Here is a 72,089-nt window from a genome sequence, read left to right as displayed (position 1 = left end):
TGCGACCACCAACTCGCATTACGTTCTGCTCGTCTATAAAAGGGTTGTATCGAATCAACTTAGACTGCTTTGACAATGGCTGTTCGGTGCTTAACTGCTTGTATTCCATTTTAAAAAACTCCTTCTGGACGTGGGTGAATATTCTAGATCGTGCGTATTGTAGTTCCCACGCCGACAGAAACACCGAAAGTTAATTCCTTCTACGAAGACGATGGACGAAACGAATGCAGTAGCTCAGCATCCTCAATAAACGAGACCATGAGGAGGCTTTGTTGATCATACAGGTTAGCTCATTTCCTTCATCGGAAATGTGTAGATTAACCTTTGGCTCGGCCTTTACCTCTAAGCATGCCTGTTCTTCTGTCGACAAAACAAACTTAGCCTTAACGGGTGGTTGAACTTGACTGAAATAACCAAGCTGGTCCACTCCACCAGATTTTATGATTAACGAGGTCCGTTGGAAGTATTCCTCGGGATGCGCAGTCAGCTGGATTATTGCCACTTCTAATATGCTGCCAGCAGCTTCGTGGATATGCCTCCAAAATCTCAGCAGTGCGATTGCAAACATATGTGTTCCAAGTCCGTTGAGATCATGATAGCCAATGTAAGACTATTTCAGAGTCTGACCAACAATTGATTTTGGAAATAGGAATAGTTAGTGATTGCTTAATTGGGTTGATTGGGATGCGTTTAACTCAAGTCGAGGAATGGAAATAGGCTTAATAGGAGCCACGCGAGTTTTTGCCATTATCAGCTTCACTGCGTATCCATTATTAACCTCGACGCTACTATAGATGACAGCTGCATATGCATGAGATGAGGCATTCGCAAATCCATGCAGTTCAATTGATTGGTGTGGCGCTGCTATGTAACGAGGCACTCGACAAGTTTCCAATACGTGCATTTGAAATACGAACTATTGCCACCGTGTGCATAATTGCGAAGGCAATACCTCATTGCATTCGACAGAACTCAGCCAGCTATCTTGAAAGAGAATCTTTAACAACACAGTGGGCGCAATCAAACCCAGCGGATCGTAGATCTTGGCTAGTTTCGACAGCAAAGTGCGTTTGGTTAAAGTTGTTGTGATTCTAGGGGTTTCTAACTTGAAGAAGATATAGTCATTTCTTGGTTTCCAGCATAGTCCCAAAACTTAAATAACTCCATCAGAAGTTTTCTGCTCTAAAGCGTCAGGATGATACTCACAATTCTCCTGTGGTAATGACTTTAAGAGGGTGTAACAGTTTGAGCTCCACTTTCGAAGTTTGAATTGAGCTTCGCTCAGAAGTAGAATTAGTTCATCTTTGAGTGCAATGAGATCCTTAATTTTATCGCATCTAGTAGGAATATCATCAACGTAAGCGTCTCTGTTAAGAATGACAGCAGCATTCGGATACAAATATGCATAGTCGATCGGAAGCTGCTTAAGAACCCTGACGGCTGAGAACGGCGATGAAGCTAATCCGTATGTAACGGTCAGCAATCGATTGTGATCCAGTGGAGCGTTCTCCTCCTTTCTCCAAACTATACGTTGGTATTGCATATGCTCGTCTGAGACCAAAATTCCTCTAAACATCTTTTCGATGTCAGCACAAAATACATAAAGATGCTGACGGAAACGAAGACATACTCCAATTAAACCCCTTAGAATAGGTGGGCCTATGTGAAGCCGCGAATTGAGCGACTGACCCGTGGAATCCTTTCCTGAGCCGTCAAATACCACTCGGCAACGGGTGGTAGTACTATCTGGTTTAAACACTGCGTGGTGCGCCAAATAGTTGCAATGTGCTGAATCCTCAGCCGCTGCAGCTGCAGGCATCAATTCCATGTGTCCTCTTTTCAAATAGTCATCCATAAAATCTACGTATTGTTGTTTGAGTCCAGGGAATTTTCGAAATTTCCGCTCTAAAGCGGCAAAGCGGTTTAAAGCCTGTGACAACGTTGAGCCAATTGGCGTAATGGGCTCCTTAAATGGGTACTGAACAATGTATACACCATCATCTCTGCGAGCATGCGCTGCCAGAAAGTGTTGTTCTGCAGGATCACTGGAGTCTATCATTGCTTTACTTGGATGAACTTGTTCCATATCCATGAATGATCGAACTAACGAATCTAAACCTTCGTACGCGTGGTGGACTTGTGCGTGCGTCCATGATTCGTTGCAATCGTTGAAGCTGCTGTAATAACCCAACCAAAATTAGTGTGTAGTGCGATGGGGTATTCAATACAAAACTCTCGACGATTTCCAGTATATATGCTCCACAGTTGATCAGCGCCCAGAATAACGTCGATTTTTTCCGGAGCTCCGAACGTTGGATCAGCCAATGGAAGGCTGCAAATCGTTTTCCAGATAGGAGAGCTGGACTTGACCTGTTGACCTGGAATCAAAGAAGGCAGAGAACTCATAATTAGACCAGAGACCTCCAGGGTTGCAGTAGAGGTTCTTGAGAGCAGGGAAAAGCTGGCACGTCCTCGGCTAACACCAGCCGGGTTAGCACCTAATCCAACCACTGAGATGCGTGCATGCGTGCGTGAAATTCCTATCCTTTGGATGAACGACTCGGCTACCATAGTTATTGTCGATCCAGTATCGAGAAATAACCGACAAGTGGTCCTGTTGCCCCATGTGTCGATTACATTGGCCAGAATAGTTGGCAGTATGGTATGATTGTTAGCCCTCTCCAGAGTGTGATGACTAACAGCGGAAGTATTAGCAACTTGATCAATCGTATTAAATTTAGCAATAGACAGATGAGCAGGAGCCAAAGGAACCGATCTTGACTCAACCGGATGAACTAAAGTGTGGTGCTTAGCATTGCACTGACGACAAGTGTTCAATGAGTTACAATTCCTGACTTGATGAGATTGACTCAGGCAATTGAAGCATAGCTTAGTATCCCTGGCGAAGGTGCGGCGGTCTAGTACATCTAGAGCTTTGAATTCAGCACATGCATATATATTGTGCTGCCCTTGACAATACATAAATTCGCGGGACACTTGCATGATAGGCGACTTGGCGGCGTTTACTCTGGGCTGATCTTGATGGTTGTATTACGTGTAAATCATTTATGGTATTAATTTTGAGAGCAAAAATATGAATTGGCCATACATCGCGGCTGTCGCAGTTCAGCGCGTGTAGGCCACGAATATATTCGTAGGCAAAGTCAATTACCTTTAGTAACTCAGCGATATTCGAATTGTTAGCGGTAGGCAACGACAAAAACTTCTGAACAAAAGTTCGTGCGATGAGCGATTTCTTGTTATAACGACTTTCCAATTTCTCCCATGCGTCTTGGTAATTATCATTACAAACGGCAATATGTTTAATTAGGGACAGGGCTTCACCGTCCAAATATGATTTCAGATAATGAAACTTTTGGCACTTGGAAAGCTTGTTGTTATTGTCTACTGAGCTTAGAAACAGATCTCTAAACTGGCTCCAATCCTCGTATTTTCCAGAAAATGTGGGAATCCGAATTTTCTCAAACCTTAAATCAGTTGCTCCCGATGAGGAATGAATTTGTTCCAATAGTTGGTTTTGTCCCTCGAATAGACGTTCCACTGTACTTGAGAGCAAAATGTTTGACTGGTCTTGGCCATAATCTTGCCCTCCCATCTCCTTTATGGCTTTACTAAAAATAGCGTGCGCGCTGTAGAACTTGTCTTCGTATTCGGGTATATCCAAGCCAGGGTCTTCATATCCCTCCTCCATGTTGAATGCTACTAAGTCCTCGGAGAGCTCCATAAAATGGTTGAAAGTTGCTACTAAACGATTTAGCTTCACCTGCAATGTTTCCACATTATCACATCTCTGTGAAAACTCTGTAACGCTGTTAAGGGTGCGAGCTATTTGCCCCTTGCAGGCACCACGTTGTTGAATCGTTCGATGCATTATTGGGTTCATTACGAAGAAAAGTGTTTATCTGTGGTTTATTATTCACGAAAATAAACACAAAAGCAATCGCGGTTATCCGGCTACCCGAACGGACCAAAATTTGTTATGTTTATAAATGCAGTGGACTGTATTGTTTTTGTCTTAGGTGTTTTATGTTTATTAATTCATGTAGCGTCTTAGAATAAGTTTTATAAGCGGGTGCGATAAGCGAGCGGTTGCAGGTAAATTCCAACTAGATCTAACTGGCGAAAATATAGAAACGTGCAGAAGAAAAATAAAGATCGCGCGATGTGCCAATACTCATGCACGTATACTGCATTTTGGCTATGAGTGTGAGCTTAAAGCTTTATGTTGTAAACAAGACAATTATGTTCATTAAACTAGGTACGATAATATGCAAAATAATAACAAGTAAAGAAGTAATACTTAACGACCGATTAATTCCTCAGCAAGTACTATGTATGATGCGAAATAATGCCGACCAGTTGAATTGCCCACGACGCCCCCGCCTTTACTTTTCGACTTCGCTTGCGACGTGGGATTTTTCACTGGGGTACATTTTCTAGGATCTTTAGCGCCAGTATCGCCCCCCTACACTCATTGTGGTCCTTCGTGCCGGATACGGATATCCTTTCGTCCTTTCACCAGCAGTTCCCGGTGATTTTTCCTCTAGAGATAAGTATATGCTTGCTTCCGTCTTGTTCTCGCAGCCGGTCTTCAACAGTGGGCCGAACATTTAACTTCGGTCGCACCGCTGCAAAAATGTATTGTTTTGTTCGTGTCAACTCCCCGTCCGAGTTTTCCTGACACCACGGCAGTGAGAAATTCCACTTTCTATTCGCCTCCGAACTTCGCCTCCGAGCTAAAAGTGGTTTGATAATTTGAGAATATTTTAATGCTCTCGTTTCTTTCACTTGTCCGTTTGGTAGCAAATTTCTTCGGTAGGCATTCGTTTTTTGTAAAATTTCTCTATATAGCTCCAGATCATCTGTATTATAATTTTTTGGAAGATGATGGAATATTAAAGAATATAATCCACTAGTGAGTTTCCAGTTTTGCCCATCCTCAAACTAAATTGTATTATTTGATAAATAATATTATATATATATATATATATATATATATATATATATCAATATATATATTAGGAGGCGTGGTATTATCTGATCTGATAAACAGACCTGGTATTAACAGGTCTGATAAACAGACCTGGTTGTAAGACCTGATCTGATAAACAGACCTGGTTGTACGACCTGATCTGATCTGATAAACAGACCTGGTATTAACAGGTCAGATAAACAGGCCTTGTTGTAGGACCTGATCTGATAAACAGACCTGGTATTAAAAGGTCTGATAAACTGATCTGGTTGTAAGACCTGATCTGATCTGATAAACATATCTGACCTGATAAAGAGAGCTTAAACCAAAATTGTGAACAAAAAAAATTTACCCAATTCCCATTTCCCAATAAAAAAAATTTTGAATTTTTTTTAATTTAATTTATAATGATAATTTATTGTTTAAATTTTAAACAATCTGAAAAATAAATGGTAAAAATAAATCCCCAATTCCCATTTCCCAATAATAAAAATTTTGAATTTTTAGTTTACATTTTTTATTTTTATTTATATTTTAAATTTTTAAAATTCTGAAAAATAAAAATGCTGAAAAAAAGATCCCCAATTCCCATTTCCCAATAATAAAAATTTAATTTTTTTTTAAGTTTAAGAATTGATTATTTTTATTTATTTATTTATTTTTTAATTTTTAAATGCTATTACATGAAATTTTTTTAGTTAAAATCAATGTTGCCATCATCCCTTTTGATAAGGGTGTAGCACTCTGTGTTAAAAAAATAAATTAGGCTATCTTCAATAGCATTGTATCTATCTGGAAGATAGACCAATACATTGGCAAGCTCGAGCATTATATTTTGACCAAACTTGCCAGCTACCCTCCTCGCTGAAAAAATATCAAACTCCATGTTGACTGGGAGTTTGTTAAAGCTGGGCTTACCCTTAACCCTGCATTCGTTAAGGGCAAGCATCAGCGGATCCTGCTCGATGTCCCCCATTAGGGCATTGACGTCCTCCTCTATTACCCCTTCGGGTAAATTGGTGATGGTGGTGGAGGTGGTGGAGGTGGTGGAGGTGTTGGAGTTGGTGTTGGTGCCGGTGGAGCTGGTGGAGGCGGTGGAGCTGGTGGAGGCGGTGGAGCTGGCAAACATCTTCATCTTTATGGTGTTGAGCTGGTGGCTGGTGGCTGGTGGCTGGCCTTGGCGGTTGTTCTTCGCTGAATGATATTTTTCCTAGACGAGGTCCCTGATTTTATACCCGACGAGGAGAACATTTCTCCTCCTCCGACTACACAGCATGTGTGGAATGGGAGGGGATTCTAAGAAACGTCTATCGAGTCATATTGTCCACTTCATGTAAAGTGAAGGTTAGGCAGGATATGGCTTGAATTGGACTCTAGTAATAATTTGATATATAAATGCCCACAGATAAAAGTACCAAATTTTTGGAAACGATTGTAATTATATTTTATATTTTTACCCAAATATCTTATTACTTCTAATGGAGGTTGTAAATTCCCAAAACTATCAAAGTAAAACGATTGTGTTCCCTTCTTAAAATAGGCTACCCAATGCGTTCCTTCTGATGTCGAGTCTGCTAAATTTATTATTCCACATTCAGAATGATGAGGAAATTTCGGTATTTCATCTTTCATATAAACTCCTCGAAAATGAGGAATATTTTTAAAGGCAAACTTCAATATATCAAAATTCGATAACGCTCTGTTAGGTAGCTCATTTAGTAGTTTTTTTGATTGCGTTTTTGTTTGTTGGTTTTATTATTTTTTGTAAATGATATACCGTAACCTTTCTTGTATGGATGTAAATACAATCCCTTGCCTAACGCTACCGATTCCATTTTTCTATTATGCCTCTGGTTTTCCTCAAGTTGTGCCATTGCCATCTTTGCATTGTTAATAGACTTTACAATTGCAGCGCTACCTGATGCTAAACTACCCACAGCGCTAAGGGCTGTTAAAATAGGTACCAATGGTAAAAAACCACCAATTTTAGGGACTACTATAACCCGTGGAATTACAACATTTTTTCTACACCCCATAGAGTTAGATACTGCAGAGCGAGCCACTTTTACTGCATTCAATACGTCTTCCAATCCCGACCCAAAAAACTAACCTACTCCTTAGGTATTTCCTATCAGAATGCAAGAGGCTTACGTAGTAAGCATCCTAACTTGTATTCTGATAGCCTTTCGTTTGCATCTCAGGTTATTGTGCTAACAGAAACCTGGTTAAAGCCGGAGATTCAGAGCTCCGAAGTTTTTCCATCTGTGTTCACAGTATATCGGCTAGATCGCTCTGTCAGACGCGGGGGTGGAGTTCTTATAGCGGTGGACAGAATTATTAACCTTCGAGGAATGCAACGATGTTGAATTCCTCTGTGTGAAGCTATCTATCAAAGGTAGCTCCATTTTTATTACCTGTTCCTACATACCTCTACTGTCGGAACTTCCTATTTATTGGAATCACCTTTCCGCTATTCAGATGGTTTCCAGTAGACTTTTGGATAGAGACCAGTTGGTAGTTCTAGGAGATTTTAATATCCCTAGTGCTATTTGGTGCTCAAATAATTCCACCAATACTCTCCATACACCTACACAAGATGACTTTATCGCTGGCTTGTTTGACATTTCGCTGTCTCAAGTCAACCATGTTCGAAATTCCTTACAGCGGTTGCTCGATCTTTGCTTCGTCTCTGATCCTGCGAGAGTCAGTTTAGCAAGGGTGGCGCCTCTGACGCAGCCCGAAGATCCTTATCATCCAACTTTCGATGTGACTCTTGATATTGGGTGTGACGTACAGAATATTTCTGACCGTCCAGCCAATAAAGTCCTATGTTTTCGCAAAACGGACTTTGAACGGCTGAATAATTTTATAAACGAGTTCAATTGGTCTGATCTATACATGTGCACTGACATGGCTGTTGCCGTGGATATTTTTTACAGTGCCATGAATTCATTTTTTACTGAATGTTTTCCGTTATATTATCCGCCAAGCTCGAATAAACCGCCGTGGTTTACTAAAGAGTTGAGCCGACTTAAAAATAAAAAATCTAGACTGTATGCTAAATTTAAAATCACCGGTTCTCAATCTGCCCTTTCATCTTATTTATCAGCTCGGTCAAACTTTACCGTGCTGAACGCGCTGTGTTATAAAAACTATTTAACTCGTTGTAGGGCCCAGTCCTCACAGGACCCAAAACAGTTTTATAATTTCGTTAACACTAAACGTAAGCCTAAAACAAATCCTTCCTCGCTTTCATTTGAAAATACTACCGCAAATAATGATAGGCAATAGCCGATCTATTTTCGCAGTTTTTTCAAACAACCTATTCAATCTCTTCGTATCTACACCAGACCTATTCCTACGATATACCCAAATCAAACTTAATTTTCTGTCCTAGCCTAAACGAAAGCTCTCTCCTTTTAGATCTTCATCGTGTCAAGCCAGTTTATTCGCCAGGTCCCGACGGAATTCCTGGCTGTGTGCTCAGGCATTGTGCCGACGCCCTGTGCTATCCCCTTCTGAAATTGTTTACCTTGTCCTTGGAAACCTCCCACTTTCCCATTATTTGGAAGGAATCGTATCTTATTCCTCTCCACAAAAAAGGAATCAAATTGGATGCCAGCAATTATAGAGGAATCTCTAAGTTGTCGGCCAGCCCTAAATTATTTGAAAACATTATCACCCCCCACTTACAGAACCTTTGTAGATCGGTTATTTCTCCATGTCAACATGGCTTTATTAAGCGAAGATCAACAACAACAAATCTTTTGGAGCTCTCTTCCTATATTATAAAGGGCTTCGTCCTATCCTAGAATATGGATGCTGCGTTTGGAGCCCTCAGTACGGCGTCCATAGTAAACGCATTGAGTCGGTTCAAAAGAACTTTTTAACATAATAATTGTCAGACAGATGTAATCTATACTGATTTCAGTAAAGCATTTGACTCTGTTAACAATTCTCTCCTCGTTAGAAAACTCGATTCAATGGGTTTTCCAAGTGATCTTCTTAATTGGATCTCAAGTTATTTGAATGGCAGGACCCAAAAGGTCCTCTTTAAGAATAATTTATCCAATGTTCTAAGGGTTACATCTGGCGTCCCGCAAGGAAGCCATTTGGGACCCTTATTGTTTACATTATTTATAAATGACCTGCCCAAAGTCTTGACTAACTCCAGAGTGCTTATGTACGCGGATGACGTCAAGCTTTGCGTGCAATACAATGACGTTGCCTGCCAGTCGGATTTACAAACAGATCTTAATAATTTTCAAACTTGGTGCCGTGTAAACTTATTAAACTTAAATGACTCGAAATGCAAGCTAATGACATTCTCACGAGTCGTTCCTAAGCTTGATACTTACACGCTGAACTGCTGCTCTTTGGAAAGAATTAATTCTGTTGACGATTTGGGCATCCGCTTGGACCCAAAACTTGACTTTATTCATCATATTTCGTCTACGGTGAATAGAGCCAGGGGTGTGCTTGGATTTATTAAACGGTGGTCGAAAGAATTCAATGACCCCTATGTTACTAAATCTTTATATACTTCCTTAGTTCGTCCTATCCTAGAATATGGATGCTGCGTTTGGAGCCGTCAGTACGGCGTCCATAGTAAACGCATTGAGTCGGTTCAAAAGAACTTTTTACTTTTCGCTCTACGCGGTTTAAATTGGGATGCAAACCAAAGATTACCTTCCTACTCTATTAGACTCCTATTAATAAACTTGCCGTCCTTAGCCAATCGTCGAACGATGCTAGGGATAACCTTTATTTTTAACCTTATACATTATTTAGTGCTGACTTGTTGAGTCAGCTTAATTTCCATGTACCATGTAGAACTACTAGATCCTATATCCCATTAGTGTTGCGCCACTGTAGAACCTCCTTTGAACTGCATGAACCTTTTAGAGTGCTATGTGCAAATTATAATGATTTGTACACACTAATCTCTAACGTAGATACCCTTCCCAAATTAAAATCTTTAATACTAACACACTTAGTAAACATACAAGCTAACAATCTGGCAGCACGCCGGTAGTCAATTTTCCTCGTATTCTGTCCTATATTTTCCATCGCGCTTACTAACACCTAACCCAAACAGGCAAGTGCCTGGTGTCATACGGGCCACTTGAATGTACTGACCTTAGTGCATCAACGTCCAAGAAATAATTCAAGAGGTTTATTCTTTCGCAATTCGATTTTTGCCTTTCTGATAATTGAGGCAAGAGTTTTTTTACAACTTTCTTTTTCTGCTGCTTTGTTCCCATCCCAAATTTTTTCTTTAGCTTCATCACGTTGCTCACAAAATATGCTGCAGCTCTTTCACTAATACTGCTATTCAATGCTTTTACACGATCCCAAACCCTATCAATTAAGATGGAATCTGCTTTATGTCGTTCACTCAAGTCCTTGCTATTTGAATATGCTATGTCTTGTTCCCGACAAGCCTCATCTAAACCATTGATCCCTCGGTCACCACGAAGTAATCGCTTCTCAAGGTTTGCGACAAGTCCACAGTAATTGTACCAGGTATATGAGCCTCAAAGGGTAAAGTGTTTATTAAATTATTTATGATACCAGTTCCCTGTTTCACATATGATTATATTATCAAAATGTTTCCCCATTTTATATCAACCTCAATTAACGAATGATTGTCCTCGAATGAAGTACTTATCTTTAAATCATGCGTTTATTAAGACAAAATAAAAGTATCAGAGTAAGAAACATTGAAGGTGGTGTACATGGTGAAATTACTCATCCACGACACAGTTCATTGTTACCAAACACAATTAGCTTCCAATTGTGGAAAAACCAATGTGATGATAAGTCTTATCGAAAGTCCAAATGGCTTAAAATTTGAAAATATTTACGTATTTTCAAAGAGTTTATATCAACCAAAATATGAGTATTTGGAAAATCTTGTGAAACCAATACGAGGAATGGGATATTGCACATTTTCGTCAAATGATAGTATTTTGTCACCGGAAGAAGCAAAAAACAATTCCATTATGATATTTGATGATGTCGCATCCGAAAAACAAGATAATATTCGAGATTATTTTTGTATGGGACGACATAGGAAGATTGATTCATTCTATTTATCTCAAACGTATACACATATTCCGAAACATTTAATTCGAGGCAACGCGAATTTTATTATAATGTTTAAACAGGATGACTAAACATGCGTCGTATATATCGAGATCATGTTAACAGCGATATGGATAATAATTCATTCATGAATATATCAAGAAGGTGTTGGGAAGATAAATTTGGATTTCTTCTAATCTCTAAGGATGATGATGTGAAAACTGGACGATACAGAAAAGGATTCGATCAGTTTATTATTCTCGAATAAATAATAATATAAGTATAATGAAGTTAATAAAAAAAAAAGTTCACGATTAAGCTTCATAATGAGTACATCACTAACAATTGCTTTAAATGGAAACACATCTGTACTAAGCGAACATTTTTTTCCTCAAATTGAGTTAAATCGTAATTATGAATTTGCTCTAATCGACTTTTATACATTCAATTCTATACCGAATGTAGATAAGGGGAATAATCTATTTCATATTGGAAACAAAGTCATAGAAATACCTATAGGCTCATATGAGTTTGAGGATATAATAAAATATATTTTTAATAAGCTCAAGGAATATGAGCTTCATAATAGTGTAACAATTGAATGTAACACCAATACTTTACAAGTTCAAGTTGTTACTAAAAAAGAGACAGTATATTTTAATCATGAACGATCAATTGGACGATTATTTGGATTTAATAAGCGTAAATTAAGACCAAATGAAAATGAATTTTACGTCTCGGATAACCCTGTAAATATTTTAAAAATAAATTCTGTTAGATTGGAGTGTAACATTGTTAGTGGATCATATGTGGGGAATAAACCAAATCATGGGCTTCATGAATTTGGAATCAATGTTCCGCCTGGATATAAAATGAACATTACACCACGCAACTTGATTTACTTACCTGTCAACACCAGAGAAATAAGCACACTCGAAGTACGGATAACTGATCAAAACGAAGAATTAATTAATTTGCGTGGAGAAACTGTTTCAATTCGTCTTCACTTACGATCAACAGAATGATTATTTATAATAAAAAGACGTTACATAGCTCTTTTGATAACATTATTAAATTTTCAGTTGAAGTGAAAGCATCATCATCTTCAAAATCATCATCATCAACCCGAGGTCCTTCAAATAAACGGCCGACTCTCACTTTAAAAAATAAATTGATTTTAAAATCATTGGGATTTAATATTAAATAAGACTTACAAGTATTATTCAAATGAATGAGATTTTTTATGTTCAAGAAAAACCTATCGATGATAAAAGCATTGTTAAAAAAGAACTACATACTTATTATCCATATCAATGATGTGCCAATACTCATGCACACATACTGCATTTTGGCTATGAGTGTGAGCTTAAAGCTTTATGTTGTAAACAAGACAATTATGTTCATTAAACTAGGTACGATAATATGCAAAATAATAACAAGTAAAGAAGTAATAATTAACGACCGATTAATTCCTCAGCAAGTACTATGTATGATGCGAAATAATGCCGACCAGTTGAATTGCCCACGACGCCCCCGCCTTTACTTTTCGACTTCGCTTGCGACGTGGGATTTTTCACTGGGGTACATTTTCTAGGATCTTTAGCGGCAGTATCGCCCTCTTACACTCATTGTGGTCCTTCGTGCCGGATACGGATATCCTTTTGTCCTTTCACCAGCAGTTCCCGGTGATTTTTCCTCTAGAGATAAGTATATGCTTGCTTCCGTCCTGTTCTCGCAGCCGGTCTTCAACAGTGGGCCGAACATTTAACTTCGGTCGCACCGCTGCAAAAATGTATTGTTTTGTTCGTGTCAACTCCCCGTTTTCCTGACACCACGGCAGTGAGAAATTCCACTTTCTATTCGCCTCCGAACTTCGCCTCCGAGCTAAAAGTGATAATTTGATAATTTGAGAATATTTTAATGCTCTCGTTTCTTTCACTTGTCCGTTTGGTAGCAAATTTTTTCGGTAGGCATTCGTTTTTTGTAAAATTTCTCTATATAGCTCCAGATCATCTGTATTATAATTTTTTGGAAGATGATGGAATATTAAAGAATATAATCCACTAGTGAGTTTCCAGTTTTGCCCATCCTCAAACTAAATTGTATTATTTGATAAATAATATTATATATATATATATATATATATATATATTAGGAGGCGTGGTATTATCTGATCTGATAAACAGACCTGGTATTAAAAGGTCTGATAAACTGATCTGGTTGTAAGACCTGATCTGATCTGATAAACATATCTGACCTGATAAAGAGAGCTTAAACCAAAATTGTGAACAAAAAAAATTTACCCAATTCCCATTTCCCAATAAAAAAAATTTTGAATTTTTTTTAATTTAATTTATAATGATAATTTATTGTTTAAATTTTAAACAATCTGAAAAATAAATGGTAAAAATAAATCCCCAATTCCCATTTCCCAATAATAAAAATTTTGAATTTTTAGTTTACATTTTTTATTTTTATTTATATTTTAAATTTTTAAAATTCTGAAAAATAAAAATGCTGAAAAAAAGATCCCCAATTCCCATTTCCCAATAATAAAAATTTAATTTTTTTTAAGTTTAAAAATTGATTATTTTTATTTATTTATTTATTTTTTAATTTTTAAATGCTATTACATGAAATTTTTTTAGTTAAAATCAATGTTGCCATCATCCCTTTTGATAAGGGTGTAGCACTTTGTGTTAAAAAAATAAATTAGGCTATCTTCAATAGCATTGTATCTATCTGGAAGATAGACCAATACATTGGCAAGCTCGAGCATTATATTTTGCCCAAACTTGCCAGCTACCCTCCTCGCTGAAAATATGTCAAACTCCATGTTGACTGGGAGTTTGTTAAAGCTGGGCTTACCCTTAACCCTGCATTCGTTAAGGGCAAGCATCAGCGGATCCTGCTCGATGTCCCCCATCAGGGCATTGACGTCCTCCTCTATTACCCCTTCGGGTAAATTGGTGATGGTGGTGGAGGTGTTGGAGTTGGTGTTGGTGCCGGTGGAGCTGGTGGAGGCGGTGGAGCTGGTGGAGGCGGTGGAGCTGGCAAACATCTTCATCTTTATGGTGTTGAGCTGGTGGCTGGTGGCTGGTGGCTGGTCTTGGCGGTTGTTCTTCGCTGAATGATATTTTTCCTAGACGAGGTCCCTGATTTTATACCCGACGAGGAGAACATTTCTCCTCCTCCGACTACACAGCATGTGTGGAATGGGAGGGGATTCTAAGAAACGTCTATCGAGTCATATTGTCCACTTCATGTAAAGTGAAGGTTAGGCAGGACATGGCTTGAATTGGACTCTAGTAATAATTTGATACATAAATGCCCACAGATAAAAGTACCAAATTTTTGGAAACGATTGTAATTATATTTTATATTTTTACCCAAATATCTTATTACTTCTAATGGAGGTTGTAAATTCCCAAAACTATCAAAGTAAAACGATTGTGTTCCCTTCTTAAAATAGGCTACCCAATGCGTTCCTTCTGATGTCGAGTCTGCTAAATTTATTATTCCACATTCAGAATGATGGGGAAATTTTGGTATTTCATCTTTCATATAAACTCCTCGAAAATGAGGAATATTTTTAAAGGCAAACTTCAATATATCAAAATTCGATAACGCTCTGTTAGGTAGCTCATTTAGTAGTTTTTTTGATTGCGTTTTTGTTTGTTGGTTTTATTATTTTTTTGTAAATGATATACCGTAACCTTTATTGTATGGATGTAAATACAATCCCTTGCCTAACGCTACCGATTCCATTTTTCTATTATGCCTCTCGTTTTCCTCAAGTTGTGCCTTTGCCATCTTTGCATTGTTAATAGACTTTACAATTGCAGCGCTACCTGATGCTAAACTACCCACAGCGCTAAGGGCTGTTAAAATAGGTACCAATGGTAAAAAACCACCAATTTTAGGGACTGCTATAACCCGTGGAATTACAACATTTTTTCTACACCCCATAGAGTTAGATACTGCAGAGCGAGCCACTTTTACTGCATTCAATACGTCTTCCAATCCCGACCCAAAAAACTAACCTACTCCTTAGGTATTTCCTATCAGAATGCAAGAGGCTTACGTAGTAAGCTTCCTAACTTGTATTCTGATAGCCTTTCGTTTGCATCTCAGGTTATTGTGCTAACAGAAACCTGGTTAAAGCCGGAGATTCAGAGCTCCAAAGTTTTTCCAGCTGTGTTCACAGTATATCGGCTAGATCGCTCTATCAGACGCGGGGGTGGAGTTCTTATAGCGGTGGACTCCTCACTCACGTCAGAATTATTAACCTTCGAGGAATGCAACGATGTTGAATTCCTCTGTGTGAAGCTATCTATCAAAGGTAGCTCCATTTTATTACCTGTTCCTACATACCTCTACTGTCGGAACTTCCTATTTATTGGAATCACCTTTCCGCTATTCAGATGGTTTCCAGTAGACTTTTGGATAGAGACCAGTTGGTAGTTCTAGGAGATTTTAATATCCCTAGTGCTATTTGGTGCTCAAATAATTCCACCAATACTCTCCATACACCTACACAACATGACTTTATCGCTGGCTTGTTTGACATTTCGCTGTCTCAAGTCAACCATGTTCGAAATTCCTTACAGCGGTTGCTCGATCTTTGCTTCGTCTCTGATCCTGCGAGAGTCAGGTTAGCAAGGGTGGCGCCTCTGACGCAGCCCGAAGATCCTTATCATCCAACTTTCGATGTGACTCTTGATATTGGGTGTGACGTACAGAATATTTCTGACCGTCCAGCCAATAAAGTCCTATGTTTTCGCAAAACGGACGAGTTCAATTGGTCTGATCTATACATGTGCACTGACATGGCTGTTGCCGTGGATATTTTTTACAGTGCCATGAATTCATTTTTTACTGAATGTTTTCCGTTATATTATCCGCCAAGCTCGAATAAACCGCCGTGGTTTACTAAAGAGTTGAGCCGACTTAAAAATAAAAAATCTAGACTGTATGCTAAATTTAAAATCACCGGTTCTCAATCTGCCCTTTCATCTTATTTATCAGCTCGGTCAAACTTTACCGTGCTGAACGCGCAGTGTTATAAAAACTATTTAACTCGTTGTAGGGCCCAGTTCTCACAGGACCCAAAACAGTTTTATAATTTCGTTAACACTAAACGTAAGCCTAAAACAAATCCTTCCTCGCTTTCATTTGAAAATACTACCGCAAATAATGATAGGCAATAGCCGATCTATTTTCGCAGTTTTTTCAAACAACCTATTCAATCTCTTCGTATCTACACCAGACCTATTCCTACGATATACCCAAATCAAACTTAATTTTCTGTCCTAGCCTAAACGAAACTCTCTCCTTTTAGATCTTCATCGTGTCAAGCCAGTTTATTCGCCAGGTCCCGACGGAATTCCTGGCTGTGTGCTCAGGCATTGTGCCGACGCCCTGTGCTATCCCCTTCTGAAATTGTTTACCTTGTCCTTGGAAACCTCCCACTTTCCCATTATTTGGAAGGAATCGTATCTTATTCCTCTCCACAAAAAAGGAATCAAATTGGATGCCAGCAATTATAGAGGAATCTCTAAGTTGTCGGCCAGCCCTAAATTATTTGAAAACATTATCACCCCCCACTTACAGAACCTTTGTAGATCGGTTATTTCTCCATGTCAACATGGCTTTATTAAGCGAAGATCAACAACAACAAATCTTTTGGAGCTCTCTTCCTATATTATAAAGGGCTTCCATAATAATTGTCAGACAGATGTAATCTATACTGATTTCAGTAAAGCATTTGACTCTGTTAACAATTCTCTCCTCGTTAGAAAACTCGATTCAATGGGTTTTCCAAGTGATCTTCTTAATTGGATCTCAAGTTATTTGAATGGCAGGACGCAAAAGGTCCTCTTTAAGAATAATATATGGAATGTTCTAAGGGTTACATCTGGCGTCCCGCAAGGAAGCCATTTGGGACCCTTATTGTTTACATTATTTATAAATGACCTGCCCAAAGTCTTGACTAACTCCAGAGTGCTTATGTACGCGGATGACGTCAAGCTTTGCGTGCAATACAATGACGTTGCCTGCCAGTCGGATTTACAAACAGATCTTAATAATTTTCAAACTTGGTGCCGTGTAAGCTTATTAAACTTAAATGACTCGAAATGCAAGCTAATGACATTCTCACGAGTCGTTCCTAAGCTTGATACTTACACGCTGAACTGCTGCTCTTTGGAAAGAATTAATTCTGTTGACGATTTGGGCATCCGCTTGGACCCAAAACTTGACTTTATTGATCATATTTCGTCTATGGTGAATAGAGCCAGGGGTGTGCTTGGATTTATTAAACGGTGGTCGAAAGAATTCAATGACCCCTGTGTTACTAAATCTTTATATACTTCCTTAGTTCGTCCTATCCTAGAATATGGATGCTGCGTTTGGAGCCCTCAGTACGGCGTCCATAGTAAACGCATTGAGTCGGTTCAAAAGAACTTTTTACTTTTCGCTCTACGCGGTTTAAATTGGGATGCAAACCAAAGATTACCTTCCTACTCTATTAGACTCCTATTAATAAACTTGCCGTCCTTAGCCAATCGTAGAACGATGCTAGGGATAACCTTTATTTTTAACCTTATACATGGTGATGTGGAAAGTGCTGACTTGTTGAGTCAGCTTAATTTCCATGTACCATGTAGAACTACTAGATCCTATATCCCATTAGTGTTGCGCCACTGTAGAACCTCCTTTGAACTGCATGAACCTTTTAGAGTGCTATGTGCAAATTATAATGATTTGTACACACTAATCTCTAACGTAGATACCCTTCCCAAATTAAAATCTTTAATACTAACACACTTAGTAAGCATGCAAGCTAACAATCTGGCAGCACGCCGGTAGTCAATTTTCCTCGTATTCTGTCCTATATTTTCCATCGCGCTTACTAACACCTAACCCAAACAGGCAAGTGCCTGGTGTCATACGGGCCACTTGAATGTACTGACCTTAGTGCATCAACGTCCAAGAAATAATTCAAGAGGTTTATTCTTTCGCAATTCGATTTTTGCCTTTCTGATAATTGAGGCAAGAGTTTTTTTACAACTTTCTTTTTCTGCTGCTTTGTTCCCATCCCAAATTTTTTCTTTAGCTTCATCACGTTGCTCACAAAATATGCTGCAGCTCTTTCACTAATACTGCTATTCAATGCTTTTACACGATCCCAAACCCTATCAATTAAGATGGAATCTGCTTTATGTCGTTCACTCAAGTCCTTGCTATTTGAATATGCTATGTCGTGTTCCCGACAAGCCTCATTTAAACCATTGATCCCTCGGTCACCACGAAGTAATCGCTTCTCAAGGTTTGCGCCAAGTCCACAGTAATTGTACCAGGTATATGAGCCTCAAAGGGTAAAGTGTTTATTAAATTATTTATGATACCAGTTCCCTGTTTCACATTTGATTTATGACTGATTATATTATCAAAATGTTTCCCCATTTTATATCAACCTCAATTAACGAATGATTGTCCTCGAATGAAGTACTTATCTTTAAATCATGCGTTTATTAAGACAAAATAAAAGTATCAGAGTAAGAAACATTGAAGGTGGTGTACATGGTGAAATTACTCATCCACGACACAGTTCATTGTTACCAAACACAATTAGCTTCCAATTGTGGAAAAACCAATGTGATGATAAGTCTTATCGAAAGTCCAAATGGCTTAAAATTTGAAAATATTTACGTATTTTCAAAGAGTTTATATCAACCAAAATATGAGTATTTGGAAAATCTTGTGAAACCAATACGAGGAATGGGATATTGCACATTTTCGTCAAATGATAGTATTTTGTCACCGGAAGAAGCAAAAAACAATTCCATTATGATATTTGATGATGTCGCATCCGAAAAACAAGATAATATTCGAGATTATTTTTGTATGGGACGACATAGGAAGATTGATTCATTCTATTTATCTCAAACGTATACACATATTCCGAAACATTTAATTCGAGGCAACGCGAATTTTATTATAATGTTTAAACAGGATGACTAAACATACGTCGTATATATCGAGATCATGTTAACAGCGATATGGATAATAATTCATTCATGAATATATCAAGAAGGTGTTGGGAAGATAAATTTGGATTTCTTCTAATCTCTAAGGATGATGATGTGAAAACTGGACGACACAGAAAAGGATTCGATCAGTTTATTATTCTCGAATAAATAATAATATAAGTATAATGAAGTTAATAAAAAAAAAAGTTCACGATTAAGCTTCATAATGAGTACATCACTAACAATTGCTTTAAATGGAAACACATTTTTTTCCTCAAATTGAGTTAAATCGTAATTATGAATGTGCTCTAATCGACTTTTATACATTCAATTCTATACCGAATGTAGATAAGGGGAATAATCTATTTCATATTGGAAACAAAGTCATAGAAATACCTATAGGCTCATATGAGTTTGAGGATATAATAAAATATATTTTTAATAAGCTCAAGGAATATGAGCTTCATAATAGTGTAACAATTGAATGTAACACCAATACTTTACAAGTTCAAGTTGTTACTAAAAAAGAGACAGTATATTTTAATCATGAACGATCAATTGGACGATTATTTGGATTTAATAAGCGTAAATTAAGACCAAATGAAAATGAATTTTACGTCTCGGATAACCCTGTAAATATTTTAAAAATAAATTCTGTTAGATTGGAGTGTAACATTGTTAGTGGATCATATGTGGGGAATAAACCAAATCATGGCCTTCATGAATTTGGAATCAATGTTCCGCCTGGATATAAAATGAACATTACACCACGCAACTTGATTTACTTACCTGTCAACACCAGTGAAATAAGCACACTCGAAGTACGGATAACTGATCAAAACGGAGAATTAATTAATTTGCGTGGAGAAACTGTTTCAATTCGTCTTCACTTACGATCAACAGAATGATTATTTATAATAAAAAGACGTTACATAGCTCTTTTGATAACATTATTAAATTTTCAGTTGAAGTGAAAGCATCATCATCTTCAAAATCATCATCATCAACCCGAGGTCCTTCAAATCAACGGCCGACGCTCACTTTAAAAAATAAATTGATTTTAAAATCATTGGGATTTAATATTAAATAAGACTTACAAGTATTATTCAAATTAATGAGATTTTTTATGTTCAAGAAAAACCTATCGATGATGAAAGCATTGTTAAAAAAGAACTACATACTTATTATCCATATCAACAAAACTTCTACCCAAATGATGAAGTTCTCATGACAATACAGAACCATGATTTGTATGTCCTTCCATGTAAAAGTTTTCTCCACTTTGAGGGAACACTTAGCAAAATTAGCAAATGGAGTTACCGGGATGATTAAAAATAATTGCATGGCCTATTTTCTTGGTGAAATAAGATATGAGTTGAACGGGTGTGAATTGGATAGGACACGGTTTACTGGAATTACAACAACTATTAAGAACTTTCTCTCAGTCGGTCAACAGGAAGGAGTTCTTTGTCGTAATGCCGGGTGGAGTGGTGGAGACAATATTCCTTCGGGAGGACATTTCAGCTTTTCTGTACCTTTAAAAATGTTGGTGGGATTCGCTGAAACTACAAAAAAGTAGTGTTAAATTGTAAACATGAGCTCGTTCTCTTGCTTACAAAAAACACTGATGATATGTATATTAAAACAGTTGATGGAAAAGCACACAATATTGCTATACATAACATATGTTGGAAGATCCCCCACATCGTTCCAAGTGACAGTGCTAAAATTAAAATGTTTAATGAAAAGTGGAGCTACTCTCCCACTCGCATTCCGGAGTTGGGATTGTTATATTAATCCAACATTGGTACAGGGAACACATCATATCTGGAATGTAAAGTTGTCTGCAAATAGGGAACGCCCACGTTTTGCTGTCATCGCATTTACGTTAAATGGACAGCTAATTACAAACAATTTGAGAAATGCAAAAGTATATCTAAATTCTGAAGTCTATCCCTATGAGGATTTGAATATTAAATATAATGAGAATCGGTTTGCCGTCTTGTACGACATGTATACAAAATTCCAAGAGAGCTACTACAATCGACCACGGGCACTTCTATCCCCCATGGAGTTTATAGGGAAGGCTCCTGTCGTTGTTGTTGATCTCTCATACCAGAATGAGTCTGTAAAATCAGGACCGATTGATGTAAAAATTTCTACAGAGCTAAGTGTGGCGAGTGAGATGAATACAAAGGTATATTGCCTTCTCATCCATGATCGACTAGTTGATTATACACCATTGAGTGGATTAGTTCAACGTATCGTCTAAAAATTTTTATAGGATAAGATCATTCAATTTTTATAATCATTGGGAGTAGACGTCCTCGGAGCGATCCAAAATGATGTCATTAGAAAGCAAAACCAAATCCACAACCTCTTTTACAATACATCAACTTGTAATGAGAAAAAATAATTTCATGAAAATGTATAAGAATAAAATTTTCCCCGAACACGTGCAATATCTGGAGGACTCGTTAAAATATTTCTATCAGAGGATGCCTGATACACCGCTGGTTTCAAATATACATGGACAACATTTCACATCTTGCTCTTGGGCGAATGATAATGTCAACAATGGTCTCTGTTCGGAGCAGACCGCTAGCGCCTAATTGTGCGCGCATGGGTGTATGGCTGCACCTGCTGCGCTCTTAGCTTCTCTCTTTTCTTACCTATTTGGGTTAAAAGGTGTCGAGAAGGGATCAGCCAAGGGTCTTCGGGAGTTAACCGATTGCATGAATTCGCATCTGCGAGCAATCCGTACCCTGGCCACTACGCAACAAATCTTGGACGGATGGCTGATTCACATAGTCGCACGGAAGCTCGATCAGAGAACGCGGGAAAAATGGGAAGAGGATTTGTCCATCAACAACCTAGATACGTGGGATTCTGTGGAGTCGTTCTTGCAAAGGAGGTGTAGGATTATGGAAATTTCGGATCAAGCCTTGGTAACGCAAATACCAAGCCGGCAGGTGGGAAAAGCCCTGCATGGGTATAGCTTCATTGCTTCAGTTGGTAGCTCAAATCTTCCCCTATGTACGTTTTGTGATGCGAGCGATCATTATTTGCCAAAATGCTCTCGATTTCTAAATTTGAGCCCGAATCTTCGATTTAGAGAAGCAAAGAAGTTGCACCTATGCCTCAACTGTTTGCGCAAGGGGCATAGGTTGCAGCACTGCAAGTCAACGCACTGCAGATACTGTCGAATGAAGCACCACTCATTGTTGTATTTTAATCAGGACCCATATGTACCATCCACCGCCTTATCTCTATCATCCGATCCATTTCCCAACTCTCAGCTATCAACATCATTTTCATCAGGATTGGCATCATCACATTCATCATCGCATTCATCATCCCAACCTAATCACCGTTCATCGAACCCTCCACCAAGCCCCACAGATATTTTGCCTGTTGATTACGTGTTGCTTCCAACCGCGATCATATATTTGAGAAACAAGGCTGGAGAATATATGCCTTGCCGAGCAATCTTAGACTCGGCGTCTCAACTAAACTTTATAACTTCTCGCCTAGCGAATCAACTTAATTTGAATTGTCGAAAGTCGCATGCCCTATTCGCTGGGATTGGGGAATCCTCTTTGAGTTCTGATATGGCAGTCGACATTCTAGCGCAATCCCGGGATGCAAGCTATCGTGCCTCATTCTCCGCGGTTGTGACTGATAGTATCACTGAGTATCAGCCCCATTTCGATATAAACGCAGTATCATGGAAAATTCCGGAAAATATTTCGCTTGCTGATCCTCACTTCAATCAATCAGATCGAATAGATCTCATAATTGGTGCTCTTCTTTAAAATAATGGCTACGGGACAAATTCATTTGGGTAGCGCGTTGACAACCCTTCAGAACACCAAACTTGGTTGGATCGTGTCTGGAGGGCTGCCGAGTGCGTCAACTCCTCAGTCTGTCTCAGCTGCCGTCGTCAAGGATCCTACGAATTATTTTGATGGTGGCACACTTGCTGCCGTAGGAAGGCCAGCTGCCTTCTTGACCCCATTTCGGAAAAGTTGTTGGCCAATTGGAGGCCACAAAATCGCAAATGTGTATAAGCCGTTCTGCCCCACGATGCCGATATAGTGGAAACAGTACCTCTTTCAACGGGGGGAGTATGTTCGGAGCAGACCGCTAGCGCCTAATTGTGCGCGCATGGGTGTATGGCTGCACCTGCTGCGCTCTTAGCTTCTCTCTTTTCTTATCTATTTCTCTCTGTCTTCTTCTGTCACCTTATCTTGAGCTAAGCTACATTGTAAGCGTTTTGATATATATATTGAAACTAATAATTCGATCGGTAGTTGCAGCTCCGACCAGAGAGAAAACGAAAATAAAATACAGCATATAATCGACCTATTCGTGCGTTCGTAGTTATTGCTCAAAGGTGGCAAATTTGTTGTCTTCCCCATAAATAGTCTCAATACGTGCGCCTGTCATTTTTTTAGTGTTCGCTCTCAAAAATCATTAAAAATTATGAAAATGTATGTTAATTTAGAACATCGCTTCTGATATTTATATTTGATAAATAAAATTATAATATATAAATAAATATATATGCATTTTTCATAGGGAAAAATGGCTTGGGGATTTTTTTTTCAGCATTTTTACTTTTTCAGATTTACCACTCCATCACTTAAAAGACACAATTCCATACTAAAGAAGGACACATCTTTTGGTCAATGAAAGAAAGGGTGGTGAGGGTGATCCTTCCTGGAATATGTGAAAGGATGGGGTGGTGGCGTGTGTGTGTGTGTGTGTGTGTGCGTGTGTGCGTGTGTGCGTGTGTGCGTGTGTGCGTGTGTGCGTGTGTGTAAGCATGACCTATCTCACAAGGAAAATCACACGCTCGTAGTGAACGTCATTTATTTGGTTGTACTTTGGTTATTGTGTTACGTGACATGTACCCTTCTTCAATTCCACCCCCATCCCTTTTTTAAGTGAGGATCGTGGGTGGTCGTCCAAGTGCGCTCCAGGATCGAGTAGAGCGTCGATTTTTCCGTTAGCATCCTTCTACAATTCCACCCCCGTCCCTTTTTTAAGTGAGGATTGTGGGTCAACGCCCACGTGCGTGAACGGGATCGATGCGGCCCAGGATCGCTGCGGTGCGACCTTTTTAATTGCCTCCCCCGTCCCTTTCTTTAAGTGAGGGGTCGTGGGAACGTACACGTGCGCTCCGGGATCGCTCGGGATCGCTCCCCTCCCTTTCCCACTCGTATCCACATCCTTGTTGGGGCGCTTAAACGCTTGTTCACAAGCGTCCTTTTACATACACTGACCCTAATTAATTGCATCTTTATTACCCCATCCATTGACAGGTTGACAGCTAACCCTCATTAATTGCATTTTTATTACTCAAAGTAATTAAATTTTTTGACAGCTAAACCATTATTTGCATTTTTATTACCCCTTTTGCCGACATCAAAGGTCCCGAAAATCCCGTTTCCCTACTACTGTTTGAATATCCGACAGGCAGGCGACGTCTTGATGTTGCATGCAAAGCTTGATGCGTCAGCGTATATCAGTACTCTGGAGTTAGTCAGAACAGTGGGCAGATCGTTTAGGATTACGTTTAGTGTTGCCAATATGGTAAAACTCTTATGGGTCCTTTGAGAAATGGAAAACGCAACGAGTCAAGTAGTTGTTATAACACTGCGCATTAAGCTTGGAATTTTTTGACAGAGCTTATAAATAAATTGAATGGGCAATTTAAGAACAGGTCAGCTTAAATTAAGTTTACAGCCTAGATTTTTTTATTTTAAGGCGACTTAATTCTTAAGAAAAGAACGGATTAGCGGATAGTACAACGGATCACATTCAATAAAAATGAATTCATTACCTGTATAAATCAGACCAATTAAATACATATATATATATATATATATATATGAAAAAAAAAATATATTGCAAAAACAGATGACGTAGAAGTTGAAGTGTTCTAATCGGGCCTGAAAAGAGTTATTCCTATACGCTGCATTTTTAAATCAAATATTTTTTAGCGCTCGATCTCAGCACTCTTGGAATTAATGCTAAGGTCGACGACTTTGTCAATTGAAGCTGCTGCTGAGTGCTTGTTGCAGGTTGATGGGATCCTTCTGCCCTTCAATTGCGGGGTTTTTATGAGCCTAGGAGACTAATTTAATAGCGTAAGGCTATTAAATTGATTATCCAGCGCAAAGAACTTATCATGAACTTGTCAATTGAAGCTGCTGCTGAGTGCTTGTTGCAGGTTTTTGGGATCCGCCTACATGCTGCCTCCAATTGCGGTTTTTATGAGCCTAGGAGACTAATTTAATAGCGTAAGGATATTAAATTGATTGTCCAGCGCAAAGAACTTATGAACTTGTCAATTGAAGCTGCTGCTGAGTGCTTGTTGCAGGTTGTTGGGATCCGCCTACATGCTGCCCTCCAATTGCGGTTTTTATGAGCCTAGGAGACTAATTTAATAGCGTAAGGCTATTAAATTGATTATCCAGCGCAAAGAGCTTATCATGAACTTTACGAATACTCTATAATATGTCCTTAAAGTCAGTCCTGGCAAGATGCTTTCGCACAGCCAGGAGCTGATTGTAAGGTCTCCTGCAGAAATAGCCTTTTTACAATTTCAGGAGGCATTATCAGGACCACAGAGAAAAAGGTTACAGATTAATAAAAGAAGAAATAACTATTTTAATATATGTAATTATATAGGCAAAATATAACATATTGAGTTTATTCGGATTCACAACCACAGAAACCACAGTATTAGAAGATATCATTAAAAATGAAAATAACTAATTCTTAAATGTAAAAAAACAAGTAAAGTCAAATTAGCATCATCGTGAAAGTATCCCTCCGTGTCCGTTTTGTTTGCGCCGCCAGACTTTCAGCAGTTTCTTTCGGATTTCCCTTGTCCATCCACTGGCCAACGGTCGAGGCATAGAGTGTATAGAGTGTATAGTCTTTGGTCGAGGCCTATGTGCAGCTACATACACACACACGCATTCTAAACTTGTGCCCTTATTTCCATACAGACAAAAAAAAGTTATCCGTGAACAGTGAAATTGTGTTACAAAAAAAGGCATAATAACTTTAAAGAAATACATTTCGTGAACCAAGGATTTAAAATTATCCGAATTTTATTTATCCTATTTTCATTTATATCAAAGAAATAACAATTTACATACATACCTACATTGGACAAGCTTCGTGCTATTCTGCGCTTAGCATCGATCTCCACAATCATTACATACATACATAAATATATTGGGCAAGTTTCGCACTATTCTGAGCTGAGCAGCCAAACTCAAACTCAAACGAGAGTGTTTTTAATTGTCTTCAATTTCGCCGCCGCAGAGGCCGTGTTATTGTTGTTGCCGTCTCGTTTCTTGGGGCCCTCTCATAGGCAACGCTTGCCGTCGGCATAACGTCTTTTGTTCCGTGTCCATACAACATACATATTTTTGTTCGCGGAATTTAATACAAGCCACTTCTCGGCGCTCCACTGTGCCCTGACACAATGTTCATTTTTACATACATGCCCATATATTTCCCAATATATTTTTCTGCCAACGATTCCAGGAACTAATCCCGATAATAAAATTTTAAAAAATTAAAAGTGAACGAAACAATTAGCAACAAAACCGAAACGCAAACGCAAGTGTTCTAATTGTTTTCAATTTCGTCACCGCAGAGGCCGTGTTGTTGTTGTTGCCGCCTCGTTTCTTGGGGCCTTCACATAGGCACCGCTTGCCGTCGGTGTAATACAGCGGTTAAATCCTCATCTTAATAATTCACAATAAATACATATCTAAGCTCAGTACCTCCATTCCGTTAAGTTTTGTTGGATCCTTTCGTATCCTCCAGCCTTCTGTGAGCTCTATTCCGCTTGTTCGTCGTACGCACTGCCTAAACCCGCATCCCGAGTTCCATATACATTTCGTCCGTCATCTCTCTACTTTTTTCCGATCAAGACAGTGCATTTGTAAAACCGATTTCCCATTCGACAGTTGACCAGCACTGATCAGCAGCATTCGCTTCCGAGATTGCACACGGGAGACGACAAGAAACCGCGTCCGATCCGCTCCATCCGCTTGGATAGGTCCCAATCCGCATCTCCGCGGGCGTCTCAACTGAAGCCAAGGCTGCCACTGCCATTCCAAGGGCAAAAAGCGACGAATCCGTCGATACACTATCAGGTCCCTCGCCTAGAGTTACTCGGTCAGTTGTCAGAATGGCGCAAAATGCTATAGATGTCGCTCTCAAACGGTTTATTGCCACCACAGACCGTGTCAGTCAATTCGAGGCGAATATCCACACGCTGGGGACCCCGGAGACTGAACAATTCTCCGCCTTCATGTGTCAAGTCCATAGGGACCAAATCCGGGCCCTGTTGGAAAAGGTGGAGAAAAGTTATGAGAACTGCTCTCCGTGTCCGACGACGGCAAGGCCACCTCGACAGTGCTGAAGTCAAAGTATAGCTACTGTTATTCCGTTTTTTCGAGGTGTGTTGCCAATCTCGAGGAAACAATATCTCAAGCCGCCTCTCAATCAGCTCTTGCGGCTAGCAGTGTCCACACGCCCCGCCCTCCTCCAACCGGTTGTCGGTTGCCACCAGTGGATACAGAGGTTTTCACGGGCGATTATCTTTGTTGGCCCACCTTCACAGATCTATTCACGGCGATTTACATTCACAACTCTCGCATCACCCCAGTTGAAAAGTTGTTCCACCTCCTCTCGAAAACCAGTGGCGACGCAAATGCCATTGTGTCTTAGGCCCCGCTCACCAATGAAAGGTTCGCCTCAGCTTGGCGAAGCCTCACCGAACGCTTCGAAAATCGACGGTTGTTGGTCAACAGCCAGTTGAAGATCCTCATCAATATCCAGGCTGTGCCTCAGGAATCCGGAGTCGCGCTGAAGGATCTGCACGGCACCATTCAAAGCTGCCTGGCAGCCTTAGAGATGTCCTCGATTCAAGTCGAGGCTTGGGATTGCATCCTGGTTTATATGGTGTCCTCCAAGCTCCCCAACATAACACTTTCGCTGTGGGAGCAATCCATACATAACAAAGCCCAAATTCCAACATGGAGGGAGTTAGATGCTTTTTTGACAGAGCGGCATCGTACCCTGGAGGCCATTGACTACGTCAGGCCTAGCGGTTCGGGGCCAGTTCCGCCAAGATCGGCACCCACGAGCGCCCCAACTCGCAGGCTCAATTCGTACGAGACCCGAGTGGTTCCTGCCCCCAAGGGGTGCGATCTCTGTTTCGGCGGGAATAACCCTGCTCGCTTATATCAAAGTTTAGTTGATATGGATGTGAATGGTCGCTTCGACTACATTAGGAAGAAGCAGCAGGGTCCGAGGCAACCTTCATCGCGGATCGGCTGTTCAACCTGATTAAGCTCCGGTTTAAGGTCATTCAAGCCCAAATCTCCGGCCTTAATCAGTCTGTTTCTGCACAGTCTATTAAATTGTGCCATTTTTCAATTCACTCACCTGCCAGACCCGGGCTACATGTAGAGACTGCAGCATATGTGATTCCGCAGTTGTCCGGCAATCTGCCCTCGTATCCGATTCCGCGAGACCTTCTACAAGGGCTTCCCGACGTCCTCCTGGCAGATCCCAAGTTCTTCGAGAGCTCCCAAATTGACGTGTTGATAGGAGCCGATATTCTTCAGTCTGTCCTCCTTAGCAACTCCAAAACTAACATCTGCGGGTCGCTTATCCGACAGGAGATTATTTTCGGATGGGTGATGACAGGCCCTCTGTCTGCTGTCACTCCCCGCAGTGTGAGTGCCTTCTCCACATGAGTGGTTTGCGTCCACGACGAGTCGCTAGATCAGCTCCTCGCGAAATTCTGGGAGGTAGAGGAAGGTCCAACAAGTAACGTCCCGGAAGCCGATGAAGTCTGTGATCGTAATTTTGTCCAAACAACCCTGAGGGATGAGTGGCAAGTATGTTGAATAGTTGTGTCCCCTTGTATCATTAGCAAGAGGTCATTGTAAGAGGGGTTCCCCAGGCAAGATCAAACACTCAGCGAATAAATTCAATATTTAATTTAAGCTTCTATATACAGACGTGTGTGTGTTAATAATACGGCGTTAGATCGGCGGCGTGCGTTCCTCGTCGTTCGCAAATGCAGACTGTTCTTATTATCTCATCCCTTCTCCCTCGTATGCACTATCCAACACCGAGCGAGCGACCAGCTGATCGCCGCTCTCCCGCACAATGGGACAAGCGACCAAACCAAACATGCCGCCCGCCAATGTTAGACTGAGCATGAAACATCTCCGCTTGTCCAGATCCTGCATGGTGGTAGGCGGGGTAGAATCTAGTATGGAGAAATGAGACAAGAAACGTGCGCAAGAAACAATTCATTATGGTTGAGGTGCGCAAAGTGAGAGCTCTTAAGAACGTACCGGCAGTGGACAAAGTTTTGACACTGACCGTTTTAAATGGCCTTGCTTGGTTTTAAGCGTTACAACCCGGACCAACGCGTCAGTCCCTGGGTGCAACTCCACGACACGCCCCAGTAGCCATTGCGACGGCGGAAATCAGTTATCCTTGATGATGACGAGGTCGTGGAGCTGAATGCCCTCAGTCTCCTGACACCACTTGGGTCTCTGCTGCAGATTGGCTAGCCAGTCTCGACTCCAAGCCTTCCAGAAATGCCTTATCATCGATTGCTGGACTAGAAAGTGCTCCACGAAGGACTTGGACTGAGGTCGATATTCCGGAGGCGCCAGCATGGAGTCCCCAATCAAAAAGTGCGCCGGTGTGAGCACCTCGATCTCATCTGCATCAGCTGTGAGAGGGCAGAGCGGTCGGGAGTTGAGGCACGCCTCTATGCTTATGAGCACCGTTGACAACTCCTCATAGGTGAGCCTTCGATCCCCAATGACCCTCTTGAGATGATGTTTCACCGAGTTCACATTAGCCTCCCACAGCCCGCCAAAATTGGGCGACTGCGGAGGATTAAAGTGCCAGGTGGTCCGCTGCGAAGTGAGCTTGGGGGCTATGAGCTTCTCATAGTCCTCCTGAAGCTTACCGTAGAATGCCTTCATCAGATTGTCCGCGCCGACAAAGTTAGTTCCGTTGTCACTGTAGAGATGTTGAACGATACCTCGCCGACCGGTAAACCTTCCCAGTGCTAGCAGAAAATGCTCCGTGGTGAGGCCTGTCACCGCTTCTAGATGCACTGCCTTTGTTGCAAGGCAAATGAAAACGGCGATGTATCCTTTGTAAACGGCTGTTCCTCGCAACCGCGCTGCCTTCAGCTCTATAGCGCCTGTGTAATCAACTCCAGTCGCCAGAAATGGCCGACTAGGGGGGTTCACTCTGTGTATCGGCAAATCTCCCATAAGCTGTGCCGACGTGATTGGCCGGGCCCGAAAGCACCTCACACATTTCCGTACAATCGATCGCACCGCCTGCCTTCCTGTCAGTATCCAGAACCGTTGGCGAGTGTGCGCCAGAGTTAGCTGCACACCCCGTGCAGAGTCAAGATATGCGAATAGCGTATTACTAGTTGTGTAAAATGATGAGAATGAAATGAATGAGAATGGAATGATTATTGGATGGCGACGCTCGTGCGACAGACCAGAATGGCGCAATCGCCCCCTTACTCGCAGTATGCCCTCCACTAAGATCGGTGACAAGCTTGAGAGCTTACTTCTGGAGGGCAGCCGTTTGGAATTTTTTACAGCGGTCAGCTCCGATGCGAAAGACTCCCCTTGGACGATGCGCACGATAGCGAATAGAGCATGGTCGAGCTCTTCGATGCCTAGGGGACCGGTGCGCCTCTCTCCTTTTTCGGCAATATTGGACTTGAACCGAATTACGTACGCTACGACTCTCACGGCCTGGGTGAAACTCGAAAATCTTTCAATCAACGATGGCAGCGGGACTGTGTGGTGAACGCGAACTTTATCCGTCTTCGCCTCTAAGGCGGCATCATTCATGTCGGCCTGACCGACCTCCGTCGAGGGCCAGTCACCTTGACGGCGTGTAAGCCACTCCGGGCCTCGCCACCACAAGCCGTAGCCCGCTAGCTCACCCGGAGATAGCCCTCTTGTCGCACAGTCTGCTGGGTTCTCGTTAGTCCCTACATGCCCCCATTGCGATGGCGTAGAATGATCCAGAATAAAGGCGACCCTGTTAGCGACGAAGGTCTTCCATCTATTGACGTCCCCGTGTAGCCAATGCAGAAGAATTGTAGCATCCGTCCAGAAAAAGGTCTGGATTGGGAGGTCATTTATCCACCTGGCCGCGGTTAACCATTTCACCAACTTGACGGCCAGTACGGCACCACTCAGCTCCGTCCTAGGTATGGTCAAGGGTTTGGTAGGAGTAACCTTTGACTTTGCGGCCAACAAAGAGGCGTAGCACGTTCCATCTTGGTGCTGGACCCTTAAATAAGTCGCAGCTGCATAGGATGTCGACGACCCGTCACAAAAGGCGTGAAGCTGAGCCGAAACTATGGCTCCAGGAGAATAATGAATCCACCGCTGCATACTAATATCGCCGATCCTTAGCAAGCCGTCCCGAAACGCCGTTCCGCAAGCGCATTAGGAACCTCGTCGTCCCAATCCAGAGTTGCCAGAGTTCCGTCTGCATGCGTTTTCTTCGCCATAGTTACGTCCTTCAGTATTAACTTTCCCGAGATGATGACCGGCGCGATGAGACCCAGCGGGTCAAACAGCATTGCTATGCTCGATAGAATCATCCTTTTGGTTATGCTATCCGGTATCTCAAAATTGATCCGAAATTTGAAACAGTCCTTATTTGGAATCCAATACATTCCTAGCGCCTTGATAGGATCCGTGGTATCCCAGTTTAATGGTGTCTGACTGCACTGATGCTCCAACGGAATAGAGAGCAGGATACTCGCTTCATTGCTGGACCATTTCCGCAACTCCATGCGCGCGGATTTTATCGCCCCCGCCACCTGGGTCCTCTTGTCTTCCGTCTCTTCTATCGAATGTCCTCCGGAAAGAATGTCGTCCACGTATATCTCATGCATCAACACCTCTTCCGCTTTAGGAAATGAACGCCGTTCATCCTTCGCTAGCTGTTGAATGACCCTGATGGCCGTGAAGGGCGCAGAAGCCGTTCCGAACGTTAGCGTCGACAATGCATAAACGTGGATCGATCCATCCGCCGCCCTCCATAAAATCCGCTGATATTGGGCGTCTTCCGGGTGCACATCAATGCAGCGATACATTTTTTGTATATCCGCCGTGAAAACGAAACGATATTTCCGCTAATTGAGTATGCCTGCGACATGTCGTTTTGCAGTGTAGGCCCGGTCCACAAAATATCGTTTAACGACCTTCCGTTGCTTGTCCTTGAGGAGACGTCGAACACGATTTGCTGTTTTGCCGACTGAGGCTCCTTCTTGAAGACAGCGTGATGTGGGAGTACACAAGAGGTTACATGCATATTAGTGGAAGTATTCTTTAATGAACTACTTTCACTGCCCACAGCCGGCGCTATTTGCTCGAGCGCGAAGTATTCCTCGATCTCATCCACATATTTGCTCCACCGGTCTGGACTGCTGGACAGGCGTCTTTCCAATTGTAGGAACCGATTAAGCGCCATTTGCTGAGATCTTCCTATGACCATGGCACTATAGATATATATATATATATATGGGATCTGCCAACGAGAGCCCTCGAATATGATCCCAACGCTGTGGCGTGAAGCTAAGACTCGGCAGGCAGGAAGTAACCGAAGGGAGAACGTATGCTGAATCGACCTCTAAAGAAAAAGTTGGGTTAATAATACTGCCGATTTCGAAATTGACCTTATACTTGCAACGACGACCAACCCCGGGGCCGACCCCAAAAATGGACGCTCGGGTACTGGCCGGCGTCAGATGCAGGGACTGTACGACATGCTCAGATACTATGGTTGCCTCAGATCCTTGATCAATGAGAGCATTAATGATGGCTTGCAGCCCGTTGACCGGATTTCGCACGGTGATACGAGCAGTGGCGAGCAGTACGCTCCTCGAAGAAACATTCGGCGACGTTGCCGAATGGCATCTGTAAGATGCGCTTGGGTTTTGACTCGAAATTGGCCGCCGGCTCTGCTGAGATACGTTCTCCGTGGCTGTGGGTGCACTAAGATGCGGCGTTGAAGGCCGGACCGGCTGAGCCATTACTGGGAAGTGCAACAGGGTGTGATGGCGCTGCCCACATACTTGGCAGCTCTTGTTGCTGGTGCAGCGCGGCAGCGCATGTGACTTACTCAAACAATTAATACATAATTTCGCTCTGCTCACTATATCCTTTCTCTGATAGCAGTCCAAGGCCAGAAAGGCTGTGCAACGACGCAGAATATGGTCGCCCCCACAGTGGTAACAGGCGCTATTCGCCCGTCCTAAGCGCTCCTGTGCATTATGCACTCGCACTCGTTTGCTAGGGTAGCTTCGGTTCTCAATCGCATCCATTATGATCAGCCGATCATTCAAAAATGATTCCAATTCCTTGTAGGTCGGAACGGCGGCGCCGCTTCCTTGATGATGCTCCTAAGCGTTATGGGTCTCCTTGGGCAGCTTCGATGCTACGTAATGCGCCAACCAGTGCTGCGATTCCCCGTCCAAGGCTTGAACGCGGCGGAATGCAGCCAGGCAAACATTGACCGTGCTTAACATCGATCTTATTAATTCTGTACTATCTCTTCGCAACCTGGGCAAAGCGTAGATAGCGTTCATGTGGTGAGAAAAGACGAGACGAGGATTATTATACCTTTTAATCATCATTCCCCACGCCACGGCGTAGTTTGACTCCATGAGCTGCATTTGTCGGATGTCATTATCGCGCCCTAGTGGCAACGACTCTTTGAGAAAGTGTGACCGTTGAACATTACTCAGATTGTTGTTGTTGTGTATGAGGCTCATGAAGGCGTCATAATATCCTGGCCAGCTCATACACTCACCGGAGAACTTGGGAACAGCCATCTGTGGCATGTTCAGTCGCACTTCCGGGTCGGCGCCCCCACCTGTTGGGGGCGGCGGTGCCGGAATCTCGGATCCAAGTTTGTCCAAGTCCTCCGCGATGGCGCAATAGGCGTCCATATAGCGCTCCTCGAATTCCGACAGGAAACTTTTCCCGGCATAGCTTGAGCCCGCAAACCCTTCTAGATTCACGATCACGGAATCTGTCTCCCGTCTCTTCCACTTGTTCCAGACGCTTCTTTAGATAAATTCTTGTTTTCCTCGATGGCGAATCCTTCTTAAAATTCTGCAAGACTGATTTGAGAGATTGGTAACGATTTGCCTGCAAATTTGCTAACTGCTCCAAAGTCGGAGCCTCCGAGTCAGATTTCATGCTGCCGAACGTAAAACAAACTTAGCGCAACTCTCCAACCCAAAAATCATGTAATTTGAAAATTCGGTAAATTCTTGTCTCGCACGCAACTTGTCCACTTACTCCGTTTACACACAAGATTCCACCCTCCAGAAGCAGCGAAAACAAAGAAGAAGCGTCTCAAAAGTTCCGTGACCTGCAGCTGCGGCGCCTGTGTATCGTCGTTTCCTTTCCCGTGTTTCGAGAGGCCGGGAATAAGCGCAGAAGAAAATCGTCTCGACAATTCCAAAAACCGCCGTTGTTGCGCCTATGTATCGCTTTCCTCTTTTCAGGCAATTTGCCGAGCCGACTTGCAAACTTAACGCGGCCGCGATCTAACGGAATCTATTTACACACCAAATTGCCAACTTTAATGTTTTAACTTGCAGGTTCCCCTCATGGGCCACCATGAATAGTTGTGTCCCCTTGTATCATTAGCAAGAGGTCATTGTAAGAGGGGTTCCCCAGGCAAGATCAAACACTCAGCGAATAAATTCAATATTTAATTTAAGCTTCTATATACAGACGTGTGTGTGTTAATAATACGGCGTTAGATCGGCGGCGTGCGTTCCTCGTCGTTCGCAAATGCAGACTGTTCTTATTATCTCATCCCTTCTCCCTCGTATGCACTATCCAACACCGAGCGAGCGACCAGCTGATCGCCGCTCTCCCGCACAATGGGACAAGCGACCAAACCAAACATATGTCGTGACGCTCCCCCTGCGCAACCCTGAGCACATGGGATCCGAACTAGCGTCTTCACGATCCCTCGCACCGCCATCACTCAAGAAAGCAGATGTACTCGAGGTATCTTGTCCTACCGTTGCCGAGTCTGCAGGGGGATCCACCCACTACGACGATGCCGTCGTTTTCTGCACCTAAGTGCTGAGCAGCGGCTACGGGCGGTCCTCGCTAATAAGTACTGTCCCAGCTGCTTGGCTCACGAGCATTCGGACGGAACGTGCCAGCGAGGGGACTGCGTGTGGCCTGGATCATCATACGCTGCTCCACCTATCTGAGAGACCACTGACTCCGCGCCAGCTGCGGCAGAATGCGCGCCGGTCTCGGGACGCCGTCGCCCTTTCTCGGCAATCTGCAGCCGCTCCTCGGACGGCCTCCGTCACTCCACGGCCGACCCTCGCCCGTCCGTCGCGCAAGGGCAACCGTCAACCATTGGCCAGGGACGCCCGCAGAGCGCGGCTTCAGCGCTTCGCTGCTGCAGCGACACAGCGTTAATGTCCTTCCGACCGCGCTGGTACGGATCGACACCGGAGCGTGTAACTTCGACACGGCAGCGCTCATTGACCCGTGCACACCGACGAGTTGCATCGACGCGTCGCTGGCGGCTAGCTTCCGTCGACCCACTCCGCACTCCAATCCGTGAGCTAAGCGAGACGGTGCGGGCCCACTACCGCGACATCACCATGCCCGACAAGCGGTTCTATCTAACGGCGACCATCTCGGTGGTCCTAGGCGCGGATATGTTTACGCGAGTAATGAGTCGCGGTTGCGTCGTGTCTGGAGCCTGCCGTCAGCTATAGCTGCATCGACCCTGTTGCAACCCGAGCGATTGCAAGGGGGGGCAGGATGTTGAGGTGAGTGGCCCTCTGTGCCGCCTCTGCTCAGGAGCGAGCTATTTGTTCCAACTATTGCCGATTTCCCGAGGCAGACCGACCGGGAGCTCGTTATTTCTTTTTAAGTGAGTCTCATGTAAGCAGCGAATAAAAGCTGACGCTCAGAAAACTACCACGACGCCCCCGCCTTTATCTTTTCAACCCTGGCGGGTTAACTCTTTCGCCAGCGACGTGGAAATTTCTTGGGCCTCCATGCCGAGTCCTTGCGGGCAGGATCGCCCCCCTAAGCAGCCTAAACTGCACAGAGATAATGAAATTAAAAAAATTCTAAATCTGTTTAAATATTAAATAATTTTTTCCTTGGTGGGAGACAAGTATCTTGTAGTTTTTGATCAGGATCTAAGTAGTCATAGGAGAATAAGCTTTCATACAAAATGAATAATAGTGAATAATAAAATCCCCTTTATTTAAATTTCCTACAAGGCTGTCTAGACTAAACGGCATGAAATGTATGGTATCTAATAATTTGATTTCCAACATATTCTTTTCTACATTTCTCAAATAAGTGTGCATCACATTTCGATAAATTGTGAAAGAAAGCAGGTATATAATCTTATGCTGCATCTTGAAATTGTCCTGTGAATTGACAATTATATAATTTGGTACGAACTGGTGATGCCATTGCAAATTTATGGGGAGGCACTCCTGTCAGGAGTAGAAGAAAATTGGATTTATGTTGTTATTGGAGTACATTGTGGTTTTGATGTTGGTTATGTTTTTAAAGATGTTATTTTTTGTTTTTGTATTTTGAGAGGTTTTTTTAATTAAGTTTTGAATGTAATGTTCCTCCAAAAATTAAATATTTCACAAGATTTTACATTTTCACCCTTTTGATGAGCTTTTAAATATTTTTTGAGTTTTTATGATATTAATCTTAATTCAAATCGCAAACTAAAACTTATTCTTGAGACAAACCTAGTTTATATGTAGAGCTACAAAAATCAAAACATTCTTTCTCACCTTTTCTATCCTTTTTGAAACGTATTCCGACTTCGTTGAGATACCGTTAAAAGTGTCACCCACATCCCCATTTTGGTGAACTGAGTGCGCATATTGTCGCACGCATTCAATCCGTTTGCACTGATCTTTTCTTAAGTGAGCGATCGTGGGAGAATTCCCTTCAATAGGAAAACACATTAGCTTTTTAGTAAGGAATCTTGACAGGTTGACAGTTATCTCTAGTTAACTGCAGTTTTATAAGCTAAACCACTTAAAGTCTTGACAACATGCTCATTAATTGCATTTTACGTTACGAAGTACCGAGTGCAAAATGCATATGTATAGAAGAATCGGTTAATATGTGATCGTGTGTTCGTTGGACATGCTACGCGTCTATGTGTGTGGTAGTCGTTTAATTTAAATGCCAGTATTAAAAAGCACCAATACAAGTTATAAGATAAGAGTGATAAGAGTGGTCAAAAACGACAAATAGGAACGATCGAGAAATTAATAAAATTAAACTTATGTACATATATAACTTGTTCAGTTTTCAACAGATATCCATCAAATTTGAGATATAGCCCTTTTATATTATATTATATTAAAACGGACGAATATATCATATAGCTGCCATACACACGATCGTAAGATATAGAGGAAAATACAAAATTGTGAATGTAAAACTGTACTATGTACAAGTGAATGAAATGAAGCAGGCGCATTACTTTATTGTTTTTTAAAATAAATAAATATAATTTATATTGTATTAATTCCTATCAAAGTTCTATCTGCATGGGTCTATAAACTTCGGAGTGTCGAACTAAGCTTCCGTTCTTGTTATGATTGGAATATGTAGATGTTTATTCAAATTTCCATTAATAAAAATATATATGTTGTAAATACATAGGTCTATATTATAAATACAGTTTTACATTTACATTCATTTTTGCACTTTTCCCTTAATTTACCTTCTTTTGGCAGCTATATGGTATACATAAACGTCCGATTTTCATAAAATAAAATTGCAAATTTGAATTTGTTAAAAAAATAGTCATATCTCAGAGTCGATGAGTTCAAATGTTTAAAGCTGGTTGTTATATTGTTTTTATACAAGTTTTCGTTTATTGGAAGTAAACCTGATATACATTAAATTTTTAAATAGCTGCATTTCGAAATTGTAATTTGTAATTTGTAATTTCGTGTGAAGGACTATAGGTAACTTATCCAATTCTACTGTAATACTCTGCCTTGTTTAAACACAATGACATTCTAGCTTGTGCCTTTTTTTATTTTAAATTCTTATTTATTTTTGACTACATATTTGTATGAATGAATATACATATTGCTATGCATACTGGAACTGTTTTAAATGTCAGTACGTTGGCGCATGCTCACAAACCTGCATTGGAAAATTTAGAAGTAATGGAAATGGCTTCTGTGCAAGCACAAGATGTAATTGGTTAGCAGAGGTTGTAGTACTGCCATTCAATATATTTTTTTTAAAACAAATTGTGATTTCATAAACGAACGTTTTAAGTTTTTCATTGAACGCTTATTATTTACAACATATCCCAGCAATGGAGAAATTACATGATTATCAAGGAATACCAGGCCGATTTCATGAATGGAGAGACAATATTAAAGAAAGTTACGAAAAATTTCGAAGTGAAAGAGCATGCAATTTTATAGAAATAGCTAAATCTGCAGTTAATAGCCAGCTTAAAGGAAATGCAAGTGCAAATAACGACTTCTCTCATGTATTTAGGTAAGAATACGACCTAAAAATCGATGTAGACCCTAACTTGCTTAATAGTTAAAAAAAAGTTTTAAAAAACGCGTTTTTATAAATAACTAAGCTGAAAAGAAGAAAATAATTTATAATTACAAACAAAATTATTAAATTCAGAGCCATAGTATATAATTATAAACAAGATCACTAAATTCAGAGTTAAAAGCGTGGGGAGCATCCGGAGACACGGTAGTATCTCGCGCCAAATACTTGTTTTTTTTTTCTGTAATTAATTACATCAATCATTGTTTTAACATATATTCAGTTCGACTTTTGCTGTGAATTTTCATTTGAGTGATATACATAATGCTGTCACTAAGCAAAACGTTTAAATACATATGTATGTACGTGACGAGATATTCTACAGCTGCACTGTTTTTGTTAATCTAATATTTTTTTTCAAAATATAAGAGATTTTCTTTTATATTTTATGTTACTTTTATCATTGTTTGTAAAAATAGTTAAACATGTACTTGGCAAAGCATTGCACAGTGAAACTGTTATTTATAGGATTTTTCTATATTTTCATAACTCTCCTCCTACAGATAGTTGCCATTAGAATAATTGAAACATTGACGCTTTTAACTCTGAATATAGTGATCTTGTTTATAATTATATACTATTGCTCTGAATGTAATAATTTTGTTTGTAACAATAAATTATGTTTTTCTTTTTAGTTCAGTTATTTATAAAAGCGTGTTTTTTTAGTTTTTTTTGAACAATTATTTATCTTCTATTTTTTAGTGTGGGTATCTGCGTTTTTTTTTTTCTAAGCTGTCAGTTTTTTTTCGTATTTTAGTTCGATTTATCAATAAAACATTTTTGCGGACATGTCATTATGAAATATCTTACGAACTATTTCGTAATCGCATTATTTTATTTAAGGCCTCTTGGTTGCATGGGGTTTTTCCTGTTAACTTTGAGCAATCAAGTTCTGCTTGTCCAGCAGGCATGCGCAGATCGCGCGCTAGCTCTGTCTTTGTTACTCCTTTACAGACGATCAATAAAAAAAAATAATTTATCAATCCTGACGATCCTAATCAGGATAATGAAAAACTGTTATCAAATTATTGCATTGTCATCGGTCCATGAGAAGTAAGCAAAGATTCAAGCTTATCAGATATTTGGAAGCCCTTGAAAATAGTGTTCAAAGATTCCGTTACATACATACATACATCACGAACTAATAAAAGCGTATTAAAAAAGGCAAACACGCTTGCAGAGATATTATGTTTTTAATCTTAATTGGATTTTTCCATATATATTTTTGAATATCCTCTAAATATCGACATAAACTCATACCAATGACTTATAAATATTTTTCAAAATTTTAAAAACTAACGTCAGAAAGCCAGAACAGTATTTTTAGACGCGGTGTTTTATTAAACGCACCTCATTTGTATAAATAATTGTAAATGCAATTTAAAGTAGAAATACCTTGAAATCATGACGTATGGGATATTTATATACCCTTACAGAATACTGTAAGTTGAGTCAGAAGTTTGCAACATAGTAAAGGAGTCACCTCCGATCATAGAAAGTACATATATACATATATTCTCCATCAGCATCAGCATATTATTCTAAAATGTTGTGTACAATTTTATAAACATCATGCTACTATATCATATAGGAACGAACCAAAAATTAATACAATTAAAAAAAAAATTATTTCACATTTTAACATATGTTCTTCAAATTTGAGATATAATCATTATTACTCTAAAATGTTTTGTAAAATTTTTTAAAATTCGTACTACTGTATCATATAGCTGCCAATTTAAACGATCGTTAAATATACAAGAAAATGCAAAACTGTAAATGTAAAACTGTTAATATAATATATATAGGTTAAAAAAATGAAAGCAGGCATTACTTCATTGTTTTTTAACTTAAGTATATATAATTTATATTTCATTAATTCCTAGCCATCAAAGTTTTATCTGCAAGGGTTTATAAACTCCGACGTTGCTCTCACTCGTATATAAGTCAGAACGGGTCTGATTTGAAGATTATATTATAAAGCTGTCATAAGAACTATCGGAAATAAAAAAAAATTATAGCTTTCCTTTTTTTGCCCCTGTTTTAATTCTTGTACTAGCCAAGAGGTATGTGTTTACTAGATTCTGTGGATTTTCTAGCGTATAGCCGGTTTGGTGTTCATGCACTTCTTGCTATGCTGAGTACAAAGCTCGTCGGATATGGCGTAGGTCTTCCTCACCGCCTATTTCGTATACTTCGCTATGGTTTAATGGTTCGTCAAACGGTTTAAAACTTCAGACGCACGAACCCTAAAGAGTTAGTTTATGAGAGGGACACACAAGCGCTGCGGGTACCTGTGTAACTTGGGATAATTTGAAGTTACCCCTTTGCTATTCTTCGTCGCCTTCTTACATACTTCGCCGTACTTATAAGAGACCAACAATTACCGGTTAATTGTTCATTATAATTTCTTTAAATATTAAGATCTTTCATATTACGTTTCTTACACATTTTGATTAATTATGTAGGCCATATAGTTTCGGGTTTTTTACGTATTCAATTTATGCTAATACTTCTCTTAAGTCCAATCAATTATTTTCTTTATAATTCAATGCCATTTTGTTTCGTATCTCTTCGGTATTCTATTTATGTAATTGATATGTAATCTACTAATGTGTAAACTCGTTGTTTGTAGGAGGGCGATCCTGCCGGAAAATATAGCCCATTGAAAATTCCCACGTCGCAAGCGAAGTCGAAAAGTAAAGGCGGGGGCGTCGTGGGCAATTCAACTGGTCAGCTTTATTTCGCTGCATACATAAGACTAAATAGCTTAAATGTAAGGGCTGCGCTCCCGACCGATAAGCTAAGCTTAACAGTGCGAGAGCGGGCCCGAGAAGTGGAGCGCGAACTAGCCGTCCCTCAGCTCGCTTAACAGCGAGCGAAGCTCGGGAACTTGGGAGCGGGCGTTCGCGAACATCGAAGAGTGGGCGCGGGAGCGCTTAGACTAGCCCGATGAGCAGTGCGCGAAGAGCCAACTTGCGGGAGTGCAAGAGCGGCCAAAGCTTTGGAGGCTCGGTGGACAGAGGCGGGGCCGCGGCCGCCGCGAAGGGCCTTCTGACGTAAACACTCGTGGTTCATTTAAATCCCAATTAAATAGTATGTACTTAAATATAAAGGTATAAAAAGATGTATGCCCTTAGGCTGTGATTGCTTTTACGCACAAACTTAAGAACAAATCATCCGCCGCTGATTTTTTGGGCCCATCGAAGTTTCAGTTGCTGTCGCTGTTATTTGTAAATTTGCAAATATATTATTTAAAAGGGACGGCGCGCGTTCGTTTTGGAAATGTGTGCGCTAAATGGTAGAAAATATTGAAACCAGAATACGATTATGTCCAACAGAAAAAACTTAAGCTAATTTACTGCATTTTAAACTTCCCGAAACTCCTCTCATCGTTGCCGACATCCTTCAGAGGGTGCGCGGCCGTTTGCTGCCTTCACCTGTGACGTACTCCCATGTCTTCCTTGCCTTAATATTTCAATGGCACACACTTATAGCTTCACGTGGCCAGTTATATTGCTCCTAGAACTTAGGCACCGGCCTCCTCTTGCCAAGTCGTTTGATTTTCCTTGGCTATTATGCAGTTGCAGCCGCTGTAGCAAACAGAAACGGGATTCCAAAAGAAAGGTTAGGGGTGCGCTGGCCGCCCCGCCTTGGCTGCCGCCACCGTCGTCACCGCTTATGACTTCCGATTGGGGAGGTTATGTGTATTCTTACCGGACAGCCCAGGCCATAGCCGACCTCCGGATTTCGAAAAAGTGAGGTTAGGGTTACCTCTGAGGGGCTGCTGAGGGCGCGACTTAGTCGTGGGGTGGTAGAAACTCGGCCAATATCGCAGGCGAACCGACCTTATTCATTGGTAAGGGATACACACTAATCCACGTGAAAAAATTATCAGCTTAGTCTGAATTCTCTTTTCTAACTTTCAAATCGAAGTGAGTGAGCGTAAGGGAGCTTTCGGTACAAGAAACGGGTTTGAAAAGCACGCTGGCCAAAATAACGGAACCTTTTTAAGTTACTCTCTTCGTGCTCTCTCTGGTCATGACCAAAGACGTAAAGAAAAAGTTAAAAGGAAAGAACGCATACTTTGCGAGTGCTGCCAATGCACGCATCAGGCATTAACAAAGTGTTGTTATTATCATGAACGACGACGAAGACGACACAACGTTTTGGAGCTGGAAGAGAGTAAAACAGAAGCCAAGGCCAATCGAGAGACAAAACCAAGTCTCCGATTTTACTAAAAATAAATCGCTAAGATATTGAGCCTAACAATAATAATTTAGACGTACACAAAGTTAAGTATATTGGTAACGCAGTTGTCAATATTCCAGGAATTTGGACACACAAAAACTGACAGATATTTGAAATGCTCTCCTACCCATCTCAGCTACACTTGTCCAAAAGATGTTATAAAGGTCATGTTGCTAGCGACAAAGGATGGAAAGTTTACCAGGAACTGATATAAAAAAAATTAGTAAGTGACCGCAATCACCTAAAAAAACACCAGCTCTTTAACCATGTAAATAAAATATCTTTATTTTTAAAAACGAATGCCATTGACGTCATACTTAAAAAGTCAATTAATGAGGGTTAGCTGTCAACCTGTCAATGGATGGGGCAATAAAGATGCAATTAATTAGAGTCAGTGTAAAAGGACACTTGTGTTCAAGAGCCCTGACAAGGATGTAGATTCGAGTGCGAAAGGAAGGGAGCGATGCCGAGCGATCCTGGAGCACACGTGTACGTTCCCACAACCCCTCACCGCGCCGCAGCGATCCTGTACCGCACCGATCCCGTTCACGCACGTGGACGTTGACCCACGATCCTCACTTAAAAAGGGACGGGGGTAGAATTGAAGAAGGGTAGATGTCTTGTAACGGAAAATCCACGCTCGGATTAAAGGACATTCACCCACGATCCTCACTTAAAAAAGGGATTGATGTGATTTTCTTTGTGAGATTCTTGAAAAGGTAATTTGTTTTAACATAAAAGGACAGTAACCCGCAATCGCCTCCTTGAAAAAGGATGAGTGGAAGGGGATTTCCCACACTCATTCTATCTGCAGTTGATTGAATGCGTGGGATGACATATACAATTAGCTAATCTAAATAGGGGTCGAGGGTAAAAGGGATTTACTTGTAACGGTTACACATCGAAGACGGGGCTTGCTTAAAAAAAAAGATGGAAAGGGTAAGAAAATGTCAAGTGTTTGCTGTACCATTTTTTATTTTCGTGTGTCCGCGTATAGACTAGTTGAGTCCTAAGAATCACTTCTAGTTTGCGGTTTGAACTATCCAGAGTGGAAAAATTTAATCAATTTTCAAAAGTTTATTCAAAATTTAAAAAGAGAAAACATACAAAAGTTGAAAACTACAAAAGTTCAAAAGTGCATAAGTGTAAACTACAGAACAAAAAAGAACAAAAATAAATAAATAAATAAAAAAAAAAAACAATCAACAAAAAAAAATATCATCATCATCATCAACACCATCACCACCAAAATGTATGCCAACAACAACAACAACATCAACTACAACAACACGCAAGGAATTTTCTGTAACTCCTGTCAGCAGAACCTTCCCATTAATGTGCAATGGCATTACCATGTTCGCATAGAACAACACAAATATTTTGCTACCCGACCCCTAGATGGACAAGTAAAGCAATGTATTGATCAATACAAGGAAAGTATCCTTCAATATATGTTTACGAATGAGAGAGCGGCTCTAAGGATTCCTGGTGAATTTTTGTATGAAGCGGGTCAGGCGCTGCTCCCCCATATTGAAATAGTCCTCAGTTTCCATACAGCTTCAAAAATAAATTTTAAGCTGTTTGCGGAATACATGTTAGTAAAAGAACATGAAACGTAAGTGGAAATTAAATCGTTCCAAAGTAAGATGACTTGGGTTACGATATCATCCAATTTATTTGATTTATACGATTCCTATACGGATAGTATAAAATCGAAAATGGATGAGTTCCAAGAGAAGGACAGTGGGTGGACCCTAACACGCATACTTAGGGTGGAGTTGAACATTCTTCAATGTGTTCCTCTCAAAGGATCGGAATATTTCAATCTACCTGCACGCCTTAAAGCCCGTAGAGCGTGCAACAATGTGCAGAACAGAATGTTTTCTGTTTTAAGTGGGCAATCGTATCCGGATTGAACCCAAAGGAAAAGGGAGAGCGGTTTAGAGTTTTTGGTGTTGATATCAAATCAACTATCATAAACACAAACAACATCAGAATCGATTTTACTTGACATTCCCAATGAAAACTCTCACATAAGTCTAAATGTGTTTGGGTATGACGAGGAAAAGGATACTATTTTTGGATCCCACTTCACAAATGGAACTGAGAAGCAACACCATATCAATTTATTATATCTGGATGGACCAACCACCGATATCCACGGACATTATGTGTGGATCACGAATATTTCCGGGTAAGCACACTCAAAAAAAATTAATTAATTAATAAATAAATAAATAAATAAAATAAATAAAAATAAAATAAAAAATAAAAAAAAAATATAAATATATGGTATGATGATAATTGACTAACTCAATTTTTAATTGTTAAATTCTAGCCTCCTTTCTTCACAGTTAGGAAAAAAAGGAAATAGGCGATGGTTCTGCAACAAGTGCCTCTCCTTTTCAACGAGTGAGGAAAGGGCTCACCGGCACTCCGAAAGATGTAGCAACGTTGTGAGTCAACAACCGAAGGAAGGGGAAAATGAGGTCAAATTCAAGAATGTCCATCGCCAGCTGGAGGTGCCCTTTGCTCTGTATGCAGACTTCGAATGCATACTTGAGCCCACAACAATAGATGTAAGTGAAAAAGCCAAATTAGTAAATAAGCATGTCCCGATAGCCTTTTCTTACTATATAAAATGTTCATTCGACCCCTCTTTAGAAAAATTTGTATCTAAGACCGGATTAAATGTCGGGCGCACTTTTGTAGATGGTTTAACATCCGATTTGACTGCTATATACCAAAACTACATGAATTATGTAGTACCACTCCAAAAGAGTCCACAGGATTCATATGATTTTGACGAGGCCCTCAATTGTCACATATGTAAGGGAATTTTAGGTAGCGATAGAGTCAGGGATCACTGCCACTTTACTGGGCAATTTCGAGGTGCAGCACATAGTGAGTGCAACCTTAAATATAAGACAGGAGATTTTATACCTGTTTTCTTCAACAACCTATCCAAATACGATTCACACATGTTTGTGAAAGAACTCGGGGAGATTGATGGAGAAATTTAAATAATTCCTTTGAATAAGGAATTATATATTTCCATTTCAAAATATATTCCATTAGGGAAAATAAGATGGAAATTAGATTTTTAGATACCATTCGCTTCATGCCCTTTAGCCTAAACAAACTTGCATGAAATTTAAATGAAGGAGATTTCAAAGTTCTTCTAAATCGATTTCCAAACGTAAAAGATTTCTCCCTACTTCGTGGGAGAGGTGTATTCCCATATGAATACTTGGATTCTGATAAAAAATTATTAGAAACCTCTCTCCCACCTCGAGAAAAGATTTATAGTAAACTAACAGACTCTGAATGCTCTGAAGCTGATTATCTTCACGCCGTGATGGTTTGGTGTCATTTCAAGTGTCAAACACCTAGAGATTATTTGGAACTCTACTTAAAGACAGATGTTTTGTTGTTCACAGACGTTTTTCAGAACTTTAGGGCTATTTGTTCAAATATCTACCAACTCGATCCTGCCCATTATAATACAACTCCAGGCTTTTCATGGGATGCGATGTTGAAAACTACAGGAATATTCCTGGAATAACTGACTGATATTGATATGATAACGTATATTCAATATGGAATTCGAGGGGGACTTGTTCAAAGTAGTCATAGATATACCAAAGCAAACCACAAATATCTTCAAGATTTTGACCCGAGTAAGGAGTCAGAATATTTAATGTATGTGGATTGCTAATAATTTATAATGAATAATAATAATAATTTAAATGGATGGGCAATGTCAGAAGCACTCCCTTATGGAAATTTTAAATGGTTAAATCAACCAGAAATATAAATGTTTAATATTAATTCTATTTGTGAGGAAAGCGAGTATGGATATATTTTAGAGGTAGACTTGAAATATCCATACTAGCTTCACGATGAACACAATGATCTGCCTTTCTGTCCTGGAAACAGACTCCCTTCAAAAACCTCGAAGACTCCAAAATTAATAGCCGATCTTTGTGATAAACACAAATATATCATACACTATAAAACTTTAAAGCAGTGTATAGATAATGGCTTAGAGCTCGAAAAGGTACATAGTATCCTCGAGTTCAAGCAAAAACCATAGCTTAAGAAATATATTGATATTAGCACAGAGCATAGGACTAGGGCTAAAAGTAATTTTGAGAAAGACTTTTTAAGCTTTTAAACCACAGTGTCTACGGGAAGACGATGGAGAATAGCTTAAAGCGCAAGGACATTCGCCTAGTAACAGAATGGGAAGCCCCACCTGTGGGTCCCAAAGGTGGGCGTCCTAGATTATGTGCGAGGGACTTAATAGCCAGGTCCAATTTCCATAGTGCAACAAAGTTTAGTGAAAACATGTATGCAATTCAAATGAATAAACTTCATAACGTTTGTGATAAGCCAACATACCTGGGTTTTGTAGTGTTGGAGTTATCCAAATGGAAGATGTATGATTTTCACTACTCAAATATGAAACCCAAATTTCAGAATGCACTTAAATTAAGCTATATGGATACAGATTCATTTATCTACTCTATTAAAACAGAGGATTTATATAGTGTCATTCGTGAAGATGTTGCTTTAAAATTTGATACATCTGAATATTCAGATTAATTGGCTAGCCGATATAATTTCCAGCAGTGTAAGAGGAAGCGCTTAGGGTTCTTCAAAGACGAACTGCTGGGTAGGTCAATGACAGAGTTTGTGGGTCTTCGCTCAAAAATGTATGCCTACACAGCAGCGGGTGTAAGTAGCGAGCCTGAAACATGTGTTAAGAAAAATAAGTGAAACTAAGTGAAACGAAGTTGTTTGGAGAAGATTACTTTTAATAATTATAAAAATTGTTTGTCCACAGGACAACAAGAAAGTGATATCATGTACATGTTTAGGTCCAGAGGACATGAAATTAGTACATTAAAAATTACAAAAATTACTTTAGATAATAATGATGACAAAAGAGTTATAGGTGATGATGGAATTTCCACTCTAGCAATAGGTCAGTAGGGAAATTGAAAGCTGTATGGCAGCTCTAGAAGCAGATTCAAGGGTTTGGCTTAGCCGAATGTCTGCTCTGGAAAACACCCCAAATAATGAGGGTTGAGAGAGGAACTCTCCAAAGAAAATTAGACGATACTGAAAGTGCGCTCGACAAATTCGAAGAAAATTTAATTTGGCATTATATTTCGATGGATAAAATGAGAGATCCAAAAATTGTATTTAAATAAAAACATCATTTTTTATTTATGTATTTAAAGTATAATAATTTATTTAAAAATACTTACTTTAAGACTAAAAATAAATCGAATGTGTATATAATATTAAGATAAGATTAAAATTGAATCAAAAGGAAAAATAATAAATAAATAAAAAAATAATAATAATTAATAAAAATAAATATCCAAAGGAAAACATAAAACTGCTTGTGTCTTTATTTCATTATAAAATTGCAGAGTTATTTATCCAGCTGTCGTCGGTTTTCGGGAAGCCTAAAACCTATCCTAAAAATTTCAACATTCCAATTAGGAGTGTACGATTTCTCAAATACTCCCTTATATTTTGAAATTCGAACATTGTCACCAATTTTCAGTTTGCTACCTGTAAACATTTTTATATTATTGTATATATTTAATGTTCTGTTGAATCTCTCAACAATCGAAGCCTTTAAAGTACTAAATGTTAAATAATGACTTATTTGATGTCGTTTCATCAAAGACTTAAATTGATCGTTAAAAAACTCTTTTCCATCATCTATTTGAAGATGTTTTGGTACTCCACGCCCAGATTTAAATATTTTCTCCATTGCTTCAACAACATCTTTTGCAGACTTAGATTTAAGGGCTTCACCCCACGCAAATTTCGAAAATGTTTCAATTACTGTTAGTAGAAATCGATATCCATTATTCAAGGCAGAGTACTTTCCCATTTCCACCAGATCAGCCTGTCATAACGAATTTATTCCCTTCGTAATAACCCTCTGACGTAGAAAATGTTTGCGCGCAGGAGAGTGTAATTCATTAATAATTCCTCGCCTACTCATTATCAGGTAAAAGACTATCAAATTATTTCGAAAATCTTATTTTTTCAATAATAGATGAGACAACAACCTCAAGTCTCTCTATTCGATCTTCAATATCTGCAGTTTTCTCATCAGGAATACTAACAATTAAATCTTGTTGATGTAAAATAATAGAATCCCTCAGCCTCTTTACAGACTTGTCGACGTATTCCTTGTTGGCTATATCTATAGCTCCTTTGGGAATCCCGACATTTTTTCACGTTGAATATTAAAATTACCCTCTGTATCAGTATCGATTGCCGCAACACCATCAAAACTTTGACCAATTTCTTCTTGAAATTTTGTAATCAATGATGTTAAGGATACTCTCAACTCATGAATAGCTTTATCAACATATTCTTTGATGACGATGTCTGCGTTTTCTTTTGGGAAGCCACCATTTTTTATACGCCTTTTTTGTATATTAAAGTTTTCATCAGTCTCATTTTTCTTATATCGTTTTAAATTCTTAGTGTTCTGCTTTTCAGGAATATAACGTCCAAACTTGTCAACAGTCACGATGAGTATAATCTCATTTGAATATTACAACATAAATATATACTAAATTCGAATATAATTTTGGCCTCTCGGAGATCTTCAATTATCGATGTTATTTCGTTTGTGTGATTTGTATTTCCTGCTGTTTCTGAAGCTATTAAAAATTGAAGTCGAAGAACCTAATTATGTATACAGGAACGATCCAAATGAGTTAGTGGTCATTTGAATCGTTCCAGTATACATAATTAGGTTTATTCCTTTGAAGTGTCATGAAACCAGACCCTGTTACGTTTTCTTTATCGCGTTTGGGTGTAGACTTGGTGACGGGTAAATTAGCTAAAAGTGGTTTGATAATTTGAGAATATTTTAATGCTCTCGTTCCTTTCACTTGTCCGTTTGGTAGAAAATTTCTTCGGTAGGCATTCGTTTTTTGTAAAATTTCTCTATAGATATAAATTTCTCTCTAGATCATCTGTATTATAATTTTTTGGAAGATGATGGAATATTAAAGAATATAATCCGCTAGTGAGTTTCCAGTTTTGCCCATCCTCAAACTCAATCGTATTATTTGATACATTTATTTGATTATTCCCCAACATTAATTGACCAGAGTCATTTGTTTGTGTGTTGTGTTTTATCCAAAATATGATCTCGTGCTAGTTCACTAACATTAAAATTTTTTGAACTCTCTTCAAGCACTGAGGGTGGAGATCTCATCAATGGTGATGTATGGGGGGAGGTTTGAGTTATATGTGCCGTTGCTTGATTTGATAATACTGGTGATGATTGATGTGAGTGATGATCCGGTGGTGAGAATGAAGAATCATCATCTATAGCTGATTGGGAATAAAATTGATCGTTCTCGTCCACCTCATCCCAGAACCACCAGAAATATTATCATAATCATCATTACTTTTTAATCTCCAATCCAATGGTTTGTATACATCATGTTTAGGTTTTGAATTTTTTCTAAGCTGCAGTGTAAAATGTTAGTTTCCTTTTTTTCGTAAGCCGGGTTTTATTCTCTTTGTCAAATTCAAATTGATCATTTTTATTGTCTTCCCCTGTATTGGACAGGAATTTTTTGTTAATATTGTTATTATTATTAACAAGTTCATTTAATGGATCTGTTCTGGGTTTAAATGTTTCTTCCAAACCCATAATATTCTGGGTCTTAAATTGTTTTAACTCTGAAAACTTTTTTTTCAAAGCATTTCGAGTTTTATTTAATTGTGATAAAATATTTTGGTTCATTGTGATGTAATTTGAATATATTTAAATTCGAAGAGTAAGAGTGGCTATTTCAGTCTTGGGGCTGGGAATGTACTCAGACATAATTTATTAATCATAAGCATATATATATAAAGAGGTGTGGTATTATCTGATCTGATAAACAGACGTGGTATTAACAGGTCTGACAAACAGATCTGGTTGTAAGACCTGATCTGATCTGATAAACAGACCTGGTATTAACAGGTCTGTTAAACAGACCTGGTTGTACGACCTGATCTGATCTGATAAACAGACCTGGTATTAACAGGTCTGATAAACAGACCTGGTTGTAAGACCTGATCTGTTCTGATAAACATATCTGACCTGATAAAGAGAACTAAAAGAGAGCTAAAATTGTGAAAAAAATATACCCAATTTCATTTCCCAATAATAAAAAATTTTGAATTTTTTATATTTATTTAATATTCTTTTCTAGTTTTTTAAATGCTGAAAAAAGATCCCCAATTCCCATTTCCCAATAATAAAAAGATTATGTTTTAAGTTTAAAAATTGTTTTTAATTATTTATTTAATTTTTAAGAGCTACTCGACATTTTTTATATTAAAGTCGATATTGCCATTATCCCTTTTGATAAGGGTGTAGCATTTAGAATTAAAGAAATAAATTAGGCTATCTTCAATAGAATTGTATCTATCTGGAAGATAGACCAATACATTGGCAAGCTCGAGCATTATATTTTGCCCAAACTTGCCAGCTACCCGTCGAGCTGAAAATATGTCAAACTCTATATTAATGGGGAGTTTGTTAAAGCTGAGCTTACCCTTAACCTTGCAACTGTTAAGGGCAAGCATCAGCGGATCCTGCACTCTAGTAAAAATTTGATACATAAATGCCCACAGTTAAAAGTACCAAATTTTTGGAAACGATTGTAATTATATTTTATATTTTTACCCAAATATCTTATTACTTCTAATGGAGGTTGTAAATTCCCAAAACTATCAAAGTAAAACGAGTGTGTTCCCTTCTTATAATAGGCTTACCAATGCGTTCCTTCTGATGTCGAGTCTGTTAAATTTATTATTCCACATTCAGAATGATGAGAAAATTTCGGTATCTCATCTTTCATATAAACTCCTCGATTGCGATTTTGTTTTTTGGTATTTTAATTTTTTGTAAATGATTTACCGTATCCTTTCTTGTATGGTTGTAAATACAATCCCTAACGCTACCGATTTCATTTTTCTATTATGCCTCTGGTTTTCCTCAAGTTGTGCCTTTGCCATCTTTGCATTGTTAATAGACTTTACAATTGCAGCACTACCTGATGCTAAATTACCCACAGCGCTAAGGGCTGTTAAAATAGGTACCAATGGTAAACAACCACCAATTTTAGGGACTGCTATAACCCGTGGAATTACAACATTTTTCCTACACCCCATAGAGCTAGATACTGCATAGCGAGCCACTTTTACTGCATTCAATATATCAAGAGGTTTATTCTTTCGCAATTCGATTGTTGCCTTTCTGATAATTGAGGCAAGAGTTTTTTTACAACTTTCTTTTTCTGCTGCTTTTTTCCCATCCCAAATTTTTTCTTTAGCTTCATCACGTTGCTCACAAAATATGCTGCAGCTCTTTCACTAATACTGCTATTCAATGCTTTTACACGATCCCAAGCCCTATCAATTAAGATGGAATCTGCTTTATGTCGTTCACTCAAGTCCTTGCTATTTGAATATGCTATGTCGTGTTCCCGACAAGCCTCATCTAAACCATTGATCCCTCGGTCACCACGAAGTAATCGTTTCTCAAGGTTTGTGCCAGTTCCACAGAAATTGTACCCAGGAATTACCTCAAAGGGTAAAGTGTTTATTAAAATATTTATGAGACCAGTTCCTTGTTTCACATTTGATTTATGTCTGATTATATTATAAAAATGTTTCCCCATTTTATATAAACCTCAATTAACGAATAATTTACCTCGAATGAAGTACTTATCTTTAAATCATGCGTTTATTAAGACAAAATAAAAGTATCAGAGTAAGAAACATTGAAGGTGGTGTACATGGTGAAATCATCCACGACACAGTTCATTGTTACCAAACACAATTAGCTTCCAATTGTGGAAAAACCAATGTGATGATAAGTCTTATCGAAAGTCCAAATGGCTTAAAATTTGAAAATATTTACGTATTTTCAAAGAGTTTATATCAACCAAATGGAAAATCTTGTGAAACCAATACGAGGAATGGGATATTACACATTTTCGTCAAATGATAGTGTTTTGTCACCAGAAGAAGCAAAAAACAATTCCATTATTATATTTGATGATGTCGCATCCGAAAAACAAGATAATATTCGAGATTATTTTTGTATGGGACGACATAGGAAGATTGATTCATTCTATTTATCTCAAACGTATACACATATTCCGAAACATTTATTTCGAGACAACGCGAATTTTATTATAATGTTTAAACAGGATGACTTAAACATGCGTCGTATATATCGAGATCATGTTAACAGCGATATGGATTATAATTCATTCATGAATATATCAAGAAGGTGTTGGGAAGATAAATTTGGATTTCTTCTAATCTCTAAGGATGATGATATGAAAACTGGACGATACAGAAAAGGATTCGATCAGTTTATTATTCTCGAATAAATAATAATATAAGTATAATGAAGTTAATAAAAAAAAATACAGTTCACGATTAAGCTTCATAATGAGTACATCGCTAACAATTGCTTTAAATGGAAACACATCTGTACTAAGTGAACATTTTTTTCCTCAAATTGAGTTAAATCGTAATTATGAATGTGCTCTAATCGACTTTTATACATTCAATTCTATACCGTATGTAGATAAGGGGAATAATCTATTTCATATTGGAAACAAAGTCATAGAAATACCTATAGGCTCATATGAGTTTGAGGATATAATAAAATATATTTTTAATAAGCTCAAGGAATATGAACTTCACAATAGTGTAACAATTGAATGTAACACCAATACTTTACAAGTTCAAGTTGTTAGTAAAAAAGAGACAGTATATTTTAATCATGAACGATCAATTGGACGATTATTTGGATTTAATAAGCGTAAATTAAGACCAAATGAAAATGAAATTTACGTCTCGGATAACCCTGTAAATATTTTAAAAATAAATTCTGTTAGATTGGAGTGTAACATTGTTAGTGGATCATATGTGGGGAATAAACCAAATCGTGTGATTCATGAATTTGGAATTAATGTTGCGCCTGGATATAAAATAATCATTACACCACGAAACTTGATTTATATACCTGTCCACACCAGAGAAATAAACACACTCGAAATACGGATAACTGATCAAAACTAAGAATTAATTAATTTGCGTGGAGAAACTGTATCAATTCGTCTTTACTTACTATCAACAGAATGATTATCTATACTAATATTATAAAGAGGAAAGGTTTGATTTTTTGTTTGTTTGTTTGTATGAATTGAATAGGCTCCGAAAGAACTTGGCAGATTTGAAAAATTCTTTCACTGTTGGAAAGCTACATCATTCTTGAGTGACATAGGCTATATTTCATTAAAAAAAAAAAAAATAGGCATACTTACTAAAATTACGATAACGTAATCCAAGGTGTTAAAAAAATATCAAAAAACTACCTTACATCTACGGCCCTCTACAGGCAGCCAGCTGAATCAAAGCATTTCCTGTCAAACATTCAAAACATATTGAAATAGGGAATTGGAGATAAAAATTTTGTTTTTTTGTTCAGGTTCAGTAAGAAACGAAGTCATGCCACCCAAGAAGTCGAGTTTGGGTCGTCGTACTCGCAATACAGAAGCAAAAAGACGTAAGATTACGAATATGACTGACGAAGAACGGGCCTCCATCCGAGAGACTGAGCGGCTGAGAGCAATGCAGATGCACAACGCGGAATCAGCAGAAAGACGAGCAGATAGGCTTGAGAGAAAATGATTGAGAGTTAGGCAGTCGCGTTCTGCAGCAATCGATTTGGTTCACTCTCAAAATAATGAACGAATGTCGTTATTGGCCGGATGCATCAGGTCTGCATATACTGTCAGGCCTCTTCGATTGAATCAGACGAAACTTCGGTCCGAGGAATATATCTATTTGCGGGATGCTGTGATGAATGACCGTAATACAACCAACGTTGGAAAGCTCACGATTTTGCCATCCTCATACATAGGTAGTCCACGCCACATGCATGAATATGATCAAAATGCCATGGCATATGTTCGTTGCTACGGCCGTCCAGACTTATTTATCACCTTCACATGCAATCCAGCTTGGGACGAGATAGTACAGCTGTTATTTCCTGGACAATCGTATAGGGATAGGCATGACATCACAGCCCATGTTTTCAGACAAAAACTCAAGTCACTGATGGATTTTATTGTGAAACATGGAGTTTTTGGATCTGTGCGGTGCTGGATGTATTCAGTAGAATGGCAGAAGAGAGGATTGCCGCATGCGCACATACTGATTTGGCTGTATGATAAAATTACTCCAGATGAAATCGACGATGTTATATGCGCTGAGATTCCATGGGCCGAGGTTGATAAGGATTTGCATGAAGTTGTCATCAAGAACATGATCCATGGCCCATGTGGTACCCTCAACCCATGTTCACCATGCATGGTAGACGGGAAGTGTTTCAAGCGATATCCTCGAGCATTTACAGCCAACACCGTAACAGGGGACGATGGATATCCTCTGTATAGGAGACGGTCAACTGAAGATGGAGGGACTTCGGCAAATTTAAACATGAGAATTGGTGATATTGAGGTAGACAATCGTTGGGTGGTTCCATACTCACCACTATTGTCAAAATCATACAAAGCGCACATCAAAGTAGAATATTGCAATTCCGTGAAATCGATTAAATATATCTGCAAGTACGTGAATAAAGGCAGTGATATGGCAGTTTTTGGTGTTCAGGCAGAAAATGGTGACAACAATGCAGTACGAGTTGTCGATGAAATATCTCAATACCAGGCTGGAAGATACATAAGCAGCAACGAGGCTGCATGGAGAATTTTTTCGTTCCCCATTCTTGAACGCTTCACTTGGCAGTCCATTTGGAGAATGGTCAACGTGTCTATTTCACAGAAAGAAATGTGCAAGAAAGAGTCCTGAATCCGCCAGCGACAACTCTGACTGCCTTCTTCACCTTATGCCAGGAAGATGATTTTGCCGGAACCTTGATGTATTCAGAAGTGCCCTCTTAACCACAAAATGCCACAGAGAAACGTGGCAGGGTACAGCTAGTATATTTATTTATTTAATTTAATTTTTTTCATTTGCTAAGCAACAACAAAAAAGTGCGCTAAAACAAAAGCGCGCCCAAATATGCATACATATGTACATACATACATAGATATTGACATATGTATGTAAGCATAATTAAAACAAATCAAAGAATCTTAGAAAATCAAAACAAAACAAAAAGTGACACGCGCAAATCACTTGCGTAGACAACAACAACATACCCTGCAGTACCTGTCATCAGTAATTCATCAACAGTCAAGGGGGTGTTGTTGGTGATTCATCGATGACAGGCTATACAAACTGTTGATGAATTTAACATGGGCATGTCATAGGCCGTCACCAATAAAAATTCATTACCAATTCATCGATGAATCATCAACAACTCATCGATAATACATCAACAATTCATCGATCATTCATCAACAATTCATCAACAAATTCATGAACAATTCATCGATGATTCATCAACAAAATGACTTTTGGGAAATATATTGCCAGGAAAAACAAAAATTAAATTAAAATAAATGGTAATTATAGTTAGATAACTTAAATAATTTGTCCCCCAATGCAAGCGCTGACTAAGTATTGCTGTAACGTCATAAGCAAGTGAGCCGCCGCTTCGGCCCACTGGCTGTGGCCGTCCGAAACCTATGAAAAAGACTCTGCGAACAGAAATTTGCACACGCATACAAACGTGTGAGCGCTTGTACACATATACACATATACAAAGAAACGAGAGCACAGCGCAAAGAAACGCACCCCTGCTCATCCTTCCACGGTCGATCTGCCACTGAAAAGTGAATTCTTGTTGTGCTCGGTTTCGAACGACTGCTTCGAACTCGAAAAAGCCGAAGGCTCTCTGGGGTTCTAGACATATCGTTCGGGTGCTCTGGGGTTCCAGGCTCAGCCGTTTTTGTGATAGTACTTTTTGGTTCTGTTTGACACCTCTATGTGTTTCTTGCTTAGTGGTGCCAATCATAACATCAAAACTACTGCACCGATCCTTTTGAAATTTTATACAATGTTTCTGTTCATATTTTGCGAGATAACGCTCTTGATTTTTTTTTTTTTTCATAATTTTTATTTTACAATGACAAATTATACGATTTAAAAAAAAGTCGTGTTTTCCGTTTTTCGTGTTTGAATCTAAAAAAAAAAAAACTCGACAGTGTTACCTTAGGTATTCTATAATCTAACGAATGAATTTGGATTTATTGACTTCCGATGATCCGAAACCGAGTTATGATTGGCACAGCAATTCAACTTTCAATTCAACAGGTGCTACCATAACCATATTTTTGAATATATCTTTATACAAATTTTCTATATTGGACGTTATACTTTAATGTACCATTCGTTAAATAAATAATTTTTAACTGTGTCGTCGGGAAAATAATCACAAAAACATGGCATTTTTCGCATTATTTGACCCTACCCCGAATTTTTGTGTTTATTTGTCTTGAACCACGGGGTTCACGCGCTTTAGTGTCCTTTGCTTTTGGATGCAGCTAAGTTGTTTGGAGCTCCTGCTCACGCTCTATTGTTCTCTCTCTCTCTCTCTCTCTCTCTCACTCTCCCGCTCTCCGGTATTTTTTTTTTCGAATTTGATAACGCGCACAGTTGTTTAAGGGTTAGAGATAATGTACATAGGTATTGTCTGCACAATTAAAAAGTGCCGTAAAGGCGTTTTGCCTGATCAGCCGAGTCTCCATTGCTGGCTTTGCAATGCGGTAGTGCATGCAAACTGCATTGAGGTTACAGGTCGCATAGCTGATGCAATTTCCAGCAAAAAGAATTACATTATTGCTGTGAGACACGTCGATTGGTTGTGAGAGAAATATTGTTCTTCATGGGCTAGACCAGAAGCCGATTAAATGATGTTCTGATTCCAGTACCAAGTCCAATGGTACTGAGACTTGGAGCGAAAAAGGATTCGGAAACCGTTGGTCTCTAATGAACCGCCTTGGTTTAACAAAGAGCTAACACGCCTAAAAAATTTAAAGTCTAAACTTTATATTAAATATAAACTCACCGGATCCCACACTGTTTTATAACTTTGTTAACACCAAGCGTAAACCCAATTTAAGCCTTTCCTCTCTTACATTTAAAAATACCACCGCAAACTCTAACCAGGCCATCGCCGTTCATTTTGCGAAGTTTTTTAAAGCAACTTATTCTCCCTCTACCACTTCAAGTCCACTTCATCTTGAATGGAAGCTCTTTTATTTTAGATCTTTGTCAGCATTGTTTTATGAGGCGAAGATCTTACCTGTCATTAGAGGGTCCAGTGTAACCTTCGAACCGATGTGATCTACACTGACTTTAGTTAAACTTTCGACACGGTTAATCACTCTCTTCTTGTTAGGAAATTCGATTCTATAGGGTTTCCTGGTGAACTTTTGAAGTGGATTTCGAGTTATCTTAGAGACAAGACTCAAAGGTTCTGTTCAAAAATGCTTAATCCAATAGCCTCAGTGTCACTTCTGGAGTCCCTCAAGGTAGCCACCTTGGTTGATTGTTATTCACACTGTTTATCAATGACCTGACGCAGGATCTAACATAATCTAGAGTACGTTAAACTTTGCGTGCAGACTTACAATTGGATCTTAATAACTCTCATTCACGCTAACTCTTTACATCTCAACAACTCTAAATTCAAACTGATGACATTTTGACGAGTGACTCCCCTGTTTGCCACTTATATGCTTACCGATTGCGCTTTGGAAAGAATCTTTCTTTTTGACGATCTAGGTGTCCGACTAGAATCTAAACTATCGTTCATCGAGCATATTTCTCGCATAGTTAACAAAGCCACAGGCGTGATGGGATTTTTCAAAAGGTGGTCGAAGGAATTCGATTCTCCTTATGTAGTACATCTCTTTGTAGTATATCATTATAGGAGAGAGTTCGAAGTACATAAAACTTCAGGGTTTTATGTACCGATTGCAATCGCCTCTTCAAATATGTTGATGGCATTAAAATAGTCTCTAAATTAAGAACTTTATTATTTGTAGAATAAGCTTCTTATGTATTCTAATTTTCCTCGTTCTATTATCTATTTTTCTTCTCTGGCGTCTATCTAGTACGTAAACGTGCCATACCTCACACGGCTGCACCACTCGTTTGGTTAACCGGGAGGTGGGTGTGTAATCATTATAGATTACATCTGTCTGAAAATTATGATGGAAGCCCTTTATAATAGAGAGCTCCAAAAGATTTGTTGTTTTTGTAAGGATGACTCTACGGCCGGGGATATACTCAGCGGCCCAGAGTCTCTCCTAAAATATTTATACCTTTAGACGCCTGAACATAAGTGTGCCAATAATTTCGGCGGGTCTTGGAAGGATCAAAATGGGCTAAGAAAGGGGATAAGGGGAGTCCAGAGTCCGTCCACGGAATGCTCCAGCGGCAGGACTCCTCCCTCTTAAACAAGGTAGGCGACTCGGCAGATCCCCAAACGGAGAACGGCGTGATTGTTGTTGTTAATTATTTATGCCTTTTTTTATATTCCCATGCATGCTACGCTCTCAAACACACATACTCAATAATCACGCCCTGACTTGGGCGCATGACCGCACTCACCCGCTCGTTCTGATGGAGGAGGTCCAAAAGGCCGTGTTGGGCACCCGCGGCGTGACACTAACACGTGGGTGTTGATCACGGTAACTTGGACTGTTCTGGCGTGACCGTGGCCTAGTTCTGCAATCGATCTTGGCGGCAGCGCTGCCCTGGCCCTAAGGCTTCCCGTTCCTGTTCCTAGCTTTTCCAGGAACGGCGGCTTCGGCCTGCTCTTGGGCGGCTGCATGTCTGCTTCGTGTTGGCTTTGCCAGGCTCAGCCCTGCCGATCGTTGGCTTTGCTGGACGGCGGCTCAACCGGGGTTGGCTCTGCCGTTGTATGGCTCTGCTCTGTGTTGGATCTGACGATGCAGCTGCTGCTGGTGTTGTCTCTGCTGTTGTTGTGTGTGCGTGATCTTAGCTACCTACTTATTAACTAACTTATACATATATCCCTAATTTAGCTATTAGCTAGGAGTAACACTAACTTATATCTATCATACTGTTAATGTATTTGACTTCGTCACATTGTTAATCTTCACTTTTTAAATCCATGTTGATATAAAGAAATAACTGATCTGCTGCAAATGAGGAGTGATTACGATTTTGAAAAGGTTTGGGATAGCCGACAACTGAGAGATACCTCTATAATTGTTGGAGTCCTTTATTGTGGAGAGGAATAATAAAGGACTTCTTCCAAATATGGGGAAAGTGGGAGGCTTAAACAATTTCAGAAGGGGATAAGGATCTGGCGAATAAACCGGGTGGACACGATGAAGATCCAAAAGAAGAGAGCTTTCGTTTAAGCTAGGACTGAAAATTAAGTACGAATAAAGAATGACAAAGGCATAGGTCTGATTTGAGTCCGAAGAGTTTGAATACGTTGTTTGAAAAAACTGCGAAAATAGAACGGCTATTGCCTGATTCTTATTTGCGCTAGTATTTTCAAATGCAAGCGAAGAAAGATTTCATTTAGGCACAATTTTGGTTTAAAATGTTTTGTGTCCCAAGAGAACGGGACCCTGCATGGTGAAAACTATTTTTTGTAACACTGCGCGTTCAGTACGGTGAAGTTTGACCGATCTGATAAATAACACGCTTTTATTAGTTCGGGATGTATGTATGTATGTAACGCAATCTTTGAAAACTATTTTCAAGGGTTTCCTAATATCTGATAAACTTGAAACTATGCATACTTCTCAAGGACCGATGACAATGCAATATTTTGATAAACATTTTTCATTATCCTGATTAGGATCGTTAGGATTGATACATTTTTTTATAGATCCTCCGCAAAGGAGTAAGAGAGACAGAACTAGCGCGCGATCTGCGCAAACTAAAAAATATAAAATAAATAATAGTTTAAAAAAAATTAAAAAAACACGCTTTTATAAATAACCGAACTAAAGGAAGAAAATAATTTATAATTACAAACAAAATTATTAAATTCAGAGCTATAGTATATAATTAGAAACAAGATCACTAATTTCAGAGTTAAAAGCGTGGGGTGCATCTATAATCAATGTTAAAATTATTCTAAGGGCAACTAATTGTAAGGGGAGGATTATGAAAATATAGAAAAATCCTATAAATAACAGTTTCATTATACGCTGTCTCCCCAAGTACATGTTTAACTGTTGTTACAAACAATGATAAATGTATTTCTGTGCACATTAAATATAAAAGAAAATCTCTGATGTTTAACATGATGTTTAGATTAACAAAAACAGCGCAGCTGTAGGATATCTCGTCACGTATTTATTTAAACGTTGTGCTCAGTGACAGCATTATGTATATCAGTCAAATGATAAATTCACAGCAATAGTCGAACTAAATACATGTTTAAACAATGATTGATTATAATTAATTAAAGAAAAAAAAACAAGTACTAGGCGCGAGATACTACCGTATCCCCGGATGCACCCTACGCTTTTAACTCTGAATTTAGTGATCTTGTTTTTAATTGTATACTATTGCTTTTACTTTAATAATTTAGTTTGTAATTATAATTTTTTTTTTTTAGTTCTTTTTTTTATAAAAGCGTGTTTTTTAAAATCTTTTTTAAACTAATATTTCTTAGCATACAACCTAGATTTTTTATTCTTAAGTCGGCTCAACTCTTTAGTAAACCATGGAGGCTTATTCGAGCTTGGCGGGTAATATAACCGAACACATTCAGTAAATAATGAATTTATGGCATTGTAAAAAATATCAATGGCAACTGCCATGTCAGTGCACTTATATAGATCGGACCAATTGAATGCATATATAAAATTTTTCAGCCATTCAAAGTCTGTATTGCGAAAACAAAGGATATTTTGGGTGTATGGTCTGTAAGGCAGACCCAATATCAAGCGTCACATCGAAAGTAGGATGATAGGGATTTTCGGGTTGCGTCAGAGGCGCCACCCTGGCCGAACTGACTCTCGCCGGATCTGAGACAAAACAAATGCCGAGAAAACACTGTAGAGAATTTAGTACATGGTTGAATTGAGACAGCGAACTAACCAGCGATAATGTCATGTTGTGTATAAGCTAGGAGAGTATTTTTGTAATTATTTGAGGAACAAATCGCTCTAGGGATATTAAAATCTCCTACTCTATCCAAAAGTCTATTGGAAACCATATGAATAGCGAAAAGTTGGTTACAATAGATTGGAAGTTCCGACCTCGAAGCTCAGAATCTCCGGCTTTAACAAGGTTTCTTTGAACACAATAACCTGAGAAGCAAACGAAAGGCTATCAGAGTACAAGTTCGGAAACTTACTACGTAAGCCTCTTGCTTTTTGCAAGTAAATACCTAGGGAGTGGGTTAGTTTTTTTGGGTAGACATTGGAGCCGCAATGGTTTGATAAGGCCTGGGAATAGTTATTCCTATTGGCCGCTTTTTCTTTTTCTTAGCTTCGAACTCATTGACAACAACGTACTCTGGCCATAAGTTGATAGAGCAAATTGTGTCAAAGAGCTCGTTAGTGACATTTGTTTTGAAAGGTGAAATATCCCTAGCATAAGAATATTTGAATTTTTCAACCTTAATTTTTATTTTAATCAGAGCCGGTATTTCCTTGGATAAAGGGCTTTGGGTGGACCCCCCTCCCAGGGGACAAAACTCATATCACCGGCGGCTCGGGCCCTCCCATGTCATATTTGGGAACTAAATCTTTTTTAGCAATCGATTTCAGCAGCAATTGCGTTTTTTTGCGCCTTGGAGACTCATATAATTGCGTTAGTTTATTAAATTGGATATCCAGCGCCAAGAACATATCGTGAGTTTTACGAAAACTCAATAACATGGCCTTAAAGCCGCTCCTTTTCCACCTCCCGGCAGGCCGATGTTTTTTTTTCTCGTTGTCCACCATTTGAGCTGGAACACCAATACACTTGGCGTACATGATGTTGTCGCACAGCCAGCAGCCGATGGTAAGATCACCTGCATTAATGGCCTTTTTGCCGGTTTTGGCAAAGCAGACAATTTTAGTAGTCATTTTGGGACTTACCATCGTACTTTAACGATTGTAGATAAAAAGACAGAGCGATGGATAAGAGGAGCAAGACAAGGGATGCAGCGGCACAGAGATTGCGGCAAAGCAAGAGAAGAGTGGGAGCTAGCAAGCTAAGAGCGTTTGGCTGTAGCGACGGCGCAAACAACGGCTAAACGGAGAAGGCACAAATGGAAATGCCAGATATGCAAAAACACAATAAAGTACACAGATTAGAATAGCTGCATGCACACGCGTCATGCATGGAAAGTTATTGTACACGAAAGTAGAAGATTTAATAAAGCTCCCAATTTATGCAAATCCAGAGCGCAAGAAAAAAACACTTCCGTTCACTTTGAAAGATGACGGATATTAAGATAAGTTAAATGATTTTCAGTTCTTTTTGTTCTGAATTAAAGTATCATATGTTAAGACCTTTAAAAAAACAATAAAGGTAAGTTTGTAAAGATTTGTATATTTCTGAAGTTTTGAATCCAAAACTGAGTTCAATGGTTCTTAAAGATCGATCTGCATATTTATGAGTAAAAGTAAGTGGATCTAAGAGAAAGTAGACTAGAGCCGTAGCAAGGTTTCGAAAAGGAAAAGGCATCGCTACGAGCTTATAAACTCTCTGAGAGATAACCTCCATAATGGAGTTAGCTGACAACGCCGCCGTGGGCAATGTCTCGACTGATATGCTGGCTGTAGGTTTGATCTTTCATATTTGTAAACTTTAGCCTAGCGCAAATGTAGTCAACCTTAACCTATAGTTAACAATTTAAGCTAAAAGCAACAAAAAAAAAATACAGTGATAGAAAAGTTTCTGACGATTTATCAGACTTTTTATTTACATTTTTATTATTTGCTTTCCCAATCAAATTGAGAGGCCTTAGTGCGTTTGGTTACCGTATTATAGAATGGATCATGTTTACAGACACGTCCCAAAAATAGTGCGGTAGGCCTATTGCTGTACCTTGTGGTGGACGCACACCCAAAACCAAAATAAGCAAAAGCAACGTTTGCGTTCAAACGATTGGCCTATCAGCTGGGAATACCAGACCCGCCAGTTCTGCATCCGAGACTTGTTAGGAGCATCTTTAAATAAGAATAAGGTTTGATGTTGCGCTTGTCAACCGTCGAACGAGAAGACGGTCACAATAATGTGGGATCTGGGTCGCCAAAAAGGAATGAAGTACGGAAAAAATAAATGGAAACCATGAATGGCCACAAGGCCTGTCGCTCGGATCGAGGAAGCCGGTTGAAATTTTCAGTATTTACCGAAGATGGAAAAATATATCAGAAATAGCGGACACTCTTCCATTAACCCTTGCTTAACTAGGTTTCAAAAAAATCCAAATCCAGTCGCGCGTGCCGCAGCGGAACACTTTTTTGCCCTTTCGTCGCAAATCGATTGCTGCACGGGTGGCACCACCGCACGAATAGGCAAGAATATACAAAAAAGACAACAGAAAAAATTGCCCCAGTGCCTCGGTTTCGGTCCGCTGGAACGCTGGAAGGCACGCCTTGGAAGCCGAATATGGCCGAATATTGGCAAGCTAATGGGAAACGGGGAATCGTTAATATCGGCGAGGAATATGGCGGCACACATAAAACGGACATGGATGGAAAATTTCGAAGACCGGAGTAGATCGAATAGAAATTGAAATTTGTGAACTGTCGTGGTGTCAGGAAAACTCGGACTGGCAGTCAACACTACCAAAAGTCTTCAGTGGGACTGAAATTTAATGTTCGGGCCATTGTTGAAGATCGGCAGAGAGAGTAGAAGGACTTTGGACTTCTTTTGGTCGACAGTTGCCGCGAACTTCAGGCTCGAAGGACCAAAATCAGTAGGGGGCGATCCTACCCGCAAAAATGAATCCTTGAAGAAAACCCGGCTGGGTTCAAAATTATAGCGTCAGCTTTAATTGAATCGGAGTGCGAAAGAATGAGGGGCGAGCGCGGCCGCTCTCGGCACAGTGGGCCCCTTACCTAAACACATTTCATTCACCTTTATATTTTTAATTGTATTAATTTCCCGATCGCGCCTATGGTAGTTATATGATATAGTATAGATATATAAATAACCTGCCCAGAGTCTTGATTAACTCCAGAGAACTTACGTACGCAGATGACGTCAAGCTTTGCATGCTATATAAGGACGTCGTCTGCCAGTCAGATATATAAACAGATCTTAATCATTTTTAAACATGGTGCCGCGTAAACTTATTAAACTTAAATTTGAACTTCCAATCGACCCCATCAGCTAAACAGGCAGAAGATATCGATGTCATTTGTTTCTCACTCATAAATAATACCATCCGTTCGTCAAGCTCGCTCTTCGCACCGACGAAGTTTATAGTATTGTCGCTCCAAAATTGGCCAACAACTTTACCGCAGTGTGGCAAGCAACGCTGTTGATTCTCCATGCAAATATTTCTTATGAAAATAAGCGAGGATTGCCTTTGTGACTGCAAGATCCTTGGGTAACAATATCGGATGCCTCTTATCGTAGTCCAAGTTTGAGTTTTAAAGCCTCCGACCAACGCGAAGTAATCGACACCGAGCATTGCCCTCAGTGAAATCCAGTGCTTGGCTGTGGACACTGGCTAAAAACCCTATATGGCAAGGTGAAGCTGTTGGATTCTCCTCAAAAGCAGTACAGTTCCCAGGTTTATCTCCCTTTAAAGGAACAGCTTTGGCTTTGCAATTGACAATGAAACGATGTATGTAAGCAAATACGCGCTGTAACTTATCCTAAGTGTTAATGAATTTGCAACGCTAGACGAAATGTCAATGCAAACGGCTTCAACTAGAGTTGCGTAATGATGCTGTGACAGATCCTTAACTGGCTTCAGCAGGGGGGGCCAATTTGACGAACTTTGAAGAAGGAAAGAAAGTCCTTTAGCCCACGGGGGAATGATCCAGCAATTCTCTTGGTGTACATGTCTTTCATCATCTCTTGTATTTTCGCGATTCTGTTTGCCACAAATACGTTGAACTCCCTTGGGGGCTGGCGAATTCATGCCAGCACAATAGATGAGTCATCCCGGCAATGAAATGCGCATTCGAAATCTATATCTTCCTTAAAGTTTACTATAAGCTAAGCCATTAATAGTGCTGTTGAGAGTTCCAATCTTGGAATTGTCAAGGTTTACAAGGGAGCTACTCTCGACTTAGCACAGAGCAGATGGACTTTTAATTCTCCATTAACCTCCAAGTATAAACACGCTCCATATGCTAACGGCAGCCTGTGGTTGCATTGCGAATCGTGAAAATTTTTCTTGGACGTTGATGCACTAAGGTCAGTACATTCAAGTGGCCCGTATGACACCAGACACGTGCCTGTTTGGGTTAGATGTTAGTAGGCGCGATGGAAAACCGGCGTACTGCCAGATTGTTAGCTCGCATGCTTACTAAGTGTGTTAGTATTAAAGATTTTAATTTGGGATGGGTATCTACGTTGGAGATTAGTGTGTGAATTTTCTAATTAGTTTATTAGAACATTAAAAAAAATTAAATTACAAAAAAAACCGAGTTGTGGTGGCAGACTTTTGGCGAACGAAAAAAAGAGTGGTGCGTCGCTTCGAGTTTAACATGCGAATCTTTCTCTTTCATATGCTTAGCCTAGCTTATCTAAGGTTGGCGAAGGCGAGGCGAATTCGCGAAGAGCGCGAGAGAGCTTTATTGCGCTCTCGCCTTCGCCCTAAACTAACTACACTAGACTTCAAATTGTGAATTCAGCCAACACCGGCCCCGTTGAACGCCTCCACGGCTTCAACATTCTGGAAGCGGCGCCAGCTTGTGGATCGCCCTTCGGAAGATGGCTCCATCGCTCCGTCTAAGGTCGACGACCCTGACCATGCCGTCTTCCCCTGCGTGCGTCGCGACGATCCGTCCGAGGAGCCACTGTTGAGGCGGCAGGTTGTCCTCTGCCACGATGACGAGCTGTCCCTCCTTGACGTTTTCTTGGTCGTGGTGCCACTTGCCTCGTATTTGAAGGCCCAGCACATACTCCCGGGACCATCGCCGCCAAAACATTTGCTTGGCTGACGAGACAAGCCGCCATCGCCGCAAGCAGCTGAGACCCGCCTGGTCCGGGGTCCGCAGTGCTGGTGCTGCGACGAGGGGCCCGCCTGTCAGCAGGTGTCCTGGAGTGAGTGCCTCTCCGTCGCTTGGGTCCTGGCTGAGAGCTCCGAGGGGCCGCGAGTTCATTATGGCCTCGATTCCGACGAGGACTGTCCCCAGCTCTTCTGCGTTGAGGAGTGCGCCGCCCACCGCTCGTAGGAGTAGGTGCTTGGCAGTTTTCACACCTGCCTCCCATAGTCCGCCCATGTGCGGAGCCCGAGGGGGTGTGAACGCAAATTCGCATCCGCTTTTTGATGCGAATTCGCGAATCGCGTCCGCCTGCTCCTCGAGCCTCTCGCGAAGAGCCTGGAAGTGGCGACTCGCTCTGACGAAGTTCGTCGCGTTGTCGCAATGCACGGTCTGGGGACATCCTCGGCGACCAATAAACCTTTGAAAAGCCAATAAAAAAGAGTCAGTACTTAGGTCTGAAACAATTTCTAAATGAACCGCCTTGGACGCAAAACAAACAAATAAGGCAATGTAGGACTTATATGGGGGCCTTCCTCGTATTTTCAATGTCGTATAAACAGGGCCACAAAAATCAACGCCACATATTGCAAATGGGCGGAGAGCACGGAGTCTTTCTGCGGGAAGATTTCCCATAATTTGAGTCATCAGTCGGGGCTTGTATTTAAAACAGCGCACACACGATCGAACTGTCTGACTGCAGAGTTCCTGAGCGTTTATGGTCCAAATACGCTGTCGTAGGATGCTCACAAGTGCTCGAGGACCGACATGAAAATTTGTGTGGTGCAGATGCCGGACGTAGCTCTGCACAAATTGGGAGCGTTTCGTCAACAGCAAGGGAAACTTGGCATCGTAGGATATAGGAGCGTTTGCTAGTCGCCCCCCAACTCGCAACAACGAAAAATTGCACCAAGTGCCGGTGTCTTCATGGATGAATGGGTTCAATCGCTGAAGACTTGGGCCGACCTTGGAACCTTTACGAATTTTTACTATTTCTACTTGATACTCGTGATTCTGAATTATTTCGACGATCTTATTAAATGCTTCAGTATATTCAGTCGGTGACAGAGTTTTTTCGAAAACTATACTCTTGTCTTTACATTTTCTTATAAAGCGGAACATATAAGCGAACACTCTCAGCAGTTTCAGGTGTGACGAGAATCCCTCGATGACGTCCAGCAAATCGGAAGTTTGCACCGCAGCGGTCAGTCCGACCACAGTCTTTCTTGATTCCTGCCGCAGTTCTCCTCCTCGTCCTTCAGAAATTGGGGCCCCGTGAACCAGATCGACTGTCCAATTTCGTCGACGTCACAACCTCTAGACACTATATCTGCTGGGTTCTGCTTCCTTGGAACATGCTGCCATGTAGCCTGTCCTGACCATTCTTGAATCTCCGCAACCCTGTTCGAAACGAATGTCGACAACGACGATGGATGAGATCGGATCCAATGGAGAGTGACTTCCGAATCCGACCAGTAAACGATTCGCTCGATAGGGACATTTATTAGGGACATTTATTCTCTGGCAGAGATCTGCGAGAAGGTGAAGTCAACAACGATAATTTGTAACCTTCAGCAGATTTGCTACGAATGTAGACGCAAGCTCCATAGGCTCTCATGGATGCGTCGGCAAAGGCATGTAATTGCACCGGTGACATCGGATCAATATGCACAAACCGAGGAATAGCTATCTTATCCAATTGAGTCAAGGTGTTTTTTTAGCATATTCCATGCCGTTTCTAAATTCAGCGGAATTGACTCATCCCAGTCTAACTTCTTAAGCCACAGTTCCTGCAATAGGATCTTTCCTTTTATTACGATGGGACTAAATAAGCCGAGGGGGTCAAACAGCTTGGATGTTACCGATAAAACGTTCCGTTTTGTCGCTCGGACACCCATGACAGAATCGTCAATTTTAAATTTGAAGGCATCTTCGCTAGGCAACCAAGATATTCCTAACGCCTTAGTTGACTCTGAGTCCGAGATAGGTATCGACTTAACTGTGCTCTCAGATGCAGTGACCTCAGGTGAGTTTGAAAACCACTTTGTCAATTCAAAACCTGCTGTTTGAAGAACCTGAGACACTTCAGACTTGATTGTCCGTAGCTCCTCTACGCATGCAGCACCAGTTAGCATGTCATCGACGTAAAAATCGGATCCAATTACGTCGGCAGCTCTAGGGAATGAAAGTTTCGCAGATTCACTCAACCTTTTTAAACACCGAATAGCAAGAAAAGGGGCTGGTCCAGTACCATATGTAACGGTGTTGAGCTTGTATAATCTCAAGGATTCAGAGGGGTCTCTTCTCCACACTATGAGTTGAAACTGCCTATCCGCTTCGTTAACCATCACTTGGCGATACATCTTTTTTACATCGGCAGTCAGGGCATACCTGTGCAGCCGGAAGCGGAGTAGAGTGGAGTACAACTCTTCTTGGATTGTCGGTCCCACCATCAAGATGTCATTTAAGGCCACCTGAGTCGATGTTTTGCACGATGCATCGAAAACAACGCGCAACTTTGTTGACGTACTCTGGGGCCTCAACACACATTGATGGGGAATGACATAATGTGGAGTGGAAGGAATTTTGTTGTCTGTAGGCGACATATGACCTAAGGCGAGATATTCTTCCATAAATTCCAAATACATGGTCTTTAAGTCAGGATCTCGAGACAACCTTCTCTCAAGCGACAAAAACCGCCGTTTTGCAACATCAAAAGAATTGCCTAACCCCTTAGGGTCAGATTTAAACGGCAGCCTTACTTCAAACCGACCTGATGGCAATACCTGAGTAGTCTTCCTGTAATACTCTTCACATAATTTGTGCTCAGGCGACAGAATTTTCTTTGGATTTGGCATTTCCTCCAGTGACCAAAATTTCTGTAGCATGGTGTCAATCGACACTAACGATTCTTCACTACAACTGAAACTATTCACAACTTGCTTCGGGGCTGCAGATTTATATCTCCCCGAGACAACCCAACCAAGAAGGGTCTTTTGAAGAGTTGTATAGTCAGGACCTTGTTTAATTTGACCAACAGCTAGCAATTCGAAAAATGATTCGGCTCCGATTAGCATATCAATTTTTTGTGACTTGTAAAAGTAGGGGTCTGCTAATGGGAGGTTCTTTGGGATCTTCCAATCGCTAACGTTCACCGATTGATCGGGGTGATAACCGGTGATCGATTTTAAAATCCAGAAATCGAACGAGAACTCACTCCCATTGATTCGTGACTTCACCACGGTGTGTATCTTTTTCTTGACTTGAGAATTGGAGTCGCCAATACCAAGTAAGTTGATACACGACTCCTCTCTACGAATCTGTAAGCGGTTCGCTAATTTTTCCGTTATGAAATTCGTTTGAGACCCAGAGTCCAGAAGTGCTCGGGCTAAAACGTATTCGCCGCTTTTGGTGCGCACGCTTACGATTGACGTAGCCAAGATTACCCTGTCCAATGACGTAGCATGCATAACATGTGACGTGGAAGGCTGCTCTTGGTTAAAAGGAGGAGAAATATTCTCTTGAAGGGGTGGCAACGCTAAACTTTTATCAGGCACTGTGTATCTGTGGAGCAGAATGTGATGTGAGCGGTCACAAGCTCTACACTTTTTTCCCTTGCATTTTGACACAGTATGGCCTTTTCGCGGACAATTGATGCATAAGGAGGCTGACTTAACAAACTCGAACCTTTGCATTACAGAGAGACGCCCAAACGGGCTGCAATTCTGTAGTGAATGATCTTCTGCATTGCAATAGCTACAAGTTTGCTGAGGCTTGCTGTTGGAGGAGGAACACGAAAATGAGCTTCGATTATGTGGTTTGCTTGACGGTAATTTTTCCAGCTTTGGTTTTGTTGATTCTTCAGCCGATAAATGCTGGTATCGGCGATTTAACATTTTTTCACAATCGGACCAAAGTGGCAATGTCTCATAATCGAGCTGTTCCTCCCATTTTTGTTTGGTCACTGGGTCGACTCTATTTAATACCAAATATATCAACATTGCGTTTGAAATTTTTGTATCATCTCCTATCGATAGCAGAGAACCGTAAATCGACGAAACAGTGTCGATAAGATTTCTCAAGGAGGATGCGGATTGATGCGATATTTTCGGAAGACTAAACAATGTTGAAATATTATTCATAAAGATGAGGCATTCGTTATCGTAAACCTTTTTTAAACTGGCCATCGCCTTTTCGTAATTACTCTCGGTGACTTGGTAAGCTTTAATTGTTCCTAAAGCTTCACCAGAGAGACATGAAATCAAATGGTTAAATTTTTCGATAACTGGAATGCTGGCATCTTTATGAACCAAAGTTTCGAAGAGGCTAATAAAATTTTTAAATTCCGAATAATTTCCACTAAATTTTGGCAATGCCAAATTCGGAAGTCGCGCACGAGTTGGTGCTGCCGCAGCTGATCCCGGAGTTTCGCTGCTGGCTGCTGTCTTAATGGCAGATAATAATGACATCAATTTTGCCTTGGTCACGATGCTAAGTTCTTCCAACTCGTCGCCATATTCATCGCCACTATCTATTTCTTCTATCTGTTCTTGGATTTGATTTGCCTTGCTAATTGAAGCATTTAAGTTTTCGAGTCGACATTTCAATTCTTCTTCTAAAATCGGAATCGAACCCTGTTCCAGCCGCTCGTTTAATCGGCGAATGGTTCTGACCCTATTTTGGAGCTTGCTTTTTAACTCCTCCAGAAGAGATTTATTCTTTGTATCATGGCTCATTTTTACGAATTAATTAAATTAATTTTCCCAAGAATTATAATAATGGCCGA

The 72,089-nt window shown here is 40.0% G+C and overlaps 2 protein-coding genes and 3 long non-coding RNA genes across 6 annotated transcripts in view; 1 reads left to right on the top strand and 4 right to left on the bottom strand.

The window, feature by feature from the left end:
• Positions 1–20,003: 20,003 nt before the first annotated feature.
• On the bottom strand, positions 20,004–38,371 carry LOC147644450 (uncharacterized). Of its 2 annotated transcripts, none has more exons than XR_015270489.1 (3): positions 38,170–38,371; positions 37,046–37,203; positions 20,004–20,153 (listed from the first exon to the last, which is right to left on the bottom strand). It is a non-coding gene; the product is annotated as an uncharacterized LOC147644450 (long non-coding RNA). The 2 variants fall into 2 exon arrangements; XR_015270490.1 differs by lacking the exon at positions 20,004–20,153 and adding an exon at positions 36,465–36,730.
• On the bottom strand, positions 29,142–32,727 carry LOC147644451 (uncharacterized). Its single transcript, XM_086827610.1, has 2 exons — positions 29,520–32,727; positions 29,142–29,431 (listed from the first exon to the last, which is right to left on the bottom strand). The coding sequence occupies exon 1, from the start codon at positions 31,611–31,613 to the stop codon at positions 29,655–29,657; it is 1,959 nt and encodes a 652-aa protein (XP_086683736.1). The 5' UTR covers positions 31,614–32,727; the 3' UTR covers positions 29,142–29,431; positions 29,520–29,654.
• A 92-nt stretch (positions 38,372–38,463) lies between the features above and the next one.
• LOC147644449 (uncharacterized) lies at positions 38,464–43,406 on the top strand. The gene is made up of 2 exons (XR_015270488.1): positions 38,464–38,789; positions 43,187–43,406. It is a non-coding gene; the product is annotated as an uncharacterized LOC147644449 (long non-coding RNA).
• Positions 43,407–66,985: 23,579 nt separating this feature from the next.
• LOC147644448 (uncharacterized) lies at positions 66,986–68,965 on the bottom strand. The gene has a single exon (XM_086827611.1). It carries the CDS (start codon positions 68,423–68,425, stop codon positions 66,986–66,988), a length of 1,440 nt encoding a protein of 479 aa, XP_086683737.1. The 5' UTR covers positions 68,426–68,965.
• A 2,114-nt stretch (positions 68,966–71,079) lies between these two features.
• The window catches only part of LOC147644447 (uncharacterized), a 2,406-nt gene continuing 1,396 nt past the window's right edge, over positions 71,080–72,089 (bottom strand). Inside the window, exon 2 of the long non-coding RNA XR_015270491.1 lies at positions 71,080–72,089. This exon is cut by the window's right edge and continues 1,230 nt beyond it. This is a non-coding gene — a long non-coding RNA (uncharacterized LOC147644447).

Source organism: Drosophila serrata, unplaced genomic scaffold (genome assembly GCF_035046125.1).
Source record: "Drosophila serrata isolate PLE 108 unplaced genomic scaffold, ASM3504612v1 contig_180, whole genome shotgun sequence".
Taxonomy (NCBI): Eukaryota; Metazoa; Arthropoda; class Insecta; order Diptera; family Drosophilidae; genus Drosophila; species Drosophila serrata.
Note: the sequence above shows the minus strand (reverse complement) of the source record. Positions and strands in the feature narration are given on the sequence as shown.

Bases quoted from the DNA above. Each gene is read 5' to 3' on its own strand.
- LOC147644451 (XM_086827610.1), bottom strand. From the start codon at position 31,613: ATGCAGCGGTGGATTCATTATTCTCCTGGAGCCATAGTTTCGGCTCAG.
- LOC147644448 (XM_086827611.1), bottom strand. From the start codon at position 68,425: ATGTTCCGCTTTATAAGAAAATGTAAAGACAAGAGTATAGTTTTCGAA.